Source organism: Nerophis lumbriciformis, linkage group LG23, assembly GCF_033978685.3.
Source record: "Nerophis lumbriciformis linkage group LG23, RoL_Nlum_v2.1, whole genome shotgun sequence".
Taxonomy (NCBI): domain Eukaryota; kingdom Metazoa; phylum Chordata; class Actinopteri; order Syngnathiformes; family Syngnathidae; genus Nerophis; species Nerophis lumbriciformis.
The window spans coordinates 42,636,405-42,707,502 of NC_084570.2; the positions used below are offsets into that span (position 1 = coordinate 42,636,405).

At 43.3% G+C, this 71,098-nt stretch overlaps 4 protein-coding genes and 1 long non-coding RNA gene across 7 annotated transcripts in view; 2 read left to right on the plus strand and 3 right to left on the minus strand.

The window, feature by feature from the left end:
* The first annotated feature begins 5,804 nt into the window (after nucleotides 1–5,804).
* Nucleotides 5,805–16,583, plus strand: LOC140679768 (uncharacterized). The gene is made up of 3 exons (XM_072915848.1): nucleotides 5,805–6,370; nucleotides 16,321–16,469; nucleotides 16,561–16,583. Exons 1-3 carry the CDS (start codon nucleotides 5,805–5,807, stop codon nucleotides 16,581–16,583), a joined length of 738 nt encoding a protein of 245 aa, XP_072771949.1.
* On the plus strand, nucleotides 16,333–47,289 carry LOC133622643 (membrane-associated guanylate kinase, WW and PDZ domain-containing protein 3-like). The gene is made up of 21 exons (XM_072915919.1): nucleotides 16,333–16,469; nucleotides 20,527–20,578; nucleotides 20,650–20,887; nucleotides 20,952–21,068; nucleotides 21,157–21,276; nucleotides 24,034–24,204; nucleotides 24,272–24,425; nucleotides 24,557–24,624; nucleotides 24,700–24,867; nucleotides 24,944–25,113; nucleotides 25,189–25,267; nucleotides 25,327–25,483; nucleotides 25,567–26,092; nucleotides 26,158–26,221; nucleotides 26,282–26,473; nucleotides 26,567–26,827; nucleotides 33,964–34,164; nucleotides 37,367–37,431; nucleotides 37,576–37,722; nucleotides 37,795–37,933; nucleotides 46,287–47,289. Exons 2-21 carry the CDS (start codon nucleotides 20,537–20,539, stop codon nucleotides 46,814–46,816), a joined length of 3,609 nt encoding a protein of 1,202 aa, XP_072772020.1. The 5' UTR covers nucleotides 16,333–16,469; nucleotides 20,527–20,536; the 3' UTR covers nucleotides 46,817–47,289.
* LOC133622658 (uncharacterized) lies at nucleotides 20,881–46,238 on the minus strand. The gene is made up of 3 exons (XR_009817812.2): nucleotides 46,168–46,238; nucleotides 45,748–45,845; nucleotides 20,881–21,254 (listed from the first exon to the last, which is right to left on the minus strand). It is a non-coding gene; the product is annotated as an uncharacterized lncRNA (long non-coding RNA).
* On the minus strand, nucleotides 47,267–57,069 carry cdk20 (cyclin dependent kinase 20). The gene is made up of 9 exons (XM_061985489.2): nucleotides 56,836–57,069; nucleotides 49,852–49,960; nucleotides 49,678–49,791; nucleotides 49,431–49,619; nucleotides 49,243–49,364; nucleotides 49,089–49,151; nucleotides 47,872–47,995; nucleotides 47,637–47,792; nucleotides 47,267–47,580 (listed from the first exon to the last, which is right to left on the minus strand). The coding sequence occupies exons 2-9, from the start codon at nucleotides 49,924–49,926 to the stop codon at nucleotides 47,389–47,391; spliced, it is 1,035 nt and encodes a 344-aa protein (XP_061841473.1). The 5' UTR covers nucleotides 49,927–49,960; nucleotides 56,836–57,069; the 3' UTR covers nucleotides 47,267–47,388.
* A 7,931-nt stretch (nucleotides 57,070–65,000) lies between these two features.
* Nucleotides 65,001–71,098, minus strand: part of LOC133622641 (CXXC-type zinc finger protein 1-like) — a 16,622-nt gene continuing 10,524 nt past the window's right edge. For 2 of the 3 annotated variants that reach the window (XM_061985469.2, XM_061985471.2), the window contains 9 exons: nucleotides 69,770–69,994; nucleotides 69,593–69,697; nucleotides 69,325–69,536; nucleotides 69,045–69,252; nucleotides 68,861–68,971; nucleotides 68,749–68,798; nucleotides 67,376–67,472; nucleotides 65,594–65,746; nucleotides 65,001–65,498 (listed from right to left, as the gene is read on the minus strand). In XM_061985469.2, the coding sequence (XP_061841453.1) occupies nucleotides 65,352–65,498; nucleotides 65,594–65,746; nucleotides 67,376–67,472; nucleotides 68,749–68,798; nucleotides 68,861–68,971; nucleotides 69,045–69,252; nucleotides 69,325–69,536; nucleotides 69,593–69,697; nucleotides 69,770–69,994 (1,308 nt within the window). In that variant the 3' untranslated portion in view covers nucleotides 65,001–65,351. The remainder of the gene's footprint in view (nucleotides 65,499–65,593; nucleotides 65,747–67,375; nucleotides 67,473–68,748; nucleotides 68,799–68,860; nucleotides 68,972–69,044; nucleotides 69,253–69,324; nucleotides 69,537–69,592; nucleotides 69,698–69,769; nucleotides 69,995–71,098) is intronic. The other variant, XM_061985470.2, reaches the window with a different exon arrangement.

The following is a 71,098-nucleotide window of genomic DNA, read 5'->3' on the forward strand; positions in this document are numbered from 1 at the left end:
CTAGACTTCAGGCAACGTGGATCCTGTGCCTCTCCTGTCTTCCTCCAGACTCTGGGACCTCGATTTCCAAAGGAAATGCAAAATTTGCATGGTTGGGTGATGGTTTGGGGTGCCATGTCATCTGCTGGTGTCGGTCCACTCTGTTTCCTGAGATCCAGGGTCAACGCAGCCGTCTACCAGCAAGTTTTAGAGCACTTCATGCTTCCTGCTGCTGACCTGCTCTATGGAGATGGAGATTTCAAGTTCCAACAGGACTTGGCGCCTGCACACAGCGCAAAATCTACCCGTGCCTGGTTTACGGACCATGGTATTTCTGTTCTAAATTGGCCCGCCAACTCCCCTGACCTTAGCCCCATAGAAAATCTGTGGGGTATTGTGAAAAGGAAGATCCAGAATGCCAGACCCAAAAACGCAGAAGAGTTGAAGGCCACTATCAGAGCAACCTGGGCTCTCATAACACCTGAGCAGTGCCAGAAACTCATCGACTCCATGCCACGCCGCATTAACGCAGTAATTGAGGCAAAAGGAGCTCCAACCAAGTATTGAGTATTGTACATGCTCATATTTTTCATTTTCATACTTTTCAGTTGGCCAACATTTCTAAAAATCCCTTTTTTGTATTAGCCTTAAGTAATATTCTAATTTTGTGACACACGGAATTTTGGATTTTCATTTGTTGCCACTTCAAATCATCAAAATTAAATGAAATAAACATTTGAATGCATCAGTCTGTGTGCAATGAATAAATATAATGTACAAGTTACACCTTTTGAATGCAATTACTGAAATAAATCAAGTTTTTCAAAATATTCTAATTTACTGGCTTTTACCTGTATATATATATCTACATATACATACATATACATAATACATATGTACACACACATATATACATATATATATACATATACAAAATACATATGTACACACACACATATATATATATATATATATATATACATATACATAATACATATGTACACACACACAGACATATATATACACATACATACATACATATACTTATATATACAGGGTTTCCTCTAGACTGCCAAGATACCTGTGGTAGTGGAGGTGGCTATGGACGTGGTCATCATGACATCATCAAATAATTTGCCAAATTTGGTATGATGATATTTGTGTCTTTAAAAAGGATCAAACAATGTGTACATACATTTAAAAACACATCTGTTTTTATGAATTAGTATCAACATATATTTTTTGTATTTATATTAGGGCTGGGCAATATGGCCTTTTTTAAATATCTCGATATTTTAAACATGTTTGTTCATACTGCATTAATATATGCTCAATTTAAACTTTCATGCAGAGAGGGAAATCACAACTAAGTCAATTTAGCAAAAGTGTATTTATTAAACAGTTATTAAGCAGTGACACAAACATTCATGTCATTTCCAAAACAGAAAGTGCAAGATTGTCCGAGACATTTTAAAACAAGCTATAAGTGCACTTTTGTGAATGATGTCACGAAGATGACATTTCAAAACAACACTAAATTAAAGTGCACTTTTTGTACAGAACGCCACTACAATAGTTTAAAACAAATAAAGTGCACTTTTGTGCATGATGTCACAAAATATTTCAATAAGTGTCACATAAAAATGAGCTGCATATCAAATAGTATATGTCCTACGGTGTTGATGTGGGAATAGTTGCTTGGGCATTTAGTTGATGTGGCACCGAACGGAGATGTCGACATGATGTAAAGACATATTCCCGCTTGACGCCAAACCACCGTCAGACGATGGACCCCATGCTGTTTTTCTTGGGATTTAATTCTTCCTCCATTTGTTACCAGATTCGCACCTTCTTTCTCTTGTATTACCACTCAAACCACACCGTTAGCTGTTAGCATCACAGCTAACGTTACCTGTCTGCTCCGCGGGAGCGTGTGACGTTGCTCACGTGACAGTATGTGACGTATGTAAGAAGGTGTGCTTGTTTTTAATGTCTCTGTGAGGAGAAACAAGAAAGAGTGAGAAACGCATGCAGTTTAATGCCCCGCAGCTAAAAGCAACTGCGTGAGAACGTATACTCCAATATCACCATATAGTCATTTTCTATATCGCACAGAGACAAACCCGCAATATATCGATATATCGCCCAGCCCTAATTTATACATATTATATATATATGTGATAACCAGTTTGTGTGTCTACACTCGATCCACCTCAGGATTCACAACTAAATCTTATAGATTAGGTCTATAACCACTCATTTCTCAAACTGGCTATCCGGTCACATCCGCTTATCGTTAGCAACCTTAGTAAATCTGTAGACCGGTGATACTCACACTCTGGTAGGAGTATCACTGGTGGTATGCGGGCTCTCTCTAGTGGTACCCTAAAGAATCACTTCATTAAATATTGTAATGTAACAGTTTTCCCCCCTATATTTAAACACTGTTACTGTTCAAACGGTGTGTAATGTTACAATATACTGGATAAATAAAACCACTGCCTTGTTTTGATGAATACTTAGGCCTACTACTCTAGTGTAATTTAATATTGGTCGTTGTGATGGTGCATGGAGAGCCACATGTTTTCTGAGGTGGTATTTGGTGAAAGAAGTTTGAGAGCCACTGTTCTAAAACAACTTCAAATCTATCTGTCAATATAAAGTCAACTTTTAAAAAATATTTTATGCTTTTTTGTTATAGAAAACCCAGTTTTTTAAATTGCAAATCACAAAAATGCAATATTCAAAGTGTAATATTTAATGGAAAGTAATCTGAGCTTTAAATAGGTCAATAATTCATGGCAATATTCATTTAATTCAGGGATGTCCAAACTACGGCCTGCGGGCTAAGTGCGATCCAAACAACCTTCCGTTGTCATGGCGCAGGAATAAAAAACTCAAGTCAACTAACATGGTCACACATTACACACACCTGCTCACTGAACTTTGTGAGTATTACTTAAAAAAATGTTCCGTCACCATAAAAATTCTAAAATGCACTCATTTAAATACATTGCAAGGCATGATGGGGAAAAATGTAAAACAGTCTCTCCACATTTCTCCATGTTTGACTTGTAGCTGGTCCTTTCGGAAGTAAACAAGGTAGTAGTTGAACTTTCACATACTCTTAATACTCAATTATACTAAGTATTAAATATATATCCATTATATTATTATTTATAGTACATGTAGTCGGCTTTCGGCCCCCAGCCAAAAAGTTTGGACACCCCTGATTTAATTCATTATTATTTTTTGAGTAAAGACAGTTTCTAAAAAATAAAAAAAAATCCCATTGAAATGATCAGAGAACCAAAAGGGCCCATCTCATGAAAGTGTTCAAAATAATCATTATTCTTTTTTTCTTTTTCTTTTGACACTTACATCTGTAGAACGACTTCAAATGTATCTGTCATCCATCCATCCATCCATTTTCTACCGCTTATTCCCTTCGGGGTCGCAGGGGGGCGCTGGAGCCTATCTCAGCTACAATCGGGCGGAAGGCGGGGTACACCCTGGACAAGTCGCCACCTCATCGCAGGGCATGTATCTGTCAATATAAAGTAATTTAAAATGCTTTGCGCCTTTTGTAAAAGAAACCCCTGTTGTTTAAGGCAAAAAACACAATATATGCAACATCCCCACCCAAAAAAAACATTTCAAAGTGGAGTATTATTCAATTGGTCAATAATTCATAACAACATTGATTTTGATTCATTATTATTTTTTGAGAAAAACTTCAACATAGCAACTTTTTCTCACTACATTCCACCTGTTTGCTCTTTTATTCCACTTTTTTTTATTTCATGTTTTGCAAATAGTATTTTTAGAATTTGCCGTGGGGACCGTTAGAAAAATGAGCTGCGGCACAGGACCCCGAGCCGCACTTTGGACACCCCTACTCTAGGAATACGTTTGCTGTAAAATGTCATATGCATTGTCTGCCACACATACATTGAAAGTGGTCCTACACAAAGTGTGAACTGCGAAAAGGGAGATTGTTGGAGTAGTCAGGTGTGGTAACGACGGCCACCTACTCAGTGGCCTAGTGGTTAGAGTGTCCGCCCTGAGATGGGTAGGTTGTGAGTTCAAACCCCGGCCGAGTCATACCAAAGACTATAAAAATGGGACCCATTACGTCCCTGCTTGGCACTCAGCATCAAGGGTTGGAATTGGGGGTTAAATCACCAAAAATGATTCCCGGGCGCAGCACCGCTGCTGCCCACTGCTCCCCTCACCTCCCAGGGGGTGATCAAGGGGATGGGTCAAATGCAGAGGACAAATTTCACCACACCTAGTGTGTGTGTGACAATCATTAACTTGAACTTAACATAATGTGTGTTATATTGTCAGTCATTTCACACATCGCCACGCTCCCGTTGGAACTAGCGGTGAGCTAGTTAGCATGTAACAAGTGCAGCGACAAGCGGGAAGGACATTATTATTGATGGCTCTGAGCGAGGCCAAAGCACGAGGAAGCGTGGATGAGGCGCTGCCCACCTGACGCGACGGGAAGCCACTCCAAGTGAAATTGAAGATGAACCTGACCTTCACACCTCCTATTACCTTTCCTCTCTCCTTCACTACATCCTTTCCCTTATTGCCTTGTTTACTCCCTCTCCTCCATCCTTCACTTTCAATGATGCACTGAGCTCTTGTTCATACACACCATGTGTGTGTGTGTGTGTGTGTACAGCATGTACATGACATTGCATTGATTGATAGACGAGAAGAGCCTCACCTGCTGCTCAGGTTGAGCCGCGTGTGACGTCATCACGGACGCAAACAACGGAGCTCTGCTGCCTCCTGCTGGACAAGGGAGCAAATGTGTTCAGCGTGACAATAGCGTGTACTGCAAGTATGCATAAATGTGTGTGTGTGTGTGTGTGTGTGTGTGTGTGTGTGTGTGTGTGTGTGTGTGTGTGTGTGTGTGTGTGTGTGTGTGTGTGTGTGTGTGTGTGTGTGTGAGAGGTGAACAGATGGCCAGGAGACAAAGATGCTGAGCTCGCAAGGTTTCAACAGTGAACACACAGAAATGGAAACATTAAACCAGAGGTGTCTAAAGTGTGGCCCGCATCTCATTTTTTTATTCTAAAAATACTATTACAAAAAAAACACACAAAAAAAGAGGAATAAAGCGCATACATGTCAAATATAAAAAGAATAACAATAATAATAATAACACAAAGCTGCCACACAGGCTGTTTTTTTTCTCTTTAAAACTGTCATTGCTCAAAAAATAATAATGAATCAAAATCAATGTTGTTATGATTTATTGACCCATTTAAGGTTCCAATTATGCCACATTGAAATATTTTTAGGGAAAATATTGCATATTTTGTGTGTCTGCCATAAAAAACGATGTTTTCTGTGATGAAAAGAGAATAAAACAAACAAAACATTAAAAAAATAATAACTAATAATTGACGGATAGATCTAAAGTTGATCTAGAAACTTAAGTGTCGAAATTAAGAGAAAAAATATATATATATACAGTGAGGTCCACAAGTATTTGCACACCCTGCAATTTTGAAAGTTCTCCCTCTTAGAAATTAGGGAGAGGTTTGAAATGTATTTCCACTGTTAGAGACATCATCTAAAAAGAAACATTTGGAATACACATTGTATGATTTATTTGTATATTACTGGGGTTCATAAGTATTTGCACACATGAGAATCAGCAAGAATTGTGACTCTCAAAGAGCTGTCAGTCTATCTTAAAAAAGTCCACCTTTACCCCACAACTAATCACCCACCCACCCACCACCACTTTGAGCTCATTTAAGTCACATGTGCAGCCCACAGTCAGTCAAGGACCAAATGCTACCATGGACGATACCAAAGAGCTGTCAAAAGAGACCAGAGACAAAATTGTAGACCTCCACAAAGCTGGAAAAGGCTATGGGACAATTGGGAAGCAGCTTGGTGAGAATAGATCATCTGTTGCAGCAATTGTTAGAAAATGGAAGAGGCTAAACATGACTGCTAATCTACCTCGGACTGGGGCTCCATGTAAGATTTCTCCTGGTGGGGCATCACTCATGATAAGAAAAGTGAGAAATCAGCCCAGAACTACATGGCAGGAGCTGGTGAATGACCTGAAGAGAGCTGGGACTACTGTTTCCAAGGCTACTATCAGTAGAACACTACGGCGTAGTGCTTTAAAATCATGCATCGCACGGAAGGTTAAGTCAGCCCATGTCCAGGCCCGTCTGAAGTTTGCCAATGGCCATCTGGATGATTCAGAGGAGCCATGGGAGAAAGTCATGTGGTCAGATGAGACCAAAATAGAACTTTTTGGTATAAACTCCACTCTTCGGGTTTGGAGGAAAAAGGTTGAGTATCATCCCAAGAACACCATCCCTACAGTGAAGCATGGGGTGGAAATAGTCACGTCCGTTGTGTCCTTGGGCAAGACACTTCACCCCTTGCTCCTGATGGCTGCTGGTTAGCGCCTTGCATGGCAGCTCCCGCCATCAGTGTGTGAATGTGTGTGTGAATGGGTAAATGTGGAAATAGTGTCAAAGCGCTTTGATTACCTTGAAGGTAGAAAAGCGCTATACAAGTATAACCCATTCATCATTTATTTAAATATCCTGTTTCGGGGGAGGACAACTGCACTGCATTTAGGAGAGGATGAATGTATTGTGAGATTTTGGCCAAAAACCTCCTTCCCTCAGTCAGAGCATTGAAACTGGGTTGTGGCTGGGTCTTCCAACATGACAATGACAGCCAGGATAACCAAGGAGTGGCTCCATACAAAGCATATCAAGGTTCTGGAGTGGCCTAGCCAGTCTCCAGACCTAAATCCAATAGAAAATCTTTGGAGGGAGCTGAAACTTTGTGTTGCTCGGCGACAGCTCCGAAACCTGACAGATCTAGAGAAGATTTGTGTGGAGGAGTAGGCCAAAATCCCTGTTGCCGTGTGTGCAAACCTGGTGAAGAACTCTAGGAAACGTTTGAACTCTATAATTGCAAACAAAGGCTTCTGCACTAAATATTAACACTGATGTTCTCATGTGTGCAAATACTTATGAACCCCAGTGACATACAAATAAATCATTAAAAAAATCATACAATGTGATTTCCGGATTTTTCTTTTTATATGATGTCTCTAACAGTGGAAATACATCTATGATGAACATTTCAGACCTCACCCTAATTTCTTAGTGGGAGAACTTGCAAAATTGCAGAGTGTGCAAATATTTGTGGATCTCACTGGATATCATATATTGTATGACTTATTTTAACACTATTATTAGAGGGTCCCTCAGAATTTTAGTGGGATTTAAAAAAAATTTTTTTAAACTATCATTGTTCAAAAAATAATAATGAATAAAAAAAAAATGTGTTGTGAATTATTGACCTATTTAAGGCTCCAATTACTTCACTTTGAAATATTTTTTGGGGGGGAAATATTGTGTATTTTTGCCATTATATACAAAATTTTATGACAACAAGGGCAAAACATTAACCAAAAAAACATTTAAAAAAATGTATAATCAATGGATGGCTCTAAAGTTGTTCTAGTACAGAGGGGCCAAATGGGCGGTGAGCCAAAGATCGCAATTTTAAGTAGGGGTGTCCCGATACAACTTTTTCACTTCCAATATGCTACCGATATTGAAGCCTATAGGCCGGCACCGATATTGATCCGATACAATATCAGCAGGAATACTTGTACTATTTTGTAGTGTGTAAAGTTAGAAAATGTTTGGACATGTGAAATTATTCAAACAGAAAGCTCATTGTAACCTATTTATTATTAACTGTCTGGAAAGGACTTCTGCCGTCTTTAGGCTGAATTGGAGTGGTAATTGTTTTTTTGGCGACACCTTGTGGTAAAAACAGTTCTAAAGTTCAGCGCATGACGCAGTAAGTTGAATGATGCGGACACGTTTGTTACTGGATGCTTTCTAATACGACTTGAGTAAAATCGAAGAAAAGATCAACCATGTGTGTTTTTTGGAGGACATTTAGAAGTTAACACGCTGCAGGACTGCTTGTGTAGGACATTTTACATGCAAGGGGATACAATCCGATACTTGGTTGTTTTTTTTGCTGATCACATGCCGATATCCTATATCGATATTGAAACAGGAAACGGCTCATTGTAAGTGTGAAAAACAAACAACCTAAATGTAAATAACAAAGTTTCCACCCGTTGGCGGGCCAAACAAAACGACTTAGCGGGCCAAACAAGGCCCCCGGACCCCATTTTGGGCACCCCTGGATCCGATTTAAGCATTAAAAATAAGTCATACATTTTTATTTTTTTTTACTTTCAATACTTCTTTTGAGTGAGGCCCTTCTGGATTACAGTATTTTATCATTTTTTTAAACGGTCTTTGCTCTATAAATAATAACGAATCAAAATTAATGATGTTATGAATCACTGACCTACTTAAAGCTCCAATTACTTTACATCAAATATCCAATTTTGAACATTGATTGAGGGGGAAATATGGGATTTGTTTGTGTTTTTACCATTAAAAACAAGGTTTTCTTGAACAAAAAGGGCATAAAACATTAATAACAAAATAAATAAAACTTTATACAGACAGATAGACCTGAAGTTGATCAAGACATTTAAGCGTTGACAAAAAAATGTTTGTATACATGACTTATTTTTATGACTCTGAGACCCTTCAGGGTCCCCGGTACTACATTTTAGGGGAGCCCTGAAGGTAAAAAAATAAATAAATATATATATATATATATACATACATATATATATATATATATATATATATATATATATATATGCATACATATTGTGTTGGTTTTGAAAACAAAAAGTTTTAAATTGGCCAATGTATGCTTTGATTTTTTTAGTGTGAGTCTCTCAATGGAAAAAGTTTGGACACCCCAAATTACGTTTTCATGATCATATTATGAACTATTGTTGAACATTACCTTACTTTAGCTGGCTGCTAGCTGGATGGCTAACATGCAACATATGAGAACATTCACCTGAAGGAGTTTACAAAAGTTGAGCTAAGGAAAATGAGCACAAGATATATTACATACCCAATTCTACCCTAAATTAAAGAAATACAATTTTAAATTATTAATGGCATATACCCTTCAAAGGATTTTTTGAAACTTAAATTTAACATGGAGGTTGACAGAAGAGGATGTCAATCATGTGTGTGGAATGTGAGAGTGTACATATGTTTTGGGAGGAGATCAGAGATTGGCTGAGAGACAACAGTGTGGAGATGTCCCCATTCACTGTGGGGCGGTATAGCTCGGTTGGTAGAGCGGCCGTGCCAGCAACTTGAGGGTTGCAGGTTCCATCCCCGCTTCCGCAATCCTAGTCACTGTCGTTGTGTCCTTGGGCAAGACACTTTACCCACCTGCTCCCAGTGCCACCCACACTAGTTTAAATGTAACTTAGATATTGGGTTTCACTATGTAAAGCGCTTTGAATCACTAGAGAAAAGCGCTATATAAATACAAACCCTGTTTCCATATGAGTTGGGAAATTGTGTTAGATGTAAACATAAACGGAATACAATGATTTGCAAATCCTTTTCAACCCATATTCAATTGAATGCACTACAAAGACAACATATTTGATGTTCAAACTCATAAACTTTATTTTTTTTGCAAATAATAATTAACTTAGAATTTCATGGCTGCAACACGTGCCAAAGTAGTTGGGAAAGGGCATGTTCACCACTGTGTTACATGGCCTTTCCTTTTAACAACACTCAGTAAACGTTTGGGAACTGAGGAGACACATTTTTTAAGCGTCTCAGGTGGAATTCTTTCCCATTCTTGCTTGATGTACAGCTTAAGTTGTTCAACAGTCCGGGGGTCTCCGTTGTGCTATTTTAGGCTTCATAATGCGCCACACATTTTCAATGGGAGACAGGTCTGGACTACAGGCAGGCCAGTCTAGTACCCGCACTGTTTTACTGTTGTCAAGACTTGGACTATGGAGTTTTTGTTTTTCCAAGATGCAAGAGAATTTGGATCGGACATGGCTTGAAGGTGGGTACATGATTTATTTATTACTATCAAAAAAGGAATAAACGAAAAGCGCGCACAATGGCGGAGGTAAAAAAAACTTGGCGAATGAAAACAAAACTTGCACAAAGGTAGAAACTGAACACGAAATAACAAAACACTTACTGTGGCATGGGACCGTGAACAGGGCTTGAAACGAGAGGATAGCAGGGTTAGAAATGATATGACACCAGGACGAACAACAGAAAATGAAAAGCTTAAATAACACAGACATGATTAACAACAGGTGCGTGACTCAAAACAGGTGCGTGACATGACAGGTGAAACTAATGGGTAACTATGGTGACAAAACAAAAGAAAAGTGCACAAAAAGTCCAAAAACAAAACCGAACATTACTAAAACAAAACATGATCACACAGACATGACAGAATCCCCCCTTACGGACAGATCCCAGATGTCCAAGAAAAAAAATTAACAAGAGTCATGGGAGGGTGGGAGGGGGACATGGCGGTGGGTCGCCAGCCCAAGTGGCCCCGAATCCATCGAGGCATAGTCATGTGGCGGCGGCGAGTGGAGCGCCGCTGCAGCAGACGAGGTGGGCGACCCGGGACGGGCCACATCCGTGGCTGACTGGGAGGTGGGCGCACTTGGCGTGGCGGGCGACCAGGTAGCGGCCATATCCGTGGCCGACGAGGAGACAGGCGCGTCGTCATCTTGGCAGGCGTGGAAGCTCGGCGTGACAAGTCAGGCGGCGAAGCTCGGCGTAGCGCGTCAGGCGGCGAAGCTCGGCGTGGGTCTTGGTCTTGGTCTAGGCGTGGGTCTTGGTCTTGGTCTAGGCGTGGGTCTTGGCATGGCGGGTCTTGGTCATGGCATGGCGGGTCTTGGTCTTGGCATGGCGGGTCTTGGTCTTGGCATGGCGGGTCTTGGTCTTGGTCTTGGCATGGGTCTTGGTCTTGGTCTTGGTCTTGGCATGGGTCTTGGTCTTGGTCTTGGCATGGCGGGTCTTGGTCTTGGTATTGGCATGGCGGGTCTTGGTCTTGGCATGGCGCTGGTGCTAACCGTGGTGCGGCGACAGGTGCTAGCCGTGGTGCTGCGACAGGTGCTAGCCGTGGTGCTGTGACAGGTGCTAGCCGTGGAGCTGCGACAGGTGCTAGCCGTGGAGCTGCGACAGGTGCTAGCCGTGGTGCTGCGACAGGTGCTAGCCGTGGTGCTGCGACAGGTGCTAGCTGTGGTGCTGCGACAGGTGCTAGCTGTGGTGCTGCGACAGGTGCTAGCCGTGGAGCTAGCCTTGGAGCAGCTAGCCGTGGTGCTAGCCTTGGAGCAGCTAGCCGTGGTTCTAGCCGTGGTGCTGCTACTGGTGCTATCCTTGGCTCTGGTGCTAGCCTTGGCGCAGGTGGAGGTGGCCTAGCTGGGGGTTGCGGCTTGGCAGGCCAAAAGACCGGTAGTGGTGGCCGAACCGGAGGTTGTGGCTTAACAGGCCGTAAGACCGGTGGCGGCGGCCGTGCTGGTGGCTGTGGCTTGGCTTGGTGATGCTGAGCCACCACACCAACACAGCTCCCGACCCCAGCCACCCCCTCAAGGGGCGGATACCAGACGCGCTCTCTGCGGTCTGGAACTCTCTCTAGGGGTGGGCGGAGGGGGGTCAGGAGGGGGGCTGAAACTTCCCCTTTAAATTGTCCAAAATGTCTTTTTTGTGCCTGTGTTATTGTGGGTGAAAAAAAATAAATTTGTGACTTGGGCGTGACTTGAGTCCTGGGGGGCGGGGCATGAAATTTGGGTGGCTTGTCTTGACAGGATCTAATGTTCAAAATCATATTTTGGTAGTGTTGAATCATGGTCATGGGATTGGAGTCTTTTGCTGGAGGTGAGTGATCAAAAGAAAAAGAGTTGAAAAAAAAATTCTGGTCTGTGACATAATTTTGGAGCTGCGGAGCTGGCAGCAGCCTGCTTCCGCCTGGAGTGGGAGGAGCCTGCGGGAGCGCTGCGTGCGGTCTGCTCGCCTTCCCTGACCTTCTTAGGTCTGGAGCGGCGCTTCCGGGATTGCGGTGACGCAGCGCCGTCCTCGGACCAAATGGAGCTAATAGGAATAAGCTTCCCATTTGGCCCCCACGTCAGGTCTCGCTCCGCCATGGCTTCTTACGACTCCCAATTTCCTTCCTCGACCAAATTCCTTGCGGGAAAGCGATTTGCTGGTGTCATAATGTCAAGACTTGGACTATGGAGTTTTTGTTTTCCCAAGATGCAAGAGAATTTGGATCGGACATGGCTTGAAGGTGGGTACATGATTTATTTATTACTATCAAAAAAGGAATAAACGAAAAGCGCGCACAATGGCGGAGGTAAAAAAAAACTTGGCGAATGAAAACAAAACTTGCACAAAGGTAGAAACTGAACACGAAATAACAAACCACTTACTGTGGCATGGGACCGTGAACAGGGCTTGAAACGAGAGGATAGCAGGGTTAGAAAGGATATGACACCAGGACGAACAACAGAAAATGAAAAGCTTAAATAACACAGACATGATTAACAACAGGTGCGTGACATGACAGGTGAAACTAATGGGTAACTATGGTGACAAAACAAAAGAAAAGTGCACAAAAAGTCCAAAAACAAAACCGAACATTACTAAAACAAAACATGATCACACAGACATGACAACTATGAAGCCACGTTGATGAAACACGTGGCTTGGCATTGTCTAGTTGAAATAAGCAGGGGCGTCCATGGTAACGTTGCTTGGATAGCAACATATGTTGCTCCAAAACCTGTATGTACCTTTCAGCATTAATGGCGCCTTCACAGATGTGTAAGTTACCCATGTCTTGGGCACTAATACACCCCCATACCATCACAGATGCTGGCTTTTACACTTTGCGCCTATAACAATCCGGATGGTTCTTTTCCTCTTTGGTCCGGAGGACACGACGTCCACAGTTTCCAAAAACAATTTGATATGTGGACTCGTCAGACCACAGAACATTTTTCCACTTTGTATCAGTCCATCTTAGATGAGCTCAGGCCCAGCGAAGCCGACGGCGTTTCTGGGTGTTGTTGATAAATGGTTTTCGCCTTGCATAGGAGAGTTTTAACTTGCACTTACAGATGTAGCGACCAACTGTAGTTACTGACAGTGGGTTTCTGAAGTGTTCCTGAGCCCATGTGGTGATATCCTTTACACACTGATGTCGCTTGTTGATGCAATACAGCCTGGGGGATCGAAGGTCACGGGCTTAGTTGCTTACGTGCAGTGATTTCTCCAGATTCTCTGAACCCTTTGATGATATTACGGACTGTAGATGGTGAAATCCCTAAATTCCTTGCAATAGCTGGTTGAGAAAGGTTTTTCTTAAACTGTTCAACAATTTGCTCACGCATTTGTTGACAAAGTGGTGACCCTCGCCCCATCCTTGTTTGTGAATGACTGAGCATTTTATGGAATCTACTTTTATACCCAATCATGGCACCCACCTGTTCCCAATTTTCCTGTTCACCTGTGGGATGTTCCAAATAAGTGTTTGATGAGCATTCTTCAACTTCATCGGTATTTATTGCCACCTTTCCCAACTTCTTTGTCACGTGTTGCTGGCATCAAATTCTAAAGTTAATGATTATTTGCAAAAAAAAAAAATGTTTATGAGTTTGAACATCAAATATGTTGTCTTTGTAGCATATTCAACTGAATATGGGTTGAAAATGTTTTGCAAATCATTGTATTCCGTTTATATTTACATCTAACACAATTTCCCAATGCATATGGAAACGGGGTTTGTATAATTCACTTCACTTCACTTCACAATACAAGAGATAAGATTTGGTATTTTTATAAACGACTGTAACATAGAAATGTTTGTCAACATTATTATGCTCCAGGCAAAAAATGTTCTACATAAATGTCGATTTGTGAAAGTAAGGCCTATATTTTGTACTTGGCTTAATGGTTTAAAATTATCAATCGAATCTTGGAGAATGAGTAAGAGTACAAAAGCCTTGAAATTGATATCTTTGTTAAAAACATTTAAAGTGATCTAGGTAGCCCTTTTTCTCTTTCTAAATTTAAAAAAAAATATTACTATTTATGAATATTTAATACTCTCTGTATTTGCTTTTGTTTTATTTCCTTGTTGTTGAAAGTGCCTTGACTGTTGAGTGAATTATAAATGTATGTTTGTTGTTCAATTAAAAAAAAACATATGAGAACATTCATAGACATGCTACATCCATCCATTTTCTACCGCTTGTCCCGTTCGGGGTCGTAGGGGTGCTGGAGCCATACTTGCCAACCTTGAGACCTCCGATTTCGGGAGGTGGAGGGTGGGGGGTGGGGCGGGGGCGTGGCTACGAGGGGAGGAGTATATTTACAGCTAGAATTCACCAAGTCAAGTATTTCATATATATATATATGTATATATATATATATATATATATATATATACACACACATATATATATATATATATAAATAAAAGAAATACTTGAATTTCAGTGTTCATTTATTTACACATATACACACACATAACACTCATCTACTCATTGTTGAGTTAAGGGTTGAATTGTCCATCCTTGTTCTATTCTCTGTCACTATTTTTCTAACCATGCTGAACACCCTTTCGCAGGTACCCAGAAAGGTTTCGAGTACCACCAAAAAAACGGAATCTCTGAAGACAGTATAAAAATCTGTGTTAAAGGTGTACAAATACTGTTTGTATAATAAGCATGTTATTGTTTACAAATGAGGGTTAAGAGTTCAGTACTAAAAAAAAAAAAAAGAATGTGGCTTAAGTACAGTTTTTTAATTGAGCTGCTGCATTTTTGGGTTGGGTTGTTTATTTATTTTGAGTAACTTCTACATTTCTAAAAGGGGAGGAATGTAATAGAGTGATCTATGTTTGTCTGTTGCCATCTCCTGGTGAATGTTGGCTATAGCGTACTGGGGTTACTTTTTGGTTGGCCAACGATTTACGTGGTGTTGCGCACCTGACGTCAAGTGTGTGAGTCTGTTCTGAAGTCTACAGTAAAGAGACGTACTTCATCACCTCGCCTGGTTATTGCCTCCAACTCAATATATTACAACAACATTGCTGTTTACGACAGACGAACTGCTTTACGGTAGAATAAAACATGACTACTGTTGTTGTGTGTTGTTACCGCGCTGGGAGGACGTTAATGAAACTGCCTAACAATAAACCCACATAAGAAACCAAGAACTCGCCCTCCATCATTCTACAGTTATAACGTGATTGGGCAGGCATGCTGTTTATATTGTGGGAAAGCGGACGTGAATACAGGCTGTTGACACGTCACTCAGGTCCGCATGGACCTGGAGGGGGCGTGGCTTCCAGCTCCGCCTGAATTTCGGGAGATTTTCGGGAGAAAATTTGTCCTGGGAGGTTTTCGGGAGAGGCGCTGAATTTCGGGAGTCTCCCGGAAAATCCGGGAGGGTTGGCAAGTATGGCTGGAGCCTATCTCAGCTACATTCGGGCGGAAGGCGGGCTACACCCTGGACAAGTCACCACCTCATCACAGGGCCAACACAGATAGACAGACAACATTCACACACTAGGGCCAATTTAGTGTTGCCAATCAACCTATCCCCAGGTGCATGTCTTTGGAGGTGGGAGGAAGCCGGAGTACCCGGAGGGAACCCACACAGTCACGGGGAGAACATGCAAACTCCAAACAGAAAGATCCCGAGCGCAGGATCGAACCCAGGACCTTCGTATTGTGAGGCAGACGCACTAACCCCTGTTCCACCGGACTCCCCAACATGCTACATTGGTTGGTCGGTTAAAATGACCTACTCTTCTTAAAAACACAACAATTGCAGTATTACTAGTATCCATCCATCCATCCAACCTTCGTACTGTGAGGCACATGCACTAACCCCTGTTCCACCGTGCTGCCCATTTACTAGTATCATTAATAGTAATAATATGACAAAATAAAAACAGTTTGGTCGTCTTGGGCTAAATGTCAATTTCATTGGACGGCTAACATGTGGAATGTTCCTGTAGTGGTCTGGCTAGCTGCTCGCTTTAGCACGACGTTGTAGGGAGTGCGTGCGGCTTGTTGCCTTTGCTTCAGTGTTCGAATCCTTACGTCACTCTACTTGTCAGGGGAGGGGAGTAAATGTGAGGTGAACTCACATCACCATGTGTGTGTTTACTACTCTCACCTTCTGAAGACATTTCTCTGACTCCTCCCACTATGAGGATCTTCTACCTCTCTTCTTGATGCTGCCCCGCCCCCTTCCAAACGCGTACATGCCTGAGAGAGAGAGAGAGAAAGAGAGAGAGAGTGGATGGAGGGGCATTAGCTGGCGTGCACGCGCTCACGCACACGTCGCTGCTTTGCATCCTCACCTGCAGTGGTCGTCCGGCACGCGCCTTCCCTTACCCCGCGCACACGCACGCGCGCGCGCATGCACCTTGCAGCAACCGAGTCAGCGAGGCGTCGAGCGGCTCCGAGCCAGCAGAGGAGCACCACGACGCGGCCACGGGGGCGGACGAGCATGACGGTAAAAAAAAACAAAACAACAACAACAAAAACCCACGCGGTGTGCTTGTGTGCGTGCGTGAGAGGTAACGTTTTTGGGTTTTTTTTTTTAGTTTGTCGTGGCGCGTGCGTGTGAGTGCGCTGCCGCAGGTCAAAAACGACACCGTCAGCACATTGTCCGGCGAGCACGCGCGCGCGTGTCCTGTGGGTTCTGTGCTGATGCGCGCGCGTTCGTGTTGACACGGTGATCCTCTATTGTGTAGGCTGCCACGGTATGACGTCACGGCGAGTTGAAACGCACCGCCTGATTGACAGGTGGCTTTTCCAGATGCCAAAGGTCGTGTGTTCGCGAAGATGTCTCTCCACTGCCGCGCTAACGCTAGCGGACATGCTAACATTGACAACTTACTCGCTTAGTTAGTGACCTCCGACCCGAGTCGGGATGACGTCGTCGTTTCCGCACCGTGGCCATGACGTCATCTTGTTAACATATCCGAGTCAGTCAACATGTCGGCGGAGCGAGAAAAGAAACTTTTTAATTGACGCGAATGAAAAGGTGTCGGAGTAAATGCTCCTGTCGTGAAATGATGCTTTTTCGAAGCGTGCGCATTAAAAACAACACATTAGAATGCTGTAAAAAAAAAAAAAAAAAGTCAACACATTGTTTACATAACATGTTCGTGCGTTTAAAGATAGATAGGTAGGTAGGGACATGTTTGTCACACATACACAATACATTCTTTCATCACACCTTGGACAACCTTTGACCGGTCCTGTCGGAGAGGGAGGGCGCGAGCTGTTGAGAGATAGAGGGCAAAAGGGAAATAAACACACACACATACAGGAAGTGACATAGCCACCAACGACGCTTCACCTCCTAGGATCCCTCCTCATCTCCTCGCTGTTTCGGTAACCTCCTTGCTACCTTCTTTGCCGCCTTACTTCCTAACTAGAGGACGTTTCCTTGGAAGTGTCCTAGCTCGTCACCGTCAACACTTTTTTCAGGTGTGAATGGCCGTGCACATATCGTGTTGGCAGGTGTCAATAAGAGGCAGGTGTGTGTGTGTGTGTGTGTTCTCGTATTTCTATCCTTCTTGAGATATCAAAAAGGAAAAGTATCTTCCATATGAGGAGGTGTGAACAAGTTAGGACATAAATCATGGTCCCAATACGGAAAACCATTGCATCTAATAGAGAATATCTCATTTGCACCCCTGGTGGTGAAATCTATCAAAATGAGGGTGTTCCCAAAAAGGAGGGATTTTTCAAATTGACTGTGTGTCGCTTTTAAAAGTGCTTCCCCTCTGGTCAACATATGAAATAACAAGAGTGTGTAAAAATTCGAAGTGTTCCCCCTCTGACCAGCATATGTAATAACAAGTGTGTGTAAGAAATTAAATGTGCCCCCTTTGACAAAAAATTATTTAAAAAAATATATATATGTATATAGAGACATACTGTAATAACTTGAAGTACATATTGAAGATTAAAAGCCAACTACAAACAAAACAAAAATAAATAAATTAACTAAAAGCAGTGTTTTTCTCACAATGTGTCGACTTTTTTCTTATAAAATTGGGAACAATTTCTCATATTCTATCTGTTTCTGTAATATTACAATATTTTCTTGTAAAATTATTATTTTTTCATGTAAAATTATTACTTTTTATGCAAAATGGTGACATTTGTCATAACAAATTCTGACCATTTTTTTGTTGTTTTTGTAAAATAGTGACATTTTTTGAGTAAAATTATGACTTTTGTTAAAGTAAAATTTTCGATTATCATCATAATATTGCCAACATTTTAAAGTTTTCTTATAAAAATTGTGACTTTTGTCGAGTAAAATTACGACTCTTTTCATAAAATTGCCAACATTTTAAGCTTTTCTTGTAAAATTGCGACTGTTATTGAGTAAAACTCCAACTTTTATCATAATATTGCATTAATGTTCAGTTTTTCTTGTAAAAGTTTGACTTGCGTTGAGTAAAATTATGACTTTGATTATAATACTGCCAAAATTAAAAGTTTTTCTTGGGAAATTGTGACCTTTTTCTTGTGAAATTTCAAGTCATTTTTTACAACAAGCTTTTTTTATATTTGCATAGTATGTATATATTATTAATGTTGTAAATACAAATCTTTATATATCTAGAAAGGGTGGCCCTAAAGAGGTAGGCATTTTTCGGAGGTCTCAATAAGGTATCAAATACAAGAATGTGTGTTCGTGTGTGTGTGTGTGTGCGTGCATGCGTGTGTGTATGTGTGTGTGTGTGTGTGTGTGTGTGAAAATGCAAAGATGTCCGCATGTACAGTATGTCTACGGCGGGGGGGGTCCAAACTTTTTCCACTGAGGGCCGCACAGTGAAAAATCAAAGCATGTGGGGTCCATTTTGATATTTTCAAAACTAATACAAAACCTTCCCTCAACTCCTCTCAGAGTTTGCATGTTCCAATGGTCCTAGGAGTTGTGCCCCCTGGTAGGGTCTCCCATGACAAACAGGTCCTAGGTGAGGCACCAGACAAGACAAGCAGCTCAAGACTTCTATGAATACAAAAAATCGTGGACGAAGGTTTCTCCCGCCCGCGTGGGAGGTGGGACTTGATGGTGGCACAGCCTGGAGAGGCAACATGGGTCCCCCCTTCCAGTGGGCTCACCACCCATAGGAGGGGGAATAGCAGTCAGGTGCTCTATGAGCTAGCAGAGCCCTTGGCGGTCCGATCCTCGGCTACAGAAGCTAGCTCTTGGGACGTGGAACATCAGCTCCCTGGGGGGGAAGGAAACTGAGCTTGTATGCGAGGTGAAGAAGTTCCGGCTGGATCTAGTCGCACAGCAAGGGCTCTGGAACCAGTTCTCTCGAGAGGTACTGGACTCTCTTCCACTCTGGCGTTACCAGCAGTGAGAGGCAACGGGCTGGGGTGGCAATTCTTGTTGCCCCCCCGGCTCAGAGCCTGTACGTTGGAGTTTAACCCAGTAGACGAGAGGGTAGTTTCCCTCAGCTTCTGGGGTGAGGGCACGGGTCCTGACCGTTGTTTGTGCTTAAGCACCAAACAGCAGTTCAGAGTACCCACCCTTTTTGGAGTCCCTCGAGGGAGTACTGGAGGGGTGATTCCCTCGTTCTTCTGGGGGACTTCAACGCTCATGTTGGCAACAACAGTGAAACCTGGAGAGGTGTATTTGGGAGGGATGGCCGCCCGGATCTGAACCAGAGTGGTGTTTTGTTATTGGACTTTTGTGCTGGTCACAGATTGTCCATAACAAACACCATGTTTAAACATAAGGGTGTCCATATGTGCACTTGGCACCAGGACACCCTAGGTCGCAGTTCCATGATCGACTTTGTGGTTGGATCATCAGATTTGCGGTCTCATGTTTTGGACACTCGGGTGAAGAGAGGGGCAGAGTTTTCAACCGATCACCGCCTGGTGGTGAGTTGGCTGCGATGACGGAGGAGGATGCCGGACAGACCTGGCGGGCCCAAATGCATTGTGAGGGTCTGCTGGGAACGTCTAGCAGAGTCTCCCGTCTGAGGGAGTTTCACTTCCCACCTCCGGAAGAACTTTGAACATGTCTCGAGGGAGGCGCTGGATATCGAGTACATGTTCCGTACCTCTGTTGTCTAGGCGGACGATCGGAGCCTGCCGTGGCGGGGGGGGGGGGTGCTGCTGACCTCATCTGGGGATGTTGTGGAAGGGTGGAAGGAAGACCTCCTCAACCTCGCCTACACATAATATTTGATGTGAAGTAGCTGGAGCCTTAAAATATTATTTTTTGAGCAAAGATGTATTTTTATTTTTTAAATCCCACTAAAATTCTTAGGGACCCAAAAGGGTCCCACTAATAATAGTGTTAAAATAAGTCATACAATATCTATATATACATTTTATTTTTATTTTTTTATTTTATTTTTTTATTTTAATTTTCTTTTATTTCACTTTTTTTAAGAGTATTTTTAGAATGTGCTGTTAGAAAATTAGCTGCGGGCCGCAAATGGCCCCCTTGCCTCAGCTTGGACACTCCTGGTCTAGGGGTTTGTTAGTTTATAAACAATTAGTGAAGAACGTCTTCTTCTTTGCAGCTCGGCGGCCATGTCTAAAAACACGGTGAAGAAGCTGCACTGGCGCTCCAAGGTACGACACGCTAACACGCTAGCACGCCGCCTGACAACTGACTTAATCATCTGGCCGCCATCTTGTCGCAGGTGCAGGAGGGCTTCGTGCCGCTGGGCGGAAGCTCGGGCGAGCTGGGGCTGGCTATTGGGGGCGGGGCCGACTACGGCGAGTTTCCCTTCGTGACGGTGGCTCCCGGGGGCGGCGCCACTGTGGCCGACATCATCCTGGAGATCGGCGGCACGCCCGTGTTGGGGATGACGCTGGGCGACGTGCGAGGGGTCCTCAACTCCTGTCCTCATCCAATCAGGATCAAGACCGTCTCACCAGGTGGCCAAGGCTTGCGCCATGTGTGTGAGTTCTTTGCTAAGATGGTGTGCGTGTGTGTCGACAGGTGCGTCGCTGTGCAAAGATCTTCGCCTGTACCTCAGTAAGTGTTTCACTCCGTCCTCCATGGACAGTCAGCTGCAGCAGCTCATACGGGAGAACCTCTACCTGCGCGCCGTGCCCTGTACGTGCAGGCAGACACACACACACACACACACACACATACACACACGTGTGGCGCACTGTGATGACATCACTCTTCCCGTCGGCAGGTACGACCCGGCAGCCTCGCGAGGGTGAGATCAGCGGTGTGGACTACAACTTTGTATCCATCGAGGAGTTCTTCTCTTTGGAGGAGTCGGGCGCGCTGCTGGAGAGTGGAAAGTTTAAAGGTGAAGACAAAAATATTTTATGCTAGCATTTTTAGCTAATTTAGTTCATTTCAACCCAATAATTATGGATTAGTGCCATCTTAGAAGTATGCTAGCTGTTACCGCTACAGTGCTAATGTTAGCATGCTAAAGTTTTTTTGCTAGCATTTTGGCTAATTTTGTTTATTTAATCCAATAATCATGGAACTCGTTACATAGTGCCATCTTAGAAGTATGCTAGCTGTTACCGTTACAGCGCTAATGTTAGCATGCTAAAAAAATAAAAGCTAGCATTTTGGCTAATTTTGTTTGTTTAAACCAATAATCATGGAATTCATTACTTAGTGCCATCTTACAAGTATGTAGCTGTTCCCGTTACAGTGCTAAGATTAGCATGCTAGTGTTTTTTGCCAGCATTTTAGCTAACTATACTTTTTAACCAAATAAACATGGATTTCGTTTCTTAATGCCATCTTCCCAAGTATGTTAGCTGTTCCCGTTACCATGCTAATGTTAGAATGCTAATGTTTTTTTGCCAGCATTTTAGTTAACTGTACTTTTAACCAAATAACCGTGGATTTCATTACTTTCCGTTACAGTGCTAATGTTAGCATTTTAATGGGGTTTTTTGACAGCATTTTAGCTAACCTTACTTTTAAACCGAATAAACATGAATTTTTATTACTTGCTGCAATCTTAGAAGTATGCCAGCTGTTGCCCGTTACAGTGTTAATGTTAGCATGCTAACGTTTTCTGCAAGTATTTTAGCAAATGTTGTTCACTTCAACCCAATAATCATGGATTTTGTTACTTAGTGCCATCTTAGAAGTAAGGTAGCTGTTCCCGTTACCATGCTAATGTTTTTTGCCAGCATTTTAGCTAACTGTACTTTTTAACCCAATAAACATGGATTTTGTTACTTTCCTCCATCTTATAAGTATGCTAGCTGTTCCCGTTACATTGCCGTTAGCATTGTAAGGTTTTTTTGACAGAATTTTAGCTAATCGTACTTTTAACCAAATAAACATGGATTTCGTCACTTGTCGCCATCTTAGAAGTATGCCAGCTTTTCCCGTTACAGTGTTAATGTTAGCATGCTAACATTTTTTTTTTGCTAACATTTTAGCTAATTTTGTTCACTTCAACCCAATAATCATGGATTTCGTTACTTAGTGCCATCTTAGAAGTAAAGTAGCTGTTCCTGTTACCATGCTAATGTTAGAATGCTAATGATTTTTGCCAGCATTTTAGCTAACTGTACTTAGTAACCAAATAAACATGGATTTTGTTACTTTCCGCCATCTTATAAGTATGCTAGCTGTTCCCGTTACATTGCTGTTAGCATTCTAACGTTTTTTTGGACAGCATTTTAGCTAACCGTACTTTTAACCAAATAAACATGGATTTTGTCACTTGTCGCCATCTTAAAAGTATGCCAGCTGTTCCCGTTACAGTGTTAATGTTAGCATGCTAACATTTTTGTGCTAGCATTTTAGCTAATTTTGTTAATTTCAACCCAATAATCATGCATTTCGTTACTTAGTGCCATCTTAAAAGTATGGGAGCTGTTCACGTTACCATGCTAATGTTAGAATGCTAATGTTTTTTGCCAGCATTTTAGCTAACTGTACTTTTTAACCAAATGAACATGGATTTTGTTACTTTCCGCCATCTTAGAAGTATGCTAGCTGTTCCCGTTACATTGCTGTTAGCATTCTAACGTTTTTTGACAGCATTTTAGCTAACCGTACTTTTAACCAAATAAACATGGATTTCGTCACTTGTCGCCATCTTAGAAGTATACCAGCTGTTCCCGTTATAGTGTTAATGTTAGCATGCTAACATTTTTTTTTGCTAGCATTTTAGTTAATTTTGTTCAATTCAACTCAATATTCATGGATTTCATTACTTGCCACCCTCTTAGAAGTATGCTAATGTTAGCATTCTAACGTTTTTTGCCAGCATTTTGTTAATTTGTACCTACAAATAATTGATTTCGTTACTTAGTGCCATCTTAGAAGTATGCTAGCTGTTCCCGTTAAGGGGCTAATGTTAGCCAGCTAACGATTTTTTGCTAGCATTTTAGCAAACTGTATTTTTAACCAAATAATCATGGATTTTGTTACTTAGTGCCATCTTAGAAATAAGGTAGCTGTTCCCGTTACCATGCTAATGTTAGCATTTTAACGTTTTTTTGCCAGCATTTTGTTCATTTCTACCTAAAAATAATTGATTTCGTTACTTAGTGCCATCTTAGAAGTATGCTAGCTGTTCCCGTTAAGGGGCTAATGTTAGCTAGCAAACGATTTTTTGCTAGCATTTTAACAAACTGTGTATTTTTAACCAAATAAACATGAATTTTGTTACTGGCCACCATATTAGAAGTATGATAGCTGTTCCCTTGTTAGCAAACTAACTCTGTATACTAGCATTTAGGCTAATAATCATGGATTATGTTACTTTGTACCCTTTTGGAATTGTGCTAACTCTTCACGCTATACCAAAAGCGTCCTGAATCTGCCGACATGACTCGCTAAATAGTGTGCGAGTTTTTCCCCAAGACGAATTTACCGATTCAGTTCAGTGGCCTTGTGTTGTAGCTCCGCCCCCTTTTGGCTAGGACTCAACAGGACTTTAATATCCCAAGATGCATTGTGTTTGATCCTGTCCTGTGAATCTTCAGCTAAGGACTTGATACCTTCAAAAGGCCTACTAGTTTTATCTTCCCTCGAGTTGTCGTTACTGATCTCAATGTAAGGCTTTCTCGTCCAATCACAGGCAACTACTACGGGACGCCCCGCCCTGTCCACATAGGTCCCGACAGTCCACCAATCACGTATCAGGAACATCGAAACCTGCTTAGGAACTTCAGGACCAGAAGCAAATCCCTCAGCAACCTGGAAAAAACCGTAGAAGAAGACAACAGCGAGGAAGACAGCGGCCTGTCCGGTACGCGTGCATGTGGTAGCCTCGCCCACGTACACACGTGCGCTGACGCGCTGTCTCTGTCTTCCAGGAGGGTCGGCCGGGGCCCCGCCCACCACGCTGCCTCTCAGCCAATCATGGGAGACGACAGGGGTGATGGAGAATGGAGGACGGCGAGGAAGAGCGCCTACGACCAACACGTGGGACATGGCCTACGGCGACGGCGGGAACACCTTCTACCTCGAGTGAGTCGTGGTGTCACCCTGACAAATAACCCCTGCTACTTCCTGTTTACATTTGAAGAGCGGTTCCACAGTTCCCAGCATGCATTGAGAACTTTGACGTAATAGTGTTGATGATGCAATCTCTCTGTCAGTCACATGTCAAAGAGCAGCAGACAGGATGTTGGGGCTCAAATCAAGGAGACAACTTCCTGCTCAGAGCGTGAGTAAGCAACGTCTTCCAGGCTTTTATTTTGACAGCACACCCGCTCCCTGCCGATGACGCTCACGCTTTCAGTTCCAGAGTTTACGGATGAGCCGAGTCAGCTGAGAGGCTTTTCCGTGCACACGCGTCTCTCCAAGGGCCCGCGAGGCTTTGGCTTCAACATTGTGGGGGGAAGTCGAGCGCACGAGTTCCTGCAGGTCTACAGCGTCACGCCCGGAGGCCCGCCCAGTCTCAACCAAGGTACGTCGGTTGGGGCGGAAGCTCCACCTCTTGACCCGTTTTTGGCAATGACGGGTCCCGTGTGCTGCGTCCCCAGCCGACATACTGGTGTACATCAACGACACCTGCGTCTTGGGTCGCTCGCACAAGGAGGTGGTGGAGATGCTCAAGTCGGTCCCGATGGGTCAGAGCGTGGATGTGGTTCTGAGGCGAGGATACCCGATGCTCTACAACCCGGACGGCTGCCCCAAACACAACCTGGACATGGTACGCCAGCCGCTCACAACGTCAACGCGCCGCTTTTTCGCCCCGGTCACATGATGCCTTGACTCCTCCCCACAGCCGCAGACTCCTCCCCCCAAGCAAAAGCGCGGGCCACTGATCTACAGCCACGTGGAGGACGCCGGAAGCTGTGGCTCAGGTCAGCAAAACTTTTACATACTTCTTCTTCCTGGCTTTGATGGCTTTATGTCGCTGCAGGACTCCCCCAAGTCCCGCCTTCCTATTCAACCCAGCCAATGACCAATGGGCTGACAAGCCCGCCCACTCCCACTTCCTCTGAAACCCCTGTGGCTCCTCCTACTCCCGCAGAGAGGATGTCGGCCAATCACAGCGACTCTGGCAGTAGCACCCGAAGGTGAGCTAAACGTTAGCATAGCCTTTCATGTGGTTTGGTCCAAGAGGGGGCACCGTTAACCTGCCCCGCCCCGTTTTGAACAGGTCTTCTGTGATTGGCTACAACAGCAGCACCCTTCCCACCCTCTCCTCCTCCTTCCTCCAGCGTCAGAGCTCCAAGTCTTCAGAGAGCGACTTGTCCACGTCCACCCTCCCAATCACATCTACATCCTCCCACGCGCTCTCCAATATCACTCAGCCAGAGACTCCGCCTCCCGGTGGCCCCGCCTCGCGGCCCCTGATGCCGCAGACATGCCTTCCCCCCACTACGCCTCGGGAAATCCCATCCTGCGGTTTCAACGGGTGCCCAGCCAACCACCAAGTGCCGCCGCAGGCCCCCCGTGGTACCCCCTTTGCTGCAGGGTCGCCTCCCGCTGGCGAGCTGGTGCCCGTGGCGCTGGGACGCTGCAATGGCGGGGGTCTGGGTTTCAGCATCACGGCGGGCGGGCCGGGGGGTCAGCTGGCTGTGGTGAGACGGGTCTGGGACCGCAGGCAGTGCCCCTCGCTACAGGCCGGGGACGCGGTGGTCAAGATCAACGGTGCCGACGTGCAAAACCTCAGTTTCTCCCAGGTTAGACAACCTTGGCTTCCATGACAACATGAAGAGTCACTAACGGCGTGTGTTTGATTACTCAGGTCCAGAAGGTTCTGCAGGAACACTCCAAACAGGGGGACATGGTTCTGCTGGTACACAGACGAGGTACTTATTGATTATTGTTTTCATCGAACTTTTGATGGCTGACATTTGTCCCTCCCACAGCTCCTGTGGTCACACCCAACTTGTATAAACCCCTCCCCTCGCCACATGGCCTCACCAGCCCCAAAATCCCACCCTCAACTTCTGCCGATTTGCCTTCTCCTTCTTCCGGGGCCTTGGTGGGGGGCGTACCCCCCCTCAGCCAGGCAGGCTTGGCCATGGAGGACCCCCAGGAAGGGCACCTCCCAGCTGCAGGTAAAGCCCTCACATGGGCTCCTCCTACATGGCCTCAAGTTGTTGTTTCTTTGGACCCCGCCCTTTCATGTCTGCGTGTTTTTTTCCCTTTAGGGGCGCTACCTACTCAGACCTCCAACGGCCCCCCCGTCTCAGGCCTCATCCAAAGCACCAGCTTCCTGGACTCTGTACCCGTCACCCTGACCCTTGAGCCACGCGACCTGCAGGGGGCGGAGGAGAGTGCGGCGGGGCCCGTCAGAGGGGCGGCCTCCGCCAAGGACACCAGGGTTGGGAGGGCAGTGGAGGTGGAGCTTAGGCGGCGGCCCGGCGAAGGCTTTGGATTTGTCATCGCCTCCCAGGAAATCAACCGGGGCGGTGAGTCGCTCCGCTTCTTGCTTGTCTCCGTGTGATCTTTGACCTTCCATACAAACTCTTAAGGGATTTAATTTGGGAATGTTGTTGACGTTTGTCAGGTGGTTCGGCTTGAGTTTAGGGGGCGTGGCCTCACAGATTATTGCACACACAGTCAGTGCGTCAGCCTCTCCCACCTCCCAAGTGGGCCCGCCCCCTCAGCCAGCTGCTTCTTCTCAGCTGAGTAACACACACACACACACAAGCGCGCCCAGACCTCGGCGCAGGTTTTAGGTCTGGTTTGTGAACTCATCATGTTGGAGCGGCTGCAGTCTCTTCTGAAGACGGTCAAGGACTGGAAACGTAAGTTCCTGTGTGTGTTGTCGCTCAGAGATCCTCCAGGAGGATGTCGCACTCTATTCAAACCACCAGGAGTGGAGCATCTCACATTCCGGTGAGGATCTTTGAGCATGTGATGATAGATGATAGATGGAATGTTTTGTGGGCGGAGTCTAGTCTGGACTTCCTGTTTTTGTGCAAAGTTACTTTTAATGACTGGCACACTTGATATGTATAGTTCTAGAGTCGGGTAACGTGTGTGTGTGTAGTGAAGTGTGTCACGAGTGCAAAGAGGTTCAAACATTCCAGAGCGCTGATAAAGAGCAGGGAGCGTGAGAGTGAGAGTCAAGTTAATCTTTTATTTATCGACCTGTTTTATGCATTTTTTATCATGTTAGCCACCAGAGACGTGCTCAACAAGTCCGCCTGACTTGGTGACAACAGCTGGATTAGCACACACACGCCAGGGGGCAAAGAGAAAACTGCTAGCCTAGCTTAGCACAGACGCTGTAAGGCAGGGGCCCTCAATAGGCAACGTATGGCCCCCAACAAAGCTTTTAATTTGGCCCCACCAAACATCCCCCAAAAATGAGTCTCTCGGGAGAAGTGTAGAAAAGGAATTACCGTATTTTCTGGACTAAAATCTGCACCCACTAAATTTGAGAAGAGTGATAAGTTACAGGTTAATACGTTGTGAAAATAGTTGTTTACACTTAAGATTTTGTAAATGTTTATTTACATACCTTAATTGTTTCCAAACGGTGTCTGTAACACTGCAGTAAGATGGCGGATAAAACAAAACAGAAGCCGTTGTCATGGACCCGCTAGCTGCGCATGTTAGCTCTCCAATCAGCTAAACAGACTCAGTAACTCCACAGTGACGTTTTGGTGAATTAACTGAGGAATTTGTGAAACTGAAATAATATAAAAAGAATGCCGTTGTAAGTTAATAATACTAACACAGACCCACGTAAACGTGTTAGTGTATTAGCTAATGATAACGACGCTAGCTTTACTACATTACGATAGCACGTACAAATATGCATGAAAACACTCCTACAGACATCACACATGGGACGGTTAAGTAAGTAAGAATTGTTTTAGTTATATTGTAAAATGTACTTGTAAAATATTTATTATGGCTGTTAACGAAGAAAAATCCGCTAATAAGCCGCTCTGTCGTATAAACTGCAGGGTTTAAAGTAGGGCTGCAACAACTAATCGATTAAATCGATTCTAAAAATAGTTGGCGATTAATTTAGTCATCGATTCGTTGGATCTATGCTATGCACATGCGCAGAGGCTTTTTAAAAAAAAAATTAAATTTTTTATAAACCTTTATTTATAAACTGCAACATTTACAAACAGCTGAGAAACAATATTCAAAATAAGTATGGTGCCAGTATGCTGTTTTTTTTTTCAATAAAATACTGGAAAGGATGGAAATGCAGTTTGTCTCTTATCCGATTATTAATCGAAGTAATAATCGACAGATTAATCGATTATCAAATTAGTTGTTAATTGCAGTCCTAGTTTAAAGTATAGGAAAAAAGTAGCAGTTTATAGTCCGGAATCTACGGTAGCTTAGTTTATGAATAGGGAAAACTGCTAGCTTAGCTTAGCACAGACATTACACAGTGAAAGCAAATAGCTCAGTGCAAATAACAAATAAGAAGGCAAAACGGATAGCCTAGCTTAGCACAGACACCGCAGTGGAAGAATTTGCTTAGTACAAAAGGATAAAAAGGGAAAACTGCTATCCGAGCTTAGCAAAGACACTCAAGTGAAAGGAGTTAACGGAAGCAAAAACAAAAAACCCTGCTAGCTTAGCATTAAAAATTACAGGAAAAATAACTGGCTTAGCTTAGCAATAACATCAGAAGCAAGGGAAAACTGCTAGCCTAGCTTAGCACAGACAACATGGTAAAAAGGCTTAGTTTAGCTCAAACACCGGAAGTAGAAATAAACTATTCTAGAATAGCATAGACAATGTAAGAGAAAAAACAGCTTAGCTTAGCACAACCATCAGAAGCAAAGAGAAACTGCTAGCCTAGCTTAGCCCAAAGAGTGCAGGTAAATAAAGGTGTTGTTCTTCTTTTTTAATTGGTGTTGAATTTGGGACAATTTTCTATTTTTAGCGCAATGTTGCGTGTTGCTCTGTGCTGTCGCTTCGCATCGCGTCAGCTCCTCTCGTGTTTTTGCGCTCGCCAGCTTCTTGTTTGCTCTTCCACTGGCCCTCCCTGTGCTCACACTCTTGACTTGAGGGGTGCGGAGGGGGCAAGATCATTTCAAAGAACGAGGACCAGATGAAAGCGTTCGGGATTGTTTTTGTGCCCTCGTGACAGATTTAGAGCTGGTGTGAATAATTCAGCGTTCTTAATCGCCGTTTGATCAATTATGCATAGACGACCGAGGTTAATGCTAACTAGCGTTCCTCACATGGTACAGTGCGCAGCCACGCCCCATCACGCTCTCTCACCAAACAGTCCCTGGATTGATGCCTTCTGATTGGCTGAAAATAGATCTGACTTCCTGTTAGCAACGCCAAAGATGAAGCTACGAACTAATTAGCAGATGCTATCACTAAGAATGGGTACCGAATTCTGTACTTTTATAATCACTGACCGAATTTTGTCGATACTAGCGGGTATGGATTCACTTAAAATCAAACGGTGCCATATTTCGATACCTGGAGTCATGTCCGGCTCACTCCAAGTAATATTGCAACTTTCACCACCAACAAAGCAAATATGCTTGGTAAAAAATGCTCAAACATATGGTATGGCTCCACTTCTCCAAAATGCGCAAGCTTGATGCTAATTTACAGTGGATTCGCCATAGACAGGCTACTGTTAGCATTAGCGATTTTACATGGCGATTTCAACACCGCCAAATTTAGTAATGAAAACTACAACTAAGATGAATGTTACAGCTTGTGTGGAATAAGTGCAATACTTGCAGTATAAACCCTTTGTAGGGCGCAACATAACACATCTTCATGGAAAAAGCGACTTCCTACTTAGGCAACATACAAACTTAGTACCGAAAATTGGTACCGTTATGGAACCTCAGGTACCGTATCGGTTCAAATGTGAACAGTATCCGTCCCTGGCTGTTCCATTTTTCTGTAGAGCTGTGAAATCGGCATTGAGGACATGTAGTCCTAGGCCGGGGGTCAGCAACCCGCGGCTCTAGATCAATCCGCATGCGACTCTTTAGCGCCGCCCTAGTGGCTCCCTGGACCTCTTTTAGAGATGTGTGAAAATGGAAAAAAATGAAGAAGAAAAAAAAGTTTGTTTTAGGATATTTTCTGTAGGAGGACAAACATTACACAAACCTCCCTAATTGTTGGAAATCCCACTGTTTATATTAAACATGCTTCACTGATGAGAGTATTTTGGCGAGCACTGTTTTGTCCTACTAATTTCAGCGATTCTTGAATTCATCGTAGTTTGTTTACATGTACAACTTTCTCCGATGCTGCCACAGGAAGATGTTTTTTTTTGCCACACCTTCGTCTCATTTTGTCCACCAAACGAGTTATGCTGTATGTGAATGCACAAAGGTGAGCTTTGTTGATATTGATTTGCTGGAGTGCTAATCGGGCATATTTGGTCAATCCATGACTGCAAGCTAATCGATGCTAACATGCTATTTAGGCTAGCTTTATGTACATATTGCATAAGAATGCCTCGTTTGTAGGTATATTTGAGCTCATTTAATTTCCTTTACTTAGGTCCTCTGTGTATTTAATTTATATTTGCATGTCTCATGACACATTTTATGTATGTTATATTGGCTGCATTTCTGATAGTAGTTGGTGTGCCATGTTGTTCCAGACCACAGCAAACGTTACCCAGCTTGCAAAGATTGTAAAAAAAACCCATTAGAAGAAGACAGCCTGCCGTTTCCTTAAACCTAGACACACACATCTATACCTTTGGCCATTCTGAGACAGTCATTTCCAGGAGTTATCTCATTCTGTGAGAAGCTTCTGTTTTACTAATGATTTCAATTGTTGCAAAAATGTGTAGAATAAAAATTTAAATACAACATTTCTGTCATCGAAGATTTGCGTCAGCCTTTGATAGTAGGCTAATATAGCTAATATAGACACTTACATCATGTGTTGCCTTCTTTATAATACTTATATAAGACTTTTAAAGTCATTTTGATAGTAGGCTAATGTAGACACCTATATCATGTGTTGCCTTCATTATAACACTTTTGTAAGGCTTTTAAAGCAATTTTGATAGTAGGCTAATATAACTAATACAGACACTTACATCATGCGTTGTCTTCATTATAACACTTATATAAGACCTTTAAAGTAATTTTGATAGTAGGCTAATATAGCTAATATAGAGACTGACATCATGTGTTGCCTTCATTAAAACACTTATATAAGACTTTTAAAGTCATTTTGATAGTAGGCTAATATAGTTAATATAGACACTTACATCATGTGTTGTTTTCATTATAACACGTATACAGTATAAGAATTTTAAAGTAATTTTGATAGTAGGCTAATATAGACACATCATGTGTTGTTTTCATTATAACACTTTTAAAGTAATTTTGATAGAAGGCTAGTATAGACTAGGGATGTCCCGATCCGATCCAAATATCGGATCGGATCGATATTTGCCAAAAATTGCGTATCGGCAAGGCATGGGAAAATGCCGATCCAGATCCAGTTTAAAAAAAATTCCGGTCCGTGTTTTCCAACGCACCGATTTAAATAATACATTCCACTTTTCTGCTCCTCCGTAATTTCCGTTCCGCATTTTCCAGCACACCTTCAACACATCCACAATTCTCACGCAGTTGCTTTTAGCTGCTGGCATTACACGACAGGCTCTTCTCACTCTTTCCTGTGTCTCCCTCTCACAGACAGCGAGCGCACCTTCTTACACACGTCACATACTGTCACGTCATACGTCACATACGTATACGTCCTCTCCCAGCAGAGAGCGAGGTAGCGGCATGGCTAACGTTAGCTGTGATGCTAGCGCGGCCGCTAAGGTGCGCGCCTGCTCAAGCGTCCTCTGCGCACGGCAAATCTATGCCACGCACAAAATCTAATTAAAAAATAAGCGCATAACAATTTTCGACACACGCACACGACAGAGACAACAGTTTTCGTCATCATTGTTCAAATATTGTGACGTCTGTCGAGACGCTTATCTCCATTCGGTGCCACACGTCCACACCATCAAAATGCCGAGGCGGGCAAAAATTTCCAGATCAACACCGTATGAAAAAATTAGTGATTTTTTTAGTTATGATTGCCTTCTCTGCATGGAAGTTTAAAAGTAGCATATATGAATGCAGTATGAAGAAGAATGTTTTAATGTAGACATGCAAGCCTTGAAAGAACATTTTGAAAATCAAGACTACATTTCCTGCAAATGGGTGCATTTCTACCCTATATTTTAACTCTAGATTTATTCTCATATCAAACTCTTTTGGCTGTCTTTTTGACACTTACATCCACACCCTGGATTATAAATAATGTCAATAATTCAATGTGATTATCTTGTGTGATGACTGTATTATGATGATAGTATATATCTGATAGTATATATCTGTATCATGAATCAATTTAAGTGGACCCCGACTTAAACAAGTTGAAAAACTTATTGGGGTGTTACCATTTAGTGGTCAATTGTACAGAATATGTACTTCACTGTGCAACCTACTAATAAAAGTCTCAATCAATCAATCAAAACACATAGAATCATCATACTGCTGTGATTATATGCATCAAGTGTTCATTCAAGGCTAAGGCAAAATATGGAGATATATATCGTGTATCGCAATATGGCCTTAAAATATGGCAATATTAAAAAAAGGCCATATCGCCCAGCCCTAGTTCAATGATGCCATTTCTGTTTGTCATGTATAATTTTGTCTATTTTGTGTTTATCCTTGAATAAACAGGTCAGTTTCTTGTTACCAACCATTGTGTATTATTCAAACTCCCCTAATTCAGCTGGCTAGTTGTTATCAAGAGTACTAAAACCCTTTTCAACATGATTCTGACAACTAAGTAGGCTAAATAACTTTAAACTTTAATACATGCTCAGATAGGCCAGTATCGGTATCGGTCAGTATCGGTATCGGATCGGAAATGCAAAAACAATATCGGTATCGGATCGGAAGTGCAAAAACCTGGATCGGGACATCCCTAGTATAGACACTTAAATCATGTGTTGCCTTCATTATAACACTTACAGTATATAAGACTTTTAAAGTAATTTTGATAGTAGGCTAATAAAGTTAAAGTACCAATGATTGTCACACCCACACACTAGGTGTGGTGAAGTGTGTCCTCTGCATTTGACCCATCCCCTTGTTCACCCCCTGAGAGGTGAGGGGAGCAGTGGGCAGCAGCGGTGCCACGCCCGGGAATAATTTTTGGTGATTTAACCCCCAATTCCAACCCTTGATGCTGAGTGCCAAGCTGGGAGATAACTGGTCCCATTTTTATAGTCTTTGGTATGACTCGGCCGGGGTTTGAACTCACAACCTACCGATCTCAGGGCGGACAAATATAGACGTTTACATCATGTGTTGTTTTCATTTGAACACTTATATAAGACTTTTAAAGTCATTTTGATAGTAGGCTAATATAGACACTTACATCATGTGTTGCCTTCATTATAACACTTATATAAGGCTTTTTACACATTTTTTTTTTTGTATCTTTGGTCCAATATGGCTCTTTCAACATTTTGGGTTGCCGACCCCTGTCCTTGGACTTGGTTGTCTGTACGTGGCGTCTTTGACAGCGTGGTGTCTTCACTCCATCCCCGCAGCGCCTCAAGCCTCAATGATGTCGCACCGCTTCGTGACGGTGAGACGCGGCAGTCCGGCCGCACGCAGCGGACTCATCCAGCCGGGAGACCAGCTGGATGCGGTGGAGGGCCGCGCGGTGACGGGTCTCCAGCACAGAGACCTGGCCCAGATCCTGAGGAGGGCGGGGAACGCGCTTAGGCTCAGCGTCACGGCACGAGCACGTATGCCACGCACACACACACAATCTCATGGCCCAAACTTGTACACGTGTGCCAACTGTGCTTTTATTTGGTTTGTTGTCAATATTTGGACATTCTATTTGAACCACAAACTATTCTATTTTTCTATATGAAGATTGCTTGCACTTAAGCTTTATTCCTTTATTGTATTCTGCCGCGTTTATTACGGGACGAACCGACAAACCAACTCCAACATATCTTACATCGTTGGGAAGTTCTCCATGGTGGCTAAAGCGCTACTTTATTTTTGAAACACTTTGCATTACCATGGCAATGCTATTAAGAGAAAAGTCCCTCAATGGGCCCATTGATTAGGTACTCCACCTTTATGATGGGCTTTATAATAGCTTTTTTGGCTAATTGTATTTGTTTAAATCTAAAAATCATGACTTTCAAAAAGTTTACTAACTTCACTATTGTTAGCATGTTTGACGGTAACATGCTAACGTTTTATGCTAGCATTTTAGCTAATTTCATTTGTTTAAACCTAAAAATCATGACGTTCAAAATTGACGCCATCTTAGAAATTTGCAAACTACCCCAATCTTAGCATGCTAATGTTTCATCTTATCTTTTAAGCTAATTTTATATGTTTAAACCTACATTTTTTTTATTATCTTAGAAGTATGCTAACTTCACTAATGTTAGCCTGTTTAATGTTAACATGCTAACGTTTTATGCTAGCTTTTTGGCTAATTTTAATTGTTTAAACCTAAAAATCATGACTTTTAAAAAATTGGCGCCTGTGAGTATTGTAACTCCACTTGTATTAACATGTTAGCATGCTAACATTTCATGCTAGCATTTTAGTTAATTTGATTTGTTTAAACCTAAAAATCGTGATTTAAAAAATTGCCGCCATCTTAAAAGTATGCTAACTTCACTAATCTTAGCATGTTTAACGTTAACATGCGAGACTTTTATGCTATAATTTTAGTAAATTTTATTCGTTTAAACCTAAAAATCATGACTTTTAAAAAATTGGCACCATCTAAGAAGTTTGGTAACTTCACTTACGTTAGCATATTTAACGTTAACATGCTAATGTTTTAAGCTAAGTTTTTAACTAATTTTATTCGTTCGAGCTTAAAAATCATGACTTTTAAAAAATTGGCGCCATCTAAGTATGATAATTCAACTAATGTTAGCATGTTTAACGTTAACATCTAACATATTATGCTAGCATTTATGTAAATTGTATTACTTTAAACCTAAAAATCATGACTTTCAAAAAATTGGAGTCATCTAAGAAGTATGCCAACTTCACTAATGTTAGCATCTTTAATATTAATATGCTAACGTTTTATGTTTGCATTTTATTTTCATTGTGAAAAATATGTTTCTATTTCTGTACCTTAAAGGCCTACTGAAAGCCACTACTACCGACCACGCAGTCTGATAGTTTATACATCAATGATGAAATCTTAACATTGTAACACATGCCAATACGGCGGGGTTAGCTTACTAAAGTGCAATTTTAAATTTCGCGCAAAATATCCTGCTGAAAACGTCTCGGTATGATGACGTCGGCGCGTGACGTCACGGATTGTAGCGGACATTTTGGGACAGCATGGTGGCCAGCTATTAAGTCGTCTGTTTTCATCGCAAAATTCCACAGTATTCTGGACATCTGTGTTGGTGAGTTTTTTGCAATTTGCTTCAATGAACAATGGAGACAGCAAAGAAGAAAGCTGTAGGTGGGAAGCGGTGTATTGCGGCAGGTGTTGTGCTGGATAACGCACCCCCGCCGTAGAATGCACCCCCTGACTGTTTTGCCGGATAACACAGCCGGTGTTTCATTGTTTACATTCCCGAAAGATGACAGTCAAGCTTTACCATTGGCCTGTGGAGAACTGGGACAACAGAGACTCTTACCAGGAGGACTTTGAGTTGGATACACAGACATGGTGCCGTGAGTACGCATGCAGCTGTGGCTTCCAAACATTTGATCGCTTGCCCGTACGTGCGTGCCGCTATGTGCATGTCACGTACGTAACTTTGGGGACTTTGGGGAAATATATGTGCTGTATGAACTCTTTGGGGAGGTGAACGGTACTTTGGGCTGTGGGATTGAGTGTGTTGTGCTGGTGTTTGAGTTGTATTGGCGGGTTATATGGACGGGAGGGGGGAGGTGTTTGTTATGCGGTATTAATTTGTGGCATATTAATTAATAAGCCTGGTTGTGTTGTGGCTAATAGAGTATATATATGTCTTGTGTTTATTTACTGTTTTAGTCATTCCCAGCTGAATATCAGGTCTCACAGCATCTTCCCTATCTGAATGGCTCCCACTGCCCTCTAGTCCTTCACTCTCACTTTCCTCATCCACGAATCTTTCATCCTAGCTCAAATTAATGGGGAAATCGTCGCTTTCTCGGTCCGAATCGCTCTCGCTGCTGGTGGCCATGATTGTAAACAATGTGCAGATGTGAGGAGCTCCTCAACCTGTGACGTCACGCGCATATCGTCTGCTACTTCCTGTACAGGCAAAGGTTTTTATCAGCGACCAAAAGTTGCGAACTTTATCGTCGATGTTCTCTACTAAATCCTTTCAGCAAAAATATGGCAATATCGCGAAATGATCAAGTATGACACATAGAATGGACCTGCTATCTCCGTTTAAAGAAGAAAATCGCATTTCAGTAGGCCTTTAATGTAACGTTATCAAGATTATTTCCTTTTTTTCATAATTTTTAACGTTTCCAAAAAAAAACTACTACTATCTAATTTTATTCGTTGACACCCAAAAATGATTGATCTTTATACTTGGTGGCATTTTAAACATATGCTAACTCTTCCGATGTTATCATGCTAATGTTTTATGCTAGTATTTTAGCATGTTATATTCATTGGAACCTAAAAATCATGGATTTTGATACTTGGCGCCTCCTTAGAAGTACGCTAACTATATGTTATCATGGTAACATTAGCATGTTCACATTTCATGCTGGCATTTTAGCTCATTTTGATCATTTCAACCTAAAATGTTTAGCTTTTACCAGCTCCAGGCCAGAAGGTAGAGATACCAGGCCCAATTAAAATGTGTTTTATTTATAATCTATTCCTAATGACGTATGCTATTTCCATAATTGTGTACGTACTATCTTCTTGTGTACTCATTGGACTAACCTCGGGTGCTACATGTTGTTCCATCTCATGTGACAAACTTTTATTGTCCCTCTCAGAGACGGAGGCGGCAGACGTGGACATCGACAACCACTTTCCAAAGGGATCCAGAAGGAGGTCAAAGGTCACTCACTCGCTATTGCTAACGTTTGAGTCTTACTCTTATTGTCTGTTTTTTGGTTTTGTGTACTTTGCCAAGGAAACACAGTAGTACCAGGGTGACTGTTAGCGCTAGCAGCGTGTTAATGTTGTCTTTTCTTTTTTGTAGGACGAGTCAAGGTTTTACACCGTGGATCTAGAGCGAGGACCCACGGGTTTTGGGTTCTCGCTGAGGGGGGGCAGCGAGTACAACATGGGGCTGTACGTGCTGGGACTCATGGAGGGAGGGCCGGCCGAGCGCAGCAACAAGATGCAGGTACCGCGCTAACCTTTCAGCGGCAGCACTTCCCGTGGCTCCTTCTCAATAAAAGCCGGCGTGCGCTCTCAGGTGTCGGACCAGCTGGTGGAGATCAACGGCAACAGCGCGGTGGGAATGACGCACAGTCAGGCGGTAGAGCAGATCCGGCGAGGAGGACATGGCATCCATCTGGTCCTGAAGAAAGGAAACGGCTACGTCCCAGATTACGGTGATGACCATTACGTGGCGTACTCAAACGCAAAGCTTCCTCTTGTTCTTTTCTTCTCTTCTTTTACCGCCACGCAAGGCTGTTGTCTTTCTACTTCCTGTTCTGCTTCCTGGTCTTCCTCAGTGGAGCTGTCCAGCCTTTCTCTGTGCATGACCAACTCCAAGCAGGGCGAGCCGTGCTTCTACGTCATCGGACGCACGGAAAACTCGCGGTCGGTAACGTTCTGCTGCTTCTTCCTTTTCCGCCTCCCTTCTTTTTCATCATCTTCATTTGGCTGAGAACGTGTATTTTGTTTGCGTCATCCATGTTGATTCTCTACGGAGGCTCATTTGTCGGTTTGTTACGAAAGCTTTTTTTTTTACACTCATTTTATGTCAGTGAATTTCTTACGTTTGAATTGAATTTTTTTCATCAAAATATGCTGGCAGTTTCATTGAATACAAATTTGTGAGCAAAATTTGAGTTAAAAAAATCAGTTAAAACAGTGTAAAAAATGCATTGCATAAAATTCAGTGTGAAAAAATTAAGTAAAAAAATGTATGCATAAAAATTTCAGTGTAAAAATTTTTAATGTATAGAAAATCAGTGTAAAAAATGTCAGTGTAAAAACAATTCAATGTATAAAAATTTAGTGTAAAAAATTAGGTTTAAAAAATGTTAGCGTAGAAAAAATTGTAAGTCAAAAAATTCAGTGTAAAAAAAATTCAATGCATAAAATGTCAGTGAGAAAAAAAATGTCACTGTATAAAATTTCAGTGTGAAAAATGTAAATTTATAAAAATTGAGTGTAAAAAAATGTAAATGTATAAAAATTCATTGTAAAAAATTTAGTGTGAAAGAATTTCAATGTATAAAAATTCAGCGTAAAAAAATTAAATGCATAAAAATTCAGTGAAAAACATTTCGGTGTATAAAAATTAAATGTAAAAAAAAATTTATACATAAAAATTAAGTGTTAAAAATTCAATGTATTAAAAAATCAGTCTGAAAAATTTCAGTGTAAAACATTACGTGTAAAAAAAATTGTATGTCAAAAAATTCAATGCATAAAATTTCAGCGTAAAAAAATGTCGCTATAAAAATTCAATGTGAAAATTTTCACTGTAAAAAAACAAACTTGAATGTATAAAAATTCACTGTAGAGAAATTCAGTGTAAAAAATGTAAATGTATAAAAATGCAGCGTAAAAAAAAATCCAATGCCTAAAATTTCAGTATAAAAATTCAGTGTAAAAAATTAAGTATAAAAAATGTCAGCGTAAAAAAAATTGTATGTAAAAAAATTCTGCGTAAAAAAATTCAATGCATAAAAGTTCAGTGTATAGAAATTCTGTGTAAACAATTAAGTTTAAAAAATGGCAGCGTAAAAAAATTGTATGTCAAAAAATTCGGTTTCAAAAATTTCACTGTAAAACGTGAGTGTAAAAAAAACTTCAATGTATGAAAATTCACTGTAGAGAAATTCAGTGTAAAAAATTTCAGTGTGAAAAAATTTCAATGTATTAAAATTCCGCGTAAAAAAAATTAAATGCCTAAAAATTCAGTGTAAAAAATGTAAATGTATAAAAATTCAGTGAAAAGAAATCTGTATAAAAAATTTGAATGTGTAAAAATTCTGTGTAAAAAAATTACGTTTAAAAATGTTAGTGTAAAAAAAATAAATGTAGAAAATTCTGTGTAAAAAATGTCAGTGTAAAAAATGTTATGTAAAAAATGTCAGTGTATAAAAATTCAGTGTAAAGAAATCCAGTGTAAAAAAGAATTACATTTAAAAAAATTCAGTGCAAAAAAATTCAATGCATAAAAATTCAGTGTAAAAAATTTGAATGTATAAAATTTCACTGTGAAAAATTTCAGTGTAAAAAATGTTTATGTATAAAAATTCAGGGTCCAAAAAAATTAAATGCCTAAAAATTCAGTGTAAAAAATGTCAATCTATAAAAAGTCAGTGTGAAGAAAACCTGAACATTTTCAGTGTAAAAAAATTCAGTATAAAAATGTCAATGTGTAAAAATTCAGTGTAAAAAAATTACGTTTAAAAATGTCAGTGTATAAAAAAGTATATGTAAAAAATGTCAGCGTAAACAATTGTATGTAAAAAAAAAAAAAAGTCGATTCAGTGCAAAAAATAACTTAAAAAATTCAGTGCAAAAAATTAAATACATAAAAATTCAATGTAAAACAAATTTAAATGTATAAAATTCAGTGTACAAAATTAGTGTGAAAAATTTAATTGTACATTTTTTAATGTATTTTTTATTAATATTTTGTTATTGTATGTATGTATACAAATTCAGTGTAAATAAATTAAGTTCAGAAAATTTCAGCTTAAAAAAAATTCTATGTAAAAAAAATGTGTAAAAACATTTCAGTGCAGAAATGTTTGCTGCTTCAAAACTCAAAACCCACATCCAGTAAATTAAAGCGAAAGCGATCAACCCTGACTCAAAATCAGCCAATGAGGTGTCAAGTTTGTAGCCACCTAACACGAATATTATAAAAATAATGACAACAATTTTTTTCTGCACTGAATTTTTTTTTTACACTGAATTTTAAAACTGAATTTTTGAATACACACACCATTTGCCCACAATTTTTTTTCAATGAAAACAATGTCAGAAAATTTAGTACACAAAAATATTAAATTACATACATTTGTTGTATAAAAAAAGCTTTTGTAATTAAAGGGGAACATTATCACAATTTCAGAAGGGTTAAAACCATTAAAAATCAGTTCCCAGTGGCTTATTTTATTTTTCGAAGTTTTTTTCAAAATTTTACCCATCACGCAATATCCCTAAAAAAAGCTTCAAAGTGCCTGATTTTAACCATCATTATATACACCCGTCCATTTTCCTGTGACGTCACACAGTGATGCCAATACAAACAAACATGGCGCATAGAACAGCAAGCTATAGCGACATTAGCTCGGATTCAGACTCGGATTTCAGCGGCTTAAGCGATTCAACAGATTACGCATGTATTGAAACGGATGGTTGTAGTGTGGAGGCAGGTAGCGAAAACCAAATTGAAGAAGAAACTGAAGCTATTGAGCCATATCTGTCATAGTTTGTAGGTGCCGAACCCCAAGATGCAGAGAAGGCGGAAGGCATTGTGCGGGAAAACAAGATTTAATGTTTATAAAATAAAGGAAAAAACACAAACCAGGAACAGGAAACAGGATGCCAGGGAAACAAGAACTGGAAGACGGGGAACAAAAAGACAGCAGACTACAAACAGCTACAGAATATAGCTTACCGCTACCGCATCCAGCTACACTGACAACGACAAGTAGAAATGACAATGATCCAGCACTGACTGGAGGGGAAGGCAGGTTTAAATAGCAGCTGGCTGATTGACACCAGGTGTGGCCAGGTGCCAATCAGCCACAGCTGAGGAGACACAGCACTCAGGGAGACAAGTAGGAAATAAAGACAAAATAAAAGTGCTGGACAGAAAACTAAGACAAACGCAGAGAAAAAACTAAAACACAGTCAAACTGTCAGGGACAAGCCTGACAGTAGCCCCCCTTCCTATAACGGATACCAGACGTTCTAGAACCCCCCCCCGCCCCCAAAAAGTCCAAAGTCACGGGAGGGTGGAGGGAGGACAAGGAGGTGGGCCACCAGGCTAAGTGTCCCCGCAACCAGCGGGGAAGAGTTAGGTGGCGACGGCGAGTTGAACGCCGCCGCAATTGGCGAGGCGGCTCGTCCGCCGGTGTGGGAGAACCCACCGGGGACGATGGTGGTGGCGCCCTCTGCTGGCCCACCGGAGAAGATGGTGGTGGCGCCCTCTGCTGGCCCACCGGAGAAGATGGTGGTGGCGCCCTCTGCTGGCCCACCGGAGAAGATGGTGGTGGCGCCCTCTGCTGGCCCACCGGAGAAGATGGTGGTGGCGCCCTCTGCTGGCCCACCGGAGAAGATGGTGGTGGCGCCCTCTGCTGGCCCACCGGAGAAGATGGTGGTGGCGCCCTCTGCTGGCCCACCGGAGAAGATGGTGGTGGCGCCCTCTGCTGGCCCACCGGAGAAGATGGTGGTGGCGCCCTCTGCTGGCCCACCGGGGAGGTTGGTGGTGGCGCCCTCTGCTGGCCCACCGGGGAGGATGGTGGTGGCGCCCTCTGCTGGCCCACCGGAGAAGAGGATGGTGGCGCCCTCTGCTGGCCCACCGGAGAAGAGGATGGTGGCGCCCTCTGCTGTTGGCCCACCGGAGAAGAGGATGGTGGCGCCCTCTGCTGTTGGCCCACCGGAGAAGAGGATGGTGGCGCCCTCTGCTGTTGGCCCACCGGAGAAGAGGATGGTGGCGCCCTCTGCTGCTGGCCCACCGGAGAAGAGGATGGTGGCGCCCTCTGCTGCTGGCCCACCGGAGAAGAGGATGGTGGCGCCCTCTGCTGCTGGCCCACCGGAGAAGAGGATGGTGGCGCCCTCTGCTGCTGGCCCACCGGAGAAGAGGATGGTGGCGCCCTCTGCTGCTGGCCCACCGGAGAGGAGGATGGTGGCGCCCTCTGCTGCTGGCCCACCGGAGAGGAGGATGGTGGCGCCCTCTGCTGCTGGCCCACCGGAGAGGAGGATGGTGGCGCCCTCTGCTGCTGGCCCACCGGAGAGGAGGATGGTGGCGCCCTCTGCTGCTGGCCCACCGGAGAGGAGGATGGTGGCGCCCTCTGCTGCTGGCCCACCGGAGAGGAGGATGGTGGCGCCCTCTGCTGCTGGCCCACCGGAGAGGAGGATGGTGGCGCCGTCTGCTGCTGGCCCACCGGAGAGGAGGATGGTGGCGCCCTCTGCTGCTGGCCCACCGGACAGGATGGTGGTGCCGTAGGTTGTAGACCCACCGGAGTGCATGGTGGCGTCTGCCGGCCCACCGGAGTGCATGGTGGCGTCTGCCGGCCCACCGGAGTGCATGGTGGCGTCTGCCGGCCCACCGGACTGCATGGTGGCGTCTGCCGGCCCACCGGACTGCATGGTGGCGTCTGCCGGCCCACCGGAGAGGATGGCGCCGTCTGTTGCAGACCCACTGGGGTGAGGAGTAGCTGTGCCTCCCCAGCTGCACAGCTACTCATAGCCCTCCCCTCAAGGGACGGATTCAAGACGTCCCACGAGAAACTAACACAGGACAGGGATGGGTGGGAGGGATCACAAAAAGAGGCAAAGCTTTTTTTTAATTCGGCCATCAACGATAAAGCTTTGTTAAGTCTCTCCGCCAAGGAAATCTCCGCGAGGTTCGTACTAGGCTGGATCATTATGTCATAGTTTGTAGGTGCCGAACCCCAAGATGCAGAGAAGGCGGAAGGCATTGTGCGGGAAAACAAGATTTAATGTTTATAAAATAAAGGAAAAAACACAAACCAGGAACTAGGAACAGGAAACAGGATGCCAGGGAAACAAGAACTGGAAGACGAGGAACAAAAAGACAGCAGACTACAAACAGCTACAGAATATAGCTTACCGCTACCGCATCCAGCTACACTGACAACGACAAGTAGAAATGACAATGATCCAGCACTGACTGGAGGGGAAGGCAGGTTTAAATAGCAGCTGGCTGATTGACACCAGGTGTGGCCAGGTGCCAATCAGCCACAGCTGAGGGGACACAGCACTCAGGGAGACAAGTAGGAAATAAAGACAAAATAAAAGTGCTGGACAGAAAACTAAGACAAACGCAGAGAAAAAACTAAAACACAGTCAAACTGTCAGGGACAAGCCTGACAATATCGGTTTGAACCGCATGCAAGCGAAACCGACGAAAACGACACGACAGCCAGCGACACGGGAGAAATCGAGGACGAATTCGGCGATCGCCTTCTAACCAACGATTGGTATGTGTTTGCTTGGCATTAAAGGAAACTAACAACTATGAACTAGGTTTACAGCATATGAAATACATTTGGCAACAACATGCACTTTGAGAGTGCAGACAGCCCAATTTTCATCAATTAATATATTCTGTAGACATACCCTCATCCGCTATATTTTCCTGAAAAATGATCTGTCCAGTTTTGGAGTTGATATCAGCAGGCCAGGGAAGCTAGGGTCGATATTCTTCTCTTGATCATCTTCGGTGGCATAAGGGACGGTGTGAGCCAAGACATCCAGGGGGTTTAGCTCGCTCGTCTGCGGGAACAAACTGCCGCCATTGCTTGCCGTGCTACCGAGGTCTTTTGTCCCTGAATTGCTCACACACTCCGGCAGATTCAATGGGGGTCTGGCGGCAGATTTCTTTGACTTTATCGTTAGAAATGCATCTGCTTTGAGTGTCGCAGGATATCCACACATTCTTGCCATCTCTGTCGTAGCATAGCTTTCGTCGGTAAAGTGTGCGGAACAAACATCCAATTTCTTGCCACTTTGGCATCTTTGGGCCACTGGTGCAACTTGAATCCGTCCCTGTTGGTGTTGTTACACCCTCCGACAACACACCGACGAGGCATGATGTCTCCAAGGTACGGAAAACAGTCGAAAAAACGGAAAATAACAGAGCTGATTTGACTCGGTGTTTGTAATGTGTTTGAGAAAATGGCAGATTGCTTCCCGATGTGACGTCACGTTGTGACGTCATCGCTCCGAGAGCGAATAATAGAAAGGCGTTTAATTCGCCAAAATTCACCCATTTAGAGTTCGGAAATCGGTTAAAAAAATATATGGTCTTTTTTCTGCAACATCAAGGTATATATTGACGCTTACATAGGTCTGGTGATAATGTTCCCCTTTAAGACTCAAATTAACCTCCATAATTCTACTTCCTGGCAAGCGAGATGCTCACTAGTGATGTGCGATACCACTGATTTTTGTTCTGGTCCGATACAGAGTAAAAATGTACGTTGGTATCGGCAATACTAATCCTATACAGATACTTTGTGAAAATAAACCTAATAGGTCTGATAATATTTACAAAATAGTGTACTTTCTGCTCTTGTGGAATCATCTTCAAACAATATATAATCACGGGGTGAAACAAATGATGGCGTTATTCTGCACTTATGCATGTTGTGTCTCCAAATAGCCTACAATTAAAGGATACATACTGTACACTTGATGTTTTATAATACTGACTGACTCATTTCAATTGCAGTCATTTTCTTGTTTGTGCATTACTGGGCAGAAGAAAAAATAGTTCCCACCATTTGTGTTTCATTAAGACAAGATCTCAACGATGTAGTTACTTTACACTGTGTTCCTGTTAATGATGTACATGATCTCAAATAACTAAAGCATCAAAAGTACCGATATTTTGATTTGGGAATCGATATTAGAGCATACTTGCCAACCTTGAGACGTCCGAATTCGGTTTGAGGTGGGGGGGGGGGGCGGGGTTTGGTGGTAGTGGGGGGTGTATATTGTAGCGTCCCGGAAGAGTTAGTGCTGCAAGGGGTTCTGGGTATTTGTTCTGTTGTGTTTATGTTGTGTTACGGTGCGGATGTTCTCCCGAAATGTGTTTGTCATTCTTGTTTGGTGTGGGTTCACAGTGTGGCGCATATTTGTAACAGTGTTAAAGTTGTTTATACGGCCACCCTCAGTGTGACCTGTATGGCTGTTGATCAATTATGCATTGCATTCACTCATGCGTGTGTAAAAGCCGCATATATAATGTGATTGGGCCGGCACGCTGTTTGTATGGATGAAAAGCGGACGTGACGACAGGTTGTATATTACGTTAAAGGGAGTGTCTTTAAGGTCCGCCCCCAATATTGTTGTCCGGGTTGAAATCGGGAGAAATTCGGGGGAATGGTTGAGATTTTTGGGAGGGGCACTGAAATTCGGTAGTCTCCCGGGAAAATCGGGAGGGTTGGCAAGTATGTCTTAGAGTGATAAAGCACATCACTACCTTGCTTGTCTTTGGCGTGGCAAACAGGAAGTCGAATCTATGCTCGGTCAATCACACACGAGCATTGCGCGGCATGTCACGTGACATCACAACACTCCCTGTGGAATAGGAAGTAAACAAATGAATACTTATTGTATTAAGGTTGTGGTACATCCGATGAAAGGTGAAGGTGTATAGCAGTATTAGGAAAGTGAAACACCTCTCAATCCTGATGTAAATCTCCTAAAAACGTGTGCTTCGATAAGAAGTAAAGAGAGAATTAATGCTAATGCTAGTTAGCCTGATTAGCTATGCCAGCTGGCGCTAACACTCAACAGTCTAAGAAGGCAGCTTATGGCTTTAAGTTTCTTTTAATCATTATTAATGGTCAGGCTAAAAGGTATTTATATGATGTACTTTATATAAATGTATAAAAGTTACCTGGAGTGTATCAGTAGTTTACATTATATTCCATTGGCAGGTAGTGGCAGTGGGCTGACGGCAGCCTCTAGTGGTGGCCTGAGGGAGTGCGGCTAATTGTGTGCCCTCGTCTCTGATAGGCCCTGAGGAAGACGCCTCCGCCCACACCCCCTCACGAGAGGCTGTCACCATGGCGACCACCCCCCACAGCACACACAGGGGAGGAGGAGGAGGAGACAGGAGAAGGAGGATGAAGACCAGAGGAAGCAAACCAAGAAGCAGAAGGGGAGGGCCTCCTGATCTGGACCTGGACCTGGTGGAGGAGGAAGAGAAGAAGAGGAGGATGAGAGAGAAGAGGAAGATGAGAGAGGAGAGGAGTGGCAAAATGAGGGAGGAGGAGGAGGGCGACGCCGAGTATTGTGGGAGCTCGGCCACTCCTCAGCAAGCGGCCTTCTCCTTCCTGATGCCGCTGGACGCCGCTCAAGACAGCCAATCAGACGACAGCCAATCAGGCACCAGCGTAGCGCAGGCTTCTGATTGGACGAGAGCTGGGCCGATGCGGGAAGAGGCTCCGGGCCCCTGGCTGGAGCCCAGCCCACACAACCTCTCGCAGGTTCTGACTGGCCGTCGTCTCAGTGGGCGGGGCCTAGCGGGTGGACTCTCCCTCTGATAGGAGGATTTTTTAATTGTCATTTTAAGGGCTTTTCTGGCTAAGACCCGCCTCTTCCTGCATGTGATTGGACGCTCTGAGGAGGTGGTGGGCGGGACAAGAGGCGTGGCCAATGACACTTTTAAAAAGCATATGCAAAGAACTTGGCTGAACTTTGACCTCAACCCTTCCAAGCATGTCATTTTTTTTTATTTTTCTAAAAGGAAATAACCTTGATATATGACCACTATAGAGAATAGAAACTACTTGCTTGCTTGTGATGAAAAACCTTTAGAAGTTGAACTAGAGCCATACACACGTCGCTACGGCGACCACTATAGCAACAGCCAAGATGGCCGACGTCCTGCAGCTAAGTGGTAACAAAGTGCCTCGTTGACTTCCCCAGCAAGATGTCCGCCCCCCAAACCCTCCACTTCCTGTCTCTTTTATGGCCTGATGAAACTTTCAACAAATGATTAAACATTTTAATGCTTTTCTTCTGTCTTGTCTTGAGGACAAAATAACTACAAGTCCCACAATGCACTGCAGTGAGGCCCTGCCCCCCTTTGCCATACTTTATTTCTTTGCAGCGGTCACAGGCAGGAGGCGTGTCTCCGCAGCAGTGCAGGGTCCACCACGCTCTTCTCCAGGGGGAGGTCTGTGGAGAAATCGGGGGGCGGAGCCTGCATCCGCTGGTGGGGATGGCCGCCGCCCCTCTGAGGGATGGGCAGCTCAGAGTGGTGGGCGGGTAGAGGCGGGCGGAAAAAGTAGGCGTGGACCAGAGCCTGCGGGACGAGGAGTCTTGTCATTGGACGCCGAACGGATGCTTCCTATCTCTCACCTGGTGGGCAGCGCATCGCCGTTTTGACGGATAAACCAGGAACTTGTAGAGCAGGTGGATGGCCTCGGGGGAGGAGTCAGGGACGAGCTCCTCCAATGGGATGGCGGGATTCTCTTTGAAGGTGATTTTGTTGTAATCTGGCAAGTCCACCATTTCCTGCACGTGCACGGATCACCTGTTCTTATACTTTGTGTGTGTGTGTGTGTGTGTGTGTGTGTGTGTGTGTGGTTCTTACAGGCCAGGTGTCACGCGTGGGCGTCCCCAGCACCCTGAGGACACAACATAGCTGCTCGATGTCGTTCTCCCCAGGAAACAGAGGAGACGAGTTCAGCAATTCCCCAAAAATACAACCTACTGCCCTGCAACACACACACACATAAGTATTACCATTGTTGTCATGTCGTAAACAACGCTATTAGCATTGTTGACATATCAGCATTGTTGGCATGTCGTGAACAACGCAGGTAGCATTGTTGACATATTAGTATTGTTGACATATTAGCATTGTTGTCATGTCGTGAACAACGCGAGTAACATTGTTGACATATTAGCATTGTTGTCATGTCGTAACACAACGCGAGTAGCATTGCTGACGTATTAGCATTGTTGTCATGTCGTACACAACGCAAGTAGCATGGCTTGTGCAGCCCTTTGAGGGCTATATAAATAAACATTGATTGATTGATTGATAGCATTGTTGACATATTAGCATTGTTGTCATGTAGTGAACAACGCGAGTAGCATTGTTGACGTATTAGCATTGTTGTCATGTCGTAACAACGCTATTAGCATTGTTGACGTATCAGCATTGTTGTCGTGTCGTGGACAATGCTACTAGCATTGTTGACATAATTGTTGGCAAGTCATGGGTAACGCTAGAAGCATTGCCGAATTATTAGCATTGTTGACATGCTGTGGACAACGCTAGTACCATTGCTGACATATTAGCATTGTTGTAATGTCGTGAAAAACGCTAGTAGCATTGTTGACATATTAGCATTGTTGTCATGTCGTGAACAACACTATTAGCATTGTTGACGTATCAGCATTGTTGTCGTGTCGTGGACAATGTTACTAGCATTGTTGACCTAATTGTTGGCAAGTCATGGGTAACGCTAGAAGCATTGCCGAATTATTAGCATTGTTGACATGCTGTGGACAACGCTAGTAGCATTGCTGACATATTAGCATTGTTGTCATGTCGTGAACAACGCTATTAGCATTGCTGACATATTAGCATTGTTGTCATGTCGTGAACAACGCTATTAGCATTGCTGACATATTAGCATTGTTGTCATGTCGTGAACAACGCAAGTAGCATTGTTGACATATTAGCATTGTTGTCATGTCATAACACAAAGCGAGTAGCATTGTTGACATATTAGCATTGTTGTCATGTCATGAACAACGCGAGTAGCATTGTTGACATATTAGCATTGTTGACCAACTTACCACAGGTCGACCCCCATGTCGTACTTTCTGGCTCCATACAGCAATTCAGGAGCACGATACCACCTACACGTGCACGCACACGCACACGCACACGCACACACACACATTTAAACAAAGCAAGGCGCGATGCTTGACAAGTACCATACGGTGTCACCTGGTGGCCACCTGGTGGCTGTACAGTCGCTCTCGGTTCTGGCTGAGGAGGCGGGCTAGACCGAAGTCGGCGATCTTTAGGTGTCCCGAGGAGCTGATGAGGAGGTTGGCAGGCTTCAGGTCCTGCAGGCGGACAGGAAGTGGTCAAGGCTTTTATTGTGACGGGGCAGGATGGGCGTGTGCGCTCACTCGGTGCATGATGTTGTTGTGATGCAGGAAGGCCACGCCCTTCAGCAGCATCAGCATGTAACCTTTGACCTGCGCCGGGGTCAGAGGGCGCTGGGAGTTCCTGATGACCTCAGAGAGGTCGGAGAGCATGAAGTCAAAGACCAGGACGAAGCCTGTCCCGTGAGGGAAGACCTCCTTCAGCGCCACCACCTGCGGACAAAGAAGAGTGACCCCTGACCCCAGCGGCGCAGCACAGAGTCTCCCTCACATGCTGGTTGTCCTGGATCTCCTGCAGGGCCTTGATCTCTCGCAGGGCCTGGTTGGGCACGCCGTCCTCCAGGCGCCTCAGAGCCACCTTCTTCAGCGCCACCGTCTGGCCCGTCTGATACAATGCATGCCCGGTTAGCATTTCAGCGAGTCAGCACAAAGTGTGATGCGTCACCTCGATGTGCTTGGCCTTGAACACGATGCCGTGAGCGCCTTCTCCCACACGGCCCAGAATACTGTACTGCTCCATGGTCCACAGGACACCACAACGAGAGTCGAGTAATCTAAATATCGATAGCAAGGGTGGTATCAGTGTGCGCGGAAAAATTAACATACTTAATCCACCAAAGTGCGGCCTGTAGCTCATGTTTAGCACAATCGTTCGCAGTCTGATATTAGCATGCTAGCTTTTTTGCTAATTTGCAGGTATACACGTAAGCGTCAAATATTTTGTTACTCCACGAATTATACCTGTTAGAATGCTAGCTTTTATGCTAATTTGCAGGTATACACCTCAGCGTCAAATATTTTGTTACTCCACGAATGATACCTGTTAGCATGCTAACTTTTATGCTAATTTGCAGGTATACACCTCAGCCATCCATCCATCCATCTTCAACCGCTTATCCAGAATCGGGTCGCGGGGACAACAGCTCCAGCAGAGACCCCCAGACTTCCCTCTCCAGAGCAACATTAGCAACTTCCTCCTGGGGAATCCCGAAGCGTTCCCAGGCCAGAGAGGAGATGTAATCCCCCCATCTGGTCCTTGGCCTGCCCCGGGGTCTCCTCCCAGTGGGACGTGCAATGAGGACCTCCCTAGGGAGACGCTCGTGAGGCATCCGCACAAGATGCCCGAACCACCAAGCGAAGGACAGCGTCTCTACTCCGATTCTCTCTCGGGTGACTGAACCTCTCACCCTATCTCTAAGGGAGATGTCAGCCACCCTTCTGAGGAAACTCATTTCGGCCGCTTGTATCCGCAATCTTATTCTTTCGGTCATGACCCACACTTCATGACCATAGGTGAGAGTAGGAATGTAGACAGCTCGGTAGACCGAGAGCTTTGTCTTCTGGCTTAGCTCTGGTTTCGTCACAACAGTGCGGCAGAGAGACTGCAATACTGCCCCAGCTGCTCCGATTCTCCGGCTGATTTCCCTCTCCATCTTTCCCTCACTCGTGAACAAGACCCCGAGATACTTAAACTCCTCCACCTGGGACAGAATGTCGTTCTCTACCTGGACTGTACAAGTCATCGGTTTCCTGCTGAGTACCATGGCCTCAGATTTGGAGATGCTGATCCTCATTCCAGTCGCTGAACACTCGGCTGCGAACCGATCCAGTGAGAGCTGAAGGTCACGAACCGAAGGTGCCATCAGGACCACATCATCTGCAAACAGCAGTGACGCAACCTTTAGCCCCCCCCAGACGTATACCCTCTTCGCCATGGTCACGACTCTGCCTAGAAGTCCTGTCCATGAAAATCACAAACAGGATAGGTGACAGAGCGCAGCCCTGGCGGAGACCAACCCCCACTGGAAACGGATCCGACTTACATCCAAGCACCCGGACACAACTCTCGCTTTGGTTGTACAGCGATTGGATGGCCCTCAGCAGGGTCCCCCTCACCCCGTACTCCCTCAGCACCTCCCACAAGATCTCCCGGGGGACCCTGTCATACGCTTTCTCCAAATCCACAAAGCACATGTAGACTGGATAGGCATACTCCCAGGCCTTCTCCAGGATTCCTGCAAGAGTAAAGAGCTGGTCAGTTGTTCCACGACCAGGACGGAATCCACATTGCTCCTCTTGAATCTGAGGTTCGACTATCGGCCGGACCCTACTTTCCAGTACCTTGGCGTAAACTTTCCCAGGGAGGCTGAGTAGTGTGATACCCCTGTAATTAAGACACACCCTCTGGTCCCCCATTTTTGAATAGGGGAACCACCACCCCAGTCTGCCACTCCCTCGGCACTGTCCCAGACTTCCACGCAATGTTGAAAAGGCGTATCAACCAAGACAGCCCCTCAACACCCAGAGCCTTCAGCATTTCTGGACGGATCTCGTCAACCCCCGGAGCTTTGCCACTGTGGAGTTGTCTAACTACCTTAGTGACTTCACTCCGAGAGATCGACGTCGATCCCCCATCATCCTCAGGCTCCGCTCCTGTCAGGGAGGGTGTGTCTGATATAGTTGGGTTCAGGAGTTCCTCAAAGTGGTCTTTCCAACACCCTACAACTTCCTCACTTGAAGTCAGCAGAGTCCCATCCTTGCTGCACACAGCTGGGATGGTTCCCTGCTACCCCCTCCTGAGGTGCCTTATGGTCTTCGAGAACAGCTTTGGTGCCGCCCGATAGTCCTTCTCCATGGATTCCCCGAACTGCTCCCACACCCTCTGCTTAGCCTTGTCCACAGCCACGGCCGCTGCCCTTCCGGCCTGTCGGTACCTTGCAACTGCCTCCGGAGTCCCCTGGGATAACATACCCCGGTAAGACTCCTTCTTCAGTCGGACGGCTTCCCTGACCACCGCTGTCCACCAGGGTGTTCGAGGGTTACTGCCCCTTGAGGCACCTAAGACCTTATGGCCACAGCTCGCAGTTGCAGCTTTAGCAATAGAGGCTTTGAACATTGCCCATTCCTGTTCAATGTCCCCAACCTCCACAGGGATGGCAGCGAAGTCCCGCCGGAGGTGGGAGTTGAAGTCCTTCCGGACAGAGGACTCCTCCAAATGTTCCCAGTTCACCCGCACTACATGCTTGGGTTTGCCAGGTCTGTCCAGAGGTTTCCCCCGCCATCTGACCCAACTCACCACCAGATGGTGATCAGTTGGCAGTTCAGCCCCTCTCTTCACCCGAGTGTCCAAAACATACGGCCTCAGATCAGCTGATACGATTACAAAATCGATCATTGATCTTTGGCCTAGGGTGCTCTGGTACCAGGTACACCTATGAGCATCCTTATGCTTGAACATGGTGTTTGTAATCGCAAGTCCATGACTAGCACAGAAGTGCAATAACAATCCACCACTCAGGTTCAGATCAGGGAGACCGTTCCTCCCAATCACGCCAGTCCAAGTATCACTGTCATTGCCCACGTGCGCGTTGAAGTCCCCCAGCAAGACTATGGAATCCCCTGCTGGCGCCCCATACAGGACCCCATGCAAGGTATCCAAGAAGGCCGAATACTCTGAAGTCTTGTTTGGTGCGTACGCACAAACAACAGTCAGAGTTTCCCCCCCTCCAACCCTAAGGCGAAGGGAGGCGACCCTCTTGTCCACTAGAGTGAAGTCCATCGTACAGGCACTCAGCCGGGGACTCGTGAGTATCCCTCACACCCTGAGCAACTCCAGAAGTGAACAAGGTCCATCCCTTGTCCAGGAGTGTGGTTTCAGAGCCCTTGCTATGCGTAGAGGTAAGCACCACCAGATCCAACCGGTAGCGCTCCACCTCCCACACCAGCTCAGGCTCCTTCCCCACCAGCGTAGAGACGTTCCACGTCCCAAAAGTCAGCCTCTGCTGCCCCCAATTGGTCCGTCTGGGGGCTCCACTTTCACTGCCATCCACTTGGCAGCGCACCCGACCCCACTGGTTCCGACCGCGGGTGGTGGGCCCACGTGGCGGGTAGGATGGTGTGTCCAGGTAGCTTCTTCCGGCTCTGTTGCTAGCCCGGCCACCAGGCGCTCGCTGACGAGCCCTGCCTCCGGAGCTGGGCCCTGGGCTTATTCCGGGCCGGGTAACGCATCCTCTCTTAGTTTCTTTCATGGGGGGTATCGTAACCCTGATGGGGGGGCATTCGGGTGCTACACCTTGCCCAAGGGTGACCCGGAACTATGTAAGGCAGGGCCGTTCAACTCCCTGAGGCTTTATACAAGCCCACATACCTATATACACCTCAGTGTCAAATATTTTGTTACTCCACGAATGATACCTGTTAGCATGTTAAGGTTAGCATGCTAGCTTTTTTGCTAATTTGCAAGTATACATCACAGCGTCAAATATTTTGTTACTCCACGAATGATACCTGTTAGCATGCTAGCTTTTATAGTAATTTGCAGGTATACACCTCAGCGTAAAATATTTTGTTACTCCACAAATGATACCTGTTAGCATGCTAAGGTTAGTATGCTAGTTGTTTGGTTTTTTTAAACTCATTTAGTAGGGTCTACACCTCAGTCATATTTTGGTACTTGATGCATGCTAACGTTAGCGGGCTAGTATTCTAAACAAAATTTTCAAGCACACACCTCAAAGTCATATATATTGTAGGGGTGCACAAAAAAATCGATTCCCATCTGGATCGCACGTTTTATTCATCCCGATTCTAAATCGATTCATAATTTTTTTAAATCAATTTAAAAATAAATGAATAAAATATGTATCAATATTTATTTTTTGTTTTTTTATAACAATCAAATTTCAAAACAAAGTTTTGGGACCATTTCTATGCAACCAGAAGCAGTTTTTCCTAACCTGTAACATGTTTTGAAAAAGTTGTTTTATCATTTTTATAGCAAATAATACATTAGAAGGCATCAGGTTGCATAGAGAATCCTGTTGAATCAATTCTGATTCGAATCGTTACCCCAGGAATTGGATCAAATCATTAGGTGCCCGAAGATTCACACTCCTAAATGTTGGTACTTGACACATGTTACGGTTAATATTTTAACATCCTAACATTAGCAAGCCAGATTTTATAGCTAAATTAGCAGGTCTACAACTCAGTGTCAAATATTCTGTTATTTGACGAATGATACCTGTTGGCATGCTAACCTTAGTATGCTAGCTTTCTTAAGTTATTAGTGTAAATATACACCTCTGTCATAATTTGGTACTTAATGCATGCTAACATTAGCATTTTACACAATGTTTTCCAGGTACACATCTCAGAGTAATATATTTTGGTATTTGACACATGTTACGGTTAACATTTTAGCATGCTAAAACAAGAGTGCTAGATTTTATTTTTTTTAGCTAATTTAGCAGGCATACGCTTCAGTGTCATATATTTTAGTATTTCATTAATGCAAACTCTAAGCTAGCTATTGTTAACATAGTAGTGTTCGCATGCTATCTTTTTTTTAGCTCATTTTGCTCATATTTTCTGTTACTTGATGCTAGCTGGTCAGTGTTAACTGTTAGTATTACAGTTCGGCTTTGGATCGTCAGCATTCACACAAAATTGTTTTTTCTAGCTCTTTAAAAAAAACATCTACATGTTGTACTGGTTTTGAAGGTGAAAACTACCAAAATGGACCCCGGATACTTTGATTTGTCAGTCTGTGGCGCTCAGTGGAAATGTTTGGGAACTTTTTCAACGCTAGTAGCATTTGTTGGTATATTAGCTATTAGCATTGTTGACAATTCATGGACAACGTTAGTAGCATTGTTGACATGTATCGCAAATGCGTTTACTTGTTATAAACATATTATATTTATAGTATATTATATACAGTCGCGATCAAAAGTTTACATACACTTGTAAAGAACATAATGTCATGGCTGTCTTGAGTTTCCAATAATTTCTACAACTCTTATTTTTTTGTAATAGAGTGATTGGAGCACATACTTGTTGGTCACAAAAAACATTCATGAAGTTTGGTTCTTTTATGAATTTATTATGGGTCTACTGAAAATGTGAGCAAATCTTCTGGGTCAAAAGTATACATAAAGCAATGTAAATATTTGGTTACATGTCCCTTGGCAAGTTTCACTGCAATAAGGTACTTTTGGTAGCCATCCACAAGCTTCTGCTTGAATTTTTGACCACTCCTCTTGACAAAATTGGTGCAGTTCAGCTACATATGTTGGTTTTCTGACATGGACTTGTTTCTTCAGCATTGTCCACACGTTTAAGTCAGGACTTTGGGAAGGCCATTCTAAAACCTTAATTCTAGCCTGATTTAGCCATTTCTTTACCACTTTTGACGCGTGTTTGGGGTCATTGTCCTGTTGGAACACCCAACTGTGCCCAAGACCCAACCTCCGAGCTGATGATTTTAGGTTGTCCTGAAGAATTTGGAGGTAATCCTACTTTTTCATTGTCCCATTTACTCTCTGTAAAGCACCAGTTCCATTGGCAGCAAAACAGGCCCAGAGCATAATACTACCACCACCATGCTTGACGGTAGGAGTGGTGTTCCTGGGATTAGAGGCCTCACCATTTCTCCTCCAAACATATTGCTGGGTATTGTGGCCAAACAGCTGAATTTTTGTTTCATCTGACCACAGAACTTTCCTCCAGAAGGTCTTATCTTTGTCCATGTGATGTCAGATGAAACAAAAAATTAGCTGTTTGGCCACAATACCCAGCAATATGTTTGGAGGAGAAAAGGTAAGGCCTTTAATCCCAGGAACACCATGTCTACCGTCAAGCATGGTGGTGGTAGTATTATGCTCTGGGCCTGTTTTGCTGCCAATGGAACTGGTGCTTTACAGAAAGTAAATGGGACAATGAACAAGGAGAATTACCTCCAAATTCTTCAGGACAACCTAAAATCATCAGCCCGGAGGTTGGGTCTTGGGCGCAGTAGGGTGTTCCAACAGGACAATGACCCCAAACACATGTCAAAAGTGGTAAAGGAATGGCTAAATCAAGCTACAATTAAGGTTTTAGAATGGCCTTCCTACAGTCCTGACTTAAATGTGTGGACAATGCTGAAGAAACTAAGTCCATGTCAGAAAACCAACAAATTTAGCTGAACTGCACCAATTTTGTCAAGAGGAGTGGTCAAAAATTCAACCAGGAGCTTGCCAGAAGCTTGTGGATTGCAGCGAAACTTGCCAAGGGACATGTAACCAAATATTAACATTGCTGTATGAATACTTTTGACCCAGCAGATTTGGTCACATTTTCAGTAGACCCATAATAAATTCATAAAAGAATCAAACTTCATGAATGTATGTGCTCCAATCACTCTATCACAAAAAAAATAAGAGTTGTAGAAATGATTGGAAACTCAAGACAGCCATGACATGATGTTCTTTAAAGAAGTGCATGTCAACTTTTGACCACGACTGTATGTATTACTTGTTATTATATACATGCACAATTAGGCGGTATCGTCCCCCCAAACGTGAACAATAAAGCACTCAGTAGGCGCATTCCGGTGTCCAAGTGTTAAGTATTATAAAAATATATATTTGGAGTAAAAATCACTGACCTTCGACAGTCGAATACTTCAGACGGGCTGTGGTTGCCTAGGTAACCTGCTGGCTATGCTACAATTCCGTTGTTGCGCTAAAAAGCAACATGTTGTATGGTTAAAACACGCAGTTGAGACATCATGTAATGTTATATATATAACAAAGTATCCAACATCAAGGGGTAGAAATATAATCAAACGAGATCGGTCTTTGGACGCAAGCCGTCCGCCATGTTTGTTTACGCTTACACTTCTTCGTCTGGTCTCTGACATGCGCACAAGACAACCCATTTTTATCTTCCGCCACCTAGTGGACGGTAGTATATGACCACATGCATGAGGCGTGGCAGTCAAACTGCAGTCGACCTTCTAATTCATATCCTAATAGTTAACATGCTAACATTAACATTGCGACTTATTTGGTCATTTTACAACCTGAGAGTCATATAACTCGCAGTAATTGTAACATATGCTAACTTTTAACATGCTATTTTTGTAAAAAACTCATTTTGCAGTCGTGCATCTCAGAGTCATATCACTTGGTAGCACTTGTGACACATGCTAACTGCTAGCATACTCCATTTATTTTGCTACTTTTGCAACTGTTTACCCCAAAGTCTTATACGTTGGTACTTGACATATGCTAACTCTTTTAGCTAATTTTTCAACCATTTACCCCAGAGTCATACACTTGGCACTTTATATATGCTAACATTAGCTTGCTGGCTTTTTTTTTGCTAATTTTACAACCGTTTACCTCAGTCATACAACTTGGTACCTGACATATGCTAACTGTTAGCATGCTAAAACTATTATACTATTTTTCAAGCTAATTTTGCAGCCGTACATCTCAAGAGTCATATCATTTGGTACCTGACCCATGCTAAACGTTAACATGCTCCATTTATTTTGCTACTTTAGCAACCGTTTACCCCAAAGTCGTATAACTAGGTACTTTCAGTGACGTGCGGTGAGGTTGATGGCTGGTGAGGCACTGACTTCATCACAGTCATATTTACAAACATATGAACCCTAAAGAGTATCTTATTCACCATTTGATTGGCAGCAGTTAACGGGTTATGTTTAAAAGCTCATACCAGCATTCTTCCCTGCTTGGCACTCAGCATCAAGGCTTGGAATTGGGGGTTAAATCACCAAAAATTATTCCCGGGTGCGGCGCCGCTGCTGCCCACTGCTCCCCTCACCTCCCAGGGGGTGATCAAGGGGATGGGTCAAATGCAGAGGACACATTTCATTACACCTAGTGTGTGTGTGTGGCAATCATTGGTACTTTAACTTAACTTTAACTTTACACATACAAACTGTAGCACACAAAAAAGCACATTTACCTAATTAAAAAAAACGTTATTATGGTCTTACCTTTACTTATAAATGAAGTCCATGCGCCGCTGTTGTGCTGGATTAATGCACCCCCTGACGGGAGTGTTATATCAACTAAAGCCCTCACTTCAACTTTCCACGTGCAAGATTGAATCTATTTAAAAAAGTGTAACCGAGGGTTTATAAATGTCGCCTCTACTGTATGAAACTACAAAATAACAAACACGGAGGCTCCAGTTTACACGAGGACCACTTTATTTACCTTCTTTCAAAAATCTCCGCTCCACTCCAACGTGTCATCACTTCCGCTCTTAGCGCCTTCAAAATAAGAGCTCAAGGCATATACTGTATAACAGCGCATAACAGGAACTTAACATCACAAAGAGGAAAGCCCATAAAAATAGGTTACAAAAGTTATTTAATAAGAAGCCAAAAAGTGAAAAAACAATAATGTTCGTGTTGGAGGAGTTGTGAATTAGGTACACCTGCAGTCTGCAGGTGTACCTAATGTTGTGGCCCTGCAGTCATTCACAACTCCTCCAACACGAACATTATTGTTTTTGCACTTTTTGGCTTCTTATGAAATAACTTTTTTAAATAGATTCAATCTTGCACGTGGAAAGTTTAAGTGTGGGCTTTAGTTGATATAACACTCCCGTCAGGGGGTGCATTCTACGGCGGGGGTGCAGTAGGCGGGATTACTGCGAGCCTCAGCCAGTGCGTCTTTTGCAGCCGTTTTATGATCGCTCAGCACAAGAAATACGTTACACACATACAGTTGTTGACAAAATACACTGTACATTATATACCTCAGCTAACTAAACTATGGAAATGTATAATATAATTCATATAGCAATACAGTCTCACTGCACAGCAGGCCAGCAGTTAGCCGAGTCCGCAATCCATGTTGAGGCACAACGCAGTGACGTGCCTCAACTGGCTGCTGATCACCGCACCGTCTCTTCTCAGTATTTGAACGGCAAATGTGAAAATACTGCGATTTTAAATAAAAATAATCTAAAACTGGTGAAGTTAAATAGAAAATAACTTTATAATATAATCACTGGATACATATAACAATTTAATAAACATTTTTTCTTTTTACATTTTTTTTCTTTCCATGACTGCACGTCACTGGGTACATTACATATGCTAACTCTTTTAGCTAATTTTTCAACCATTTACCCCAGTCATACAACTTGGCACTTTATATATGCTAACTGTTAGCATGCTAACATTAGCGCGCTGGCTTTTTTTGTGCAAATTTTACAACCGTTTACTTCAGTCATACAACTTTGTACCTGACATATGCTAACTGTTAGCATGCTAAAACGAATATACTATTTTTTAAGCTAATTTTGCAGCCGTGCATCTCAGAGTCATATCACTTGGTATGTGACATATGCTAACTGTTTGCATGCTAACATTAACATGCTAATTGTTAAATCTAATTTTACAGTCGTACATCTGTGTCATATAAATTGGTACGTGACACATGCTAACCATTAGTATACTACATTTTTTATGCAAATTTTACAACCGTTTACCCCAAAGTCATATAACTTGGCACATGACATATTCTAACACTTTTAGCTCACTTTTCAGCCGTTTACCCCAGAGCCATATAACTTGGTACTTGACATATGCTAACATTTTAGCAAATTTTTCAAACATTTACCGCAGAGTCATATAACGTGGCACTTTGTATATGCTAACTGTTACCATGCTAACATTAATATGCTAAAATTAGCGTGCTGACTTTTTGGTGTGCTAATTTTACAACCGTTTACCTCAGTCATATGCTAACTGTTAGCATACCAACACTAATATACTATTTTTTAAGATCATTTTGCAGTCGTGCATCTCAGAGTCATATAATTTGTTATGTGACATATGCTAACTTTTAGCATGCTAACATTAACATGCTAATTTTTTAAGGTAATTTTGCAGTCGTACATCTATGTCATATAAATTGGTGCATGACACATGCTAACCGTTAGTATTAGGCTGACCATATTCTGAAATCCCGAAAAGAGGACACATATACAGGTAAAAGCCAGTAAATTAGAATATTTTGAAAAACTTGATTTATTTCAGTAATTGCATTCAAAAGGTGTAACTTGTACATTATATTTATTCATTGCACACAGACTGATGCATTCAAATGTTTATTTCATTTAATTTTGATGATTTGAAGTGGCAACAAATGAAAATCCAAAATTCCGTGTGTCACAAAATTAGAATATTACTTAAGGCTAATACAAAAAAGGGATTTTTAGAAATGTTGGCCCACTGAAAAGTATGAAAATGAAAAATATGAGCATGTACAATACTCAATACTTGGTTGGAGCTCCTTTTGCCTCAATTACTGCGTTAATGCGGCGTGGCATGGAGTCGATGAGTTTCTGGCACTGCTCAGGTGTTATGAGAGCCCAGGTTGCTCTGATAGTGGCCTTCAACTCTTCTGCGTTTTTGGGTCTGGCATTCTGCATCTTCCTTTTCACAATACCCCACAGATTTTCTATGGGGCTAAGGTCAGGGGAGTTGGCGGGCCAATTTAGAACAGAAATACCATGGTCCGTAAACCAGGCACGGGTAGATTTTGCGCTGTGTGCAGGCGCCAAGTCCTGTTGGAACTTGAAATCTCCATCTCCATAGAGCAGGTCAGCAGCAGAAAGCATGAAGTGCTCTAAAACTTGCTGGTAGACGGCTGCGTTGACCCTGGATCTCAGGAAACAGAGTGGACCGACACCAGCAGATGACATGGCACCCCAAACCATCACTGATGGTGGAAACTTTACACTAGAATTCAGGCAACGTGGATCCTGTGCCTCTCCTGTCTTTCTCCAGACTCTGGGACCTCGATTTCCAAAGGAAATGCAAAATTTGCATGGTTGGGTGATGGTTTGGGGTGCCATGTCATCTGCTGGTGTCGGTCCACTCTGTTTCCTGAGATCCAGGGTCAACACAGCCGTCTACCAGCAAGTTTTAGAGCACTTCATGCTTCCTGCTGCTGACCTGCTCTATGGAGATGGAGATTTCAAGTTCCAACAGGACTTGGCGCCTGCACACAGCGCAAAATCTACCCGTGCCTGGTTTACGGACCATGGTATTTCTGTTCTAAATTGGCCCGCCAACTCCCCTGACCTTAGCCCCATAGAAAATCTGTGGGGTATTGTGAAAAGGAAGATGCAGAATGCCAGACCCAAAAACGCAGAAGAGTTGAAGGCCACTATCAGAGCAACCTGGGCTCTCATAACACCTGAGCAGTGCCAGAAACTCATCGACTCCATGCCACGCCGCATTAACGCAGTAATTGAGGCAAAAGGAGCTCCAACCAAGTATTGAGTATTGTACATGCTCATATTTTTCATTTTCATACTTTTCAGTTGGCCAACATTTCTAAAAATCCCTTTTTTGTATTAGCCTTAAGTAATATTCTAATTTTGTGACACACGGAATTTTGGATTTTCATTTGTTGCCACTTCAAATCATCAAAATTAAATGAAATAAACATTTGAATGCATCAGTCTGTGTGCAATGAATAAATATAATGTACAAGTTACACCTTTTGAATGCAATTACTGAAATAAATCAAGTTTTTCAAAATATTCTAATTTACTGGCTTTTACCTGTATGTGTGCCAAGGCGGGCAGCACGCCAAGGCCGGGGCTAGGTGAAAATTTGCCAATGATACTCGAACCCTTGCTTTATAAATAATATATTTATTTAAATAAAATATTTTTTCTCCTCTGTTGACAGCAGTGGTGGCGCTAGGAATTTTCAAAATGGGGTCCCATCAAGTCATAAAAATGGGGTACCACAGTAAAATTTTGGGGTCCCACCTTTTTGTAAGCGTTTTGAAAACAAATGATAAATGTATGCATTATTCTGTGATATCACACATTCTATATTGTGTTTTCGAAAAAGGTTGTCATAAACGTTACTTCATTCATTAAAAAATTTTTTTTTAAAAAGAAGTAGAAAATGGATGGATGGATTGAAAAAAAAATGTTTTAAATATGTTTTTGGGGTGGAGGAGTCTGCTCAGGTGTTAGTTAGCTTGAAGCTAACAGCTAGCCTGTCTCCATCCTGGAACAATGTGGATCCAGCGGGCGATAAAAGTGAAGTTTCCATGGACTCACAAAGACTAAAACAAGTCATTTACTGGAAACTTGGCACAGGATGAAGTTAAAAAGGTTGACTTTACACTCACCTTAGTGTTTACCACCAAGTCTTTCTTTTGACAGCACCTCGCGCTAAAGTTGTCCCAGTGCAAACTGAGGAAGTGTTTGTCATTGACAAAACTTTTGGCCAATCAAAATTTACGAGCAATAAAAACGCAATAAACGTGGGACGGAAATTTGACCCGGCAAATATAAACAAAACAAAACAGTGGCGGAAAGCAATAATCGAGACAATAAAAAAACAAGCAAGCCAGGCGGTAGGTAAAAAAAAGAGAAAAAGTCATTTCTGATTTCAATGCTTAAAAAGACACAAAAAGTGCGGTAACGCCAACACTGCTTGACAGTATAAGAAAATAAGTCACACTTATATTCTGTAACTGTGTGGAATGCTAAAACACCCTGTGCTGTGCTTACAATGTCTTCTCCTTTTCCAGGTCGCACAAAGTACTCTGTCAATTTAGCAGACCAGCTCTCGCCCTGCACAGCTGTTTTGTGCTTTGTAGTGCCGATATGGGCTTGTAGATCTTTGGCCCCTTTATTTGCCACAGATACATACGTTTCCGCATTCTGCTTCCCATGTGTCACGGCCAGGACGAAAACACCAATACTTTTTCCGCAAACCATCTGTGAAGTTGCATTTACGTTTCGGCTTTTCTTGTTTTCATGTCTGTCTCTCCACTCACTAGCTCTCTCGCTCTCTGTCTCTGCCCCATTGAAAATACACGCAACCCTAACTCAAAATGCCGGACATTTGAGGCATTTAAGAAACCCTGCCCGGACACTGGCAAAAGAGGACGTATGGTCAGCCTAGTTAGTATACTACATTTTTTTTGCTAATTTTACGACCGTTTACCCCAAAGTCATATAACTTGGCACATGACATTAGACTTAGACTTAGAAAATCTTTATTGTCCCCGAGGGGCAATTTGGTTTGTAGCAGTAGTCATTAAAAAACAAGGTTCAACAGTAAAATGAGGTACAACAGTAAAAAACAAGGTGCAACAGTAAAAACGAAGTACAACAGTAAAAACAAGGTACAACAATAAAACAAGGTACAAATACATAAAATACATACAACATACGAACCATCATTTAAGCATTGAGCTAAAAACTAAAAACATTTGTAAAACAATCAAAAGTAATCATCACACGTCGCTTCCCACTAAAGTGACTACATAGCAGCTAAGCTTGTTTAAGAAGCTCATTTATAAAGGCAATAGCTGAGGGAACAAAGTATCTAATGTATCTGTTGTTTTTGGCCTTTCTATTAGTAGGGGCGAACTGCATCCTGAGGGTAAGAGTCTAAACTCTGAGAAGAGAGGGTGCTGATGGTTGACCAGAATTGCCTTTGCCATTTTCTAACACTTTTAGCTCACTTTTCAGTCGTTTACACCAGAGCCATATAACTTGGTACTTGACATGTGCTGTTAACATGCTAACGTTTATTGCTAACTTTACAACCGTTTCCTCGGAGCTACATAACTTGGTACTTGACATATGCTAACTCTTTTAGCTAATTTTTCAATAATTTACCGCAGAGTCATATAACTTGGCACTTTATATATGCTAAGTGTTCCCATGCTAACGTTAATATACTAACATAAGCGTGCTGACTTTTTTGTGTGTGCTAATTTTACAACCGTTTACCTCAGTCATACAACTTGGTACCTGACATATGCTAACTGTTTACATGCTAACACTAATATACTGTTATATTAAGCTGATTCTGCAGCCGTGCATCTCAGTCATATTACTTAGTATGTGACATATGCTAACTGTTAACATGCACATTTTTTTTGCTAATTTTACAACCGTTTACCCAAAGTTATATAACGTGGCACTTGACACATTCTAACTCTTTTAGCTAACTTTTCAGTCGTTTACCCCAGAGCCATATAACTTGGTACTTGACATGTGCTGTTAACATGCTAACTTTCATTGCGAACTTTACAACCGTTTCCTCAGAGCCACATAACTTGGTACTTGACATATGCTGTTAACATTAGCATGCTAACTTTTCTTGCTAATTTAACCGTTTTCCTCAGTCATATAACTTGCTATATGACACGTGCTAACATTATCGCACACACAGCATTGTCACGCCAAATTTCTTCCCTCACAACCCCCCCCCCCATTTACTTCCGGGGTCATTTCCTCTTACGTCATTGACAGCGATCGATAACACTTCGGCTTTGACTGCCCGTCGCTGGAAGGATACTTGTTTTTTTATAATATAACGTTAACAAAACGTCTGTATTAATCGTACAAATTAACTTGAGTTAAAGTACAGACATTTAACAGTATTATATATTAATTAATATTTTTTGCACTTTACCACGAAGACAGAAGTTCCCAGCAGCGGCCCTAACACTCCGCCTGAAATTTTCTCTAACACTCCGCCTGGAATTTTTCGAAGCTTGCTGGTGTTTGACATAAGTCCCCTGGGAAAGATAAAGACAAATGTCATTCAGTGACACCACCATTTTCAGGAGATTTGGATTCTATCGATCGCTGTCAAAGACGTAAGAGGAAATGACCCTGGAAGTAAATGGGGGGGGGGGGGGAGGTTTTTGTAGGGGTAATAAATTTGGCGTGACAGCATTCTTACAAGTTAGCATTATGTACCCCATTGTAATTAAACAAAATACACCTGACTGACATTGTTGTAAGGTCCATTTATTGTCTTTTTTTTGTTTGTTTCGCCCTAAGAACAGAAATTCATATTTTGTATGAAGTTTCTAGGTATGTCATTTCTAAAAGTGTTCATACAAAGTATTTTTTGTGTTTCTATGGAAGTGAAAGGGGATAAGTGAGGTGTATTTGTGAAGAAACAAATATAAAAAAGAAACACAATATGTAAGAAATACAAGATAATATGTCAACATTTAAAAGTTACAAATGGTATAAAACAGAAGGCTGGAGTTACAGATGTTTTGAGGAAGTGCTGCTGGGTTTAGCTGTGATGACAGCACACTTCCTTTCTCCCCTTCACAATAAAAGCCATCTCTAGCGGTCTTTGCCTGAGCGCAGGTCAGTGGTGATGGGGTCGTGCTGGATGGTCTGATGCAGCATGAGAGCCAGTAGACCTGCTCGGTTGGTCATGGCGGCGCGCAGGCTCCTCTCCTGCTCGAACAGTTCGTCCAGTTTGTACCACTGAGGACACACACACACACACACGCACACGCACACACACTTGTTGGCGTCATTGGGTCCCACCGTCAATACAGTGTTTAAAAAACCTGCAGTACCACTCGGACTCTCTCCAGGTCGACCTCAGCGCGGCGTAGTTTTTCCCAGCAGTAATGTTTGTTACACTTCCTCTTGGAGATGCGACAGAACTCTCCTGTGGGCTGGAAGACATCTTTGACAAGAGGACAGCCGCACACCTCGTCTGCTGCCACCTGCACGACATCTTTCTACGTCAACCTTAGCATTGGAACAACACTATTAGCATTGTTGCCTTGTTAGCATTGATGACATGTTAGCATTGTTGCCATGTTAGCATTGATGACATGTTAGCATTATTGCCATGTTAGCATTGATGACATGTTAGCATTGTCGCCATGTTAGCATTGATGACATGTTAGCATTGTTGACATATTAGGATTGTTGCCATGTTAGCATTGATGACATGCTAGCATTGTTGCCATGTTAGCATTGATGACATGCTAGCATTGTTGCCATGTTAGCATTGATGACATGTTAGCATTGTTGCCATGTTAGTATTGATGACATGTGAGCATTGTTGACATACTAGCATTATTGACATGTTAGCATTGTTGACATGTTAGCATTGTTGAGAAAATTAGCAATGTTGACAAATTACCATTGTTGACATATTAGCATTGTTAACATGTTGACAACGCGAGTAGCATTGTTGACATATTAGCATTGTTGACATGTCATTGACAACACTAGTAGCATTGTTGACATATTAGCATTGTTGACATGTCGTGAACAACGCTAGTAGCATTGTTGACATGTCGTGGACAAAGCTAGTAGCATTGTTGACATAATAGCATTGTTGACATGTTAGCATTGTTGGCATATTAGCATTGTTAACATGTTGACAACACGAGTAGCATTGTTGACATATTAGCATTGTTGACATGTCGTGGACAATGCTAGTAGCATTGTTGACATATTAGCATAGTTGACATGTCGTGGACAACGCTAGTAGCATTGTTGACATATTAGCATTGTTGACATGTTAGCATTGTTGGCATATTAGCATTGTTAACATGTTGACAACACGAGTAGCATTGTTGACTTATTAGCATTGTTGACATGTCGTGGACAACGCTAGTAGCATTGTTGACATATTAGCATTGTTGACATGTCATTGACAACACTAGTAGCATTGTTGACATATTAGCATTGTTGACATGTTAGCATTGTTGGCACATTAGCATTGTTGACATGTCATGGACAATGCTAGTAGCATTGTTGACATATTAGCATTGTTGACATGTCATTGACAATGCTAGTAGCATTGTTGACATATTAGCATTGTTGACATGTCATGGACAACGCTAGTAGCATTGTTGACATATTAGCATTGTTGACATGTCGTGGACAACGCTGGTAGCATTGTTGACATATTAGCATTGTTGACATGTCGTGGACAACGCTAGTAGCATTGTTGACATATTAGCATTGTTGACATGTCATTGACAACACTAGTAGCATTGTTGACATATTAGCATTGTTGACATGTTAGCATTGTTGGCACATTAGCATTGTTGACATGTCATGGACAATGCTAGTAGCATTGTTGACATATTAGCATTGTTGACATGTCATGGACAACGCTAGTAGCATTGTTGACATATTAGCATTGTTGACATGTCATGGACAACGCTAGTAGCATTGTTGACATATTAGCATTGTTGACATGTCGTGGACAACACTAGTAGCATTGTTGACATATTAGCATTGTTGACATGTGGACGAGACTACTAGCATTGTTGAGAGTTGACATCGACAGCACTAGTGTTAGCATTAGCACTAGGGCAAAAGGTGAGTCAAACCTTTGGATCTCTGGAATGTTCCGGACATAAGACCTGCAGGCGCTTGCAGTAGGTTTTGCTGTGAGGGTTGTAGACGTCGCAGAACAAACGGGTGGCTCTGCAAGGCGGACAGGACAGACTGTGAGGGACAGACTGTAAGGGACAGACTGTAAGGCAGGGGTGCTCATTACGTCGATCGCGAGCTACCGGTCGATCTTGGAGGGTGTGTCAGTCGATCACCAGCCAGGCATTAAAAAAATAGTCCTAAAAATGAGCGATCATAAATCTTCACTATGACGTCACTTTCGTCACTTGATTGACATTCACGGCACCCGAGGGTCTTCTGAGATGACGCTGGCTGCTGCCAGCTCATTAAAATTACCGACTGGAAGGCGAGAAACACTTTATTTCAACAGACTTTGGCGCCGTACCTGTCGTCAAAACTCCAAAGACCGACTGCACAGTTGCGCTAACAAAACGAGTCTCAGAAAGCTGGCGTGCACAAGCTAGCAAGCTACGGAGTTAGCCGACAATGTATTTCTTGTAAAGTGTATACAAAGGAGTACGGAAGCTGGATAAATAAGATGCCAAAAACCAACCACTTTCATGTGGTATTGGACAGAAAGGAGGACTTTTTTCTCCACCATTCGAAAATGCGGACGTTTTTAGCACCACTGTCTGATTCCAATCAATGCAAGTCATCAGAATCAGGTAATACACCAACTTATATTCTTGTCTTCATGAAAGAAAGGAATCTATATGTGTTAAACATGCTTGTATTATCTTTAAACACCTTAACTTGTTAACAATATTAACTATATGTGTTAAACATGCCTGCATTATCTTTAAACACCTTTAACTTATTAACAATATTAACTACGGTATATGTGTTAAACATGCTTGTATTATCACTAAACACCTTTAACTTGTTAACAATATTAATTATATGTATTAAACATGCTTGCATTATCTTTAAACACCTTTAACTTGTTAACAATATTAACTATATGTATTAAACATACTTGTATTATCATTAAACACCTTTAATTTATTAATAATATTAACTATATGTATTAAACATTCTTGTATTATCATTAAACACCTTTAATTTATTAACAATATTAACTATGTGTTAAACATGCTTGCATTATCATTAAACACCTTTAACTTATTAACAAAAATATATATTTCATAAATAAGTAAATATAAATTATATATATGAATGAGGTAGATCCCCTTGACTTGATCAATTGAAAAGTAGCTCGCCTGCAGAAAAAGTGTGAGCACCCCTGCTGTAAGGGACAGACTGTGAGGGACAGACTGTGAGGGACAGACTGTGAGGGACAGACTGTGAGGGACAGTCGCAGAGACAGGCGGAGAGATGGGTGTCCTACCCTTCGATGCGTGTGGGGTACATGGATCCAAAGGAGGTCTGGCTCTCGTACTGTAGGGTCAAAAGTCAGCAGAGGTCACCTGAAAGCCAACATGGAGGACGTGGGGACTGACCTTGGCGTAGCACCTCTCCATGTGTCTCAGCGCCACCTTGGGATTGACAGGGTGACTGCAGGACACGCAAAAGATTTGAAAGTCGGTGTCGTCGCCCTCGCCTTCGTTCACCTGCGCCAACACACACACGCACGCTTTTACTTTGAAAGGCGGCCTGACTTCCTGCGTAAGCGCGCGTCCTCACCTCTTCGTCATGCAGCACCTGGTGCACCTTGGAGTTGGCGATGATGCCTTCCAGCTCGTGGAAGCGCTTCTCCATCAGCGTGAGGCGGAGCCTGGCCGCCTGCTGCTCCTTCCTGATTCGCTCCAGCTGTCTCCGCCCCATTTCCTCCGCCACACAGGGACTCTGCTGCCACTGCTGGATCCTCTGAGGCACGATCTCGTAGATGCGACTGCGGACACGCAAACGTGGCCATGGTCATGTGACGTGGCGGGAAGGACGATGGTGCGTGCGTGCCACTGACTTGGCGGCGAGCTTCATGCCGCAGTCGTCGGTGCAGTACTTGGAGTTGTTCCGGGCCGCCTGGACGCAGCCCGGACCGAGGCACTGGCGCAGGGTCCCGCCGGGCTCCTTGGCTCCGCCCTCTCCGCCTCTTTCGCTGTGCCGCACGCGCTCCTTGTGCCGCTGCTTGGCCTTGTGACGCCGCACCTCCACCTTGGGAGCGGACACAGACTTCTGCCAGACGGCGACAGCGTCAGTGGCGTGATGGCGGTCTACGAGGACCAGCTCACCTTCTTCTCAGGCTTCTTCTCGCGTCTCTTCACGTGCTTCACCTTCACCGCCTTTTTCCTCAAGGCGTCCGGTTCCTCCTCTTCCTCCTCCTCGCTGTGCCACACCTGTGACAGCAAGACACATGACAGGAAGTCCCGCCTCTCACAACCCACTGGCTCCGCCCACTTGCTACTAACCATGTCTCTGAATCCAGCAGCTTTGTACTGCTTGTAGAGCTCCAGCTCACTTTCACTGAAGGCTTCCTCTTCCTCCTCCTCCTCTTCCTCCTCCTCGGTCATGTGACTTTTTCTGTGGAGGCCCCGCCCCTTCACGCCGCTCGCTCTCGCCTCCTCCACTTCTTTCACACGAAGCATCTTCTGCTCCACAGCGCCAACGTTCAACTTCTTACACAACCTCATGTGCTACAGGCGGAAACACGTGTGGACATTAATGAAACATGTCAGCTACAGGCATCAACATGTCAGCTACAGGTGTCGACATGTCAGCAACAGGCGGCGACGTGTCAGCTACAGGCGTCGACATGTGTGGTACAGGCGTCGACATGTGTGGTACAGGCGTCAACATGTCTGCTACAGGCTTAAAGCTTCTGTGAAAGGATTGCAATCTCCCTTGTCTGTATGCACATGTGTTATGTGAGCAAGTTTTAATGTTGTAAATTTGATGTTTTATGTGTTGTTTACTGTTTTTGATGTAACCTTGCTGCTGCCCTCTTGGTCAGGTCTCCCTTGGAAAAGAGATCTTTGATCACAATGGGATGTTACCTGGTTAAATAAAGGCTAAATAAAATAAATGTAATTAAATTAACCATGTCACAGGCGTCAACATGTCTGCTACAGGCAACAACATGTCAGCTACAAGCGTCGACATGTCAGCAACAGGCGCCGACATGTCAGCTACAGGCGTCAACGTGTCAGCAACAGGCGTCGACATGTCAGCTACAGGCGTCAACGTGTCAGCAACAGGCGCCGACATGTCAGCTACAGGCGTCAACGTGTCAGCAACAGGCGTCAACGTGTCAGCAACAGGCGTCGACATGTCAGCTACAGGCGTTGACATGTCTGCTACAGGCGTTGACATGTCTGCTACAGGCGTTGTCATGTCTGCTACAGGCGTCGACGTGTCTGCTGCAGGCGTCGACGTGTCTGCGATAGGCGTCGACGTGTCAGCTACAGGCGTCAACATTTCCGCTGCATGCGTCACCATGTCTGCTACAGGCGTCGACATGTCTGCTACAGGCGTCGACATGTCAGTTACAGGCGTCAACAGATGTGTTGTACATGCATGCTACAGGTGTAATCATGTCTGCCACAGGTGTCACCATGTCAGCTACAGACATCAACTTGTCTACAACAGGTGTCAACAGGTGTGTTGTACATGCATGCTACTGGCGTCAACAATTGTTACACACGCATGCTAGAGGGGTAAACATGTGTCAACATGAAAATTACAGGTGTAAACATGTCGGCGAAACATGCTACAGGTGTGAATGTACAAGCTTCAGGTGT

Bases quoted from the DNA above. Each gene is read 5' to 3' on its own strand.
- LOC140679768 (XM_072915848.1), top strand. From the start codon at position 5,805: ATGGACGATACCAAAGAGCTGTCAAAAGAGACCAGAGACAAAATTGTA. The intron at 6,371-16,320 runs GTCCGTTGTGTC...CCTCACCTGCAG, and splicing joins CATGGGGTGGAAATAGTCAC to TGGTCGTCCGGCACGCGCCT. The intron at 16,470-16,560 runs GTAAAAAAAAAC...TTTTTTTTTTAG, and splicing joins GGGGGCGGACGAGCATGACG to TTTGTCGTGGCGCGTGCGTG.
- LOC133622643 (XM_072915919.1), top strand. From the start codon at position 20,537: ATGTCTAAAAACACGGTGAAGAAGCTGCACTGGCGCTCCAAG. The intron at 25,484-25,566 runs GTGAGCTAAACG...CGTTTTGAACAG, and splicing joins TCTGGCAGTAGCACCCGAAG to GTCTTCTGTGATTGGCTACA. The intron at 26,828-33,963 runs GTGAGTCGCTCC...CCATCCCCGCAG, and splicing joins CCAGGAAATCAACCGGGGCG to CGCCTCAAGCCTCAATGATG.
- cdk20 (XM_061985489.2), bottom strand. From the start codon at position 49,926: ATGGAGCAGTACAGTATTCTGGGCCGTGTGGGAGAAGGCGCTCACGGC. The intron at 49,620-49,677 runs GTGAGGGAGACT...CTTTGTCCGCAG, and splicing joins AGATCCAGGACAACCAGCAT to GTGGTGGCGCTGAAGGAGGT. The intron at 47,996-49,088 runs GTAAGTTGGTCA...TGTGTGTTGCAG, and splicing joins GACATGGGGGTCGACCTGTG to GGCAGTAGGTTGTATTTTTG.